A 72,089-nucleotide genomic window follows, 5' to 3' on the forward strand; every position below is an offset into this window, starting at 1 on the left:
TTGATGATGTCAAAAACATTAAGTACAAATGCATGAGAATTTGACTAGATAACTACAACTTACAGTCCTTAAAGCTTTACCAACTTTAACTTCTGATAACAGCTTCAGTCTATATACACATCAGAATTTGAGCAGTTGTAGATCTTGACTTGGCTTCAATTACTGATCTCTTTGATGTCAGGAGTTGTTCTTAGATAGTTCTTTAACAAACATCCCTCGGCATATTTAAGTTCATCAATCATCCTCCTTTTAGCATTCTTCAATTCAACTGTATCTTCACCAATTTGAAAGATAGCAGTCCTGAGATCATTTATTTTAGCTTTTCTTATATCCTGATCTAGTCTGATCAAATATGCCTTGTCAGACTCAAGATTGAATTCCACAGCCTTATAACCCAGAAAAGTAGTCATAATCTTAGCAGAGTTAGGCTTCATCTCGACAATATCACCCTTGTGATCTCTGTACTTGGGACAGTATGTGCTGTCAGACTTTATAGAATAAAGCTTCTTATGTCTCTGAATTTGAGTCTTCAAATAATTTGCAGCACCATCTGTTAATCTGTTTTTCACTTGAAGTAAGAATAGAACATGTTCTAGTTCCTCATAATACTTCAGTGGTATAGCATTCTGCCTAATATGGTAAACCCTTCCATCTGTCATAAACTATAACAAGATGTGTTCTTTCAAGAATGTATGGTAAACCATCTGTACAGATTCAAGTTGATTCAATCTTTCAGGAGTTGCTCCAACACCTGGTTCACTTAAGGAAGTTGGATCATTAGTTGTGTTTTGTACTCTTCTTTCATCAGCACTACCCAATCCAGATTTATCTCTTGCTTCCTTTCCTGTAACAACTCTTGCTTCAAAACCACTTGCTGTAGTCTTCGAAGGTTGAGTTTGTTTGGCTTTGGTGAATCCTGGTAGGAGTAACTTTGAAGGTTTAACATGAGCAATGTCAGAGGTTTCCTTTTCCTTATTTTCTGATATCAACCAACTTGAGCTATGTCAGAGGTTGCTTGCTTCAGTGTCATATCAAAACTTACTACATCTTGACTCTGAACAACTTGAGCTATGTCAGAGGTTGTTTGAGAAATCTTCTTTGAAATCAGAGTAAGATTAGCATCTTCATCAGATATTTCTTCATCCATAGCAGGCACATAAACCTTTAAAGGTTCACCAACTTTTTCTTTGCCCTTGGACCTTGGATCTATCTCCATTTGTGATTTGGCCTTAGTTGCCACATGATTTGTCCTTTCTTTTATCACAATGCCTTTAGCCTTAGGAAGTTTCTTTTCAACAATAGAAACTTTAGATTTGGAGTTGACTTTTTCTAACTTAAGTCTAGCTTCTTCTTCCTTTAGACTCTCAAAGTCCATTCCTGGATTTTCTTTCAGAAATAACTGTCTTGAAATCTCCTCATCAAGTTCCAGATGTTCATCAGAACTTATCCTTTTAGCAGTATTAGAAGTTATTCTTTTCCCAGTATCAGAACTTGTTCTTTGACTTGTAGTTCCAGCTTTACTTGATGAAAGACCTTTACCTTGACCATGACCTCCACCCATTCCAGAGTTTCCCGAATCATCTTTTCCATCATCCTTTCCCTTCAGTGTCTTAATAGGTTTACATTTGGACTTAATTACTTTCTCCCCCTTTTTAGCATCAGCGTGTAATAGAAGAGAGACAAGCAATTCCACTGAGAATTGGATCTCATTGAGTTGATTTTGATGAGAAGCTTGATTCTTCAAAATTTCATCAATCTGAGACTGTTGCTTCTCTTGGGTTTTCTCAATGTAGGCAATTCTGTCAAAGGTAGGTTGGAAAAACCTTTTCTTTTGATAAGTTTCAAATTCATATCTTGTTGGATCAAGTTTTCTTGAATTTTATTCACCTTGTCATGAGTTATTGAGTGTTGACCTTGAAGGTGCCTTGTACTCAATGCTGTAACTCTCAGCTGTGCCTTGAAATCATCATTTATCAGCATTTCATCAGCTTTTGCAAGATGCTCAGTAAGAATCTTTTCAGAAGGAATAAAACTAACTGTGTTCAACTCCTTAGTCCACTCCTGTCCTCTAGGAGTTTCACTCCAGGGTACTGGTGCTTCCCCTGTAACAAACTTCTTGACTATCTCAGCTTTAGGAACAGTTTGTTGAGGTGCATGTCCTGATGGACCAGCTGCAGCAGCATCTACATTTGTAGCAGCGGAGAAGGTGTTGTAGGCAATTCTGGATTAAAATCAGCATCAAGAAGTGGTGTTGTTGGTGGAGTGATTTAAGTTGGTGGAGCTTCTAGATTCAAAACCTGAGGCACTTCCAAGTTATGGATGTCAATTTCATCACTTGGCCCCTGGTTATCAGCACGTACTGGAGATACTGGAGGTGTGGGAATATGAGTTGTTTCTGGCTCATGAAGTGGAGAGTGATGAGTTGCATGAAGGTCTGGATCAGCACTAGGAGAATTGTGAGCTTCAACAGGGTCTTGTGAGATCAGAGATTCCTGACCCCCTTCCTTAGCTGCTGCTTCCATTCCTTTACCAGAATCTTCAGGCCTTTTTGCCAATGTTTTGAATCTTTTAGCTTTTGAGGAGTCTGTAGGAGCTGCATCATCAGAATTAAGCTTTCTAAGCCTTTTTAGGGGCTTAGAACTCCCAATATCAACATCCTTCTGAGAAGAGACCTTCTCAGTTTCTACAACAACAGGTTCTGACACTGGAACCTGTTCCTCACTGTCTGGCTCATCCCTTAGAATAATCCTTCTTCTCTTCTGTTAAGTCTGAGGACTAACTCCTTCAGCTGCTAACGAAGAGCACTGCAAGACGGATTATCCGTTCTTGCTGACGTAAATAACGGAGATGAAGAGTTTTTTGGATAGTCAACAAGTCATTTTTAATGATCTCTGGAAATTTGAATCCAGAGATTGTGAGGAATGTTGTTGATAGGATATGCAGTTGGAATTCCATTTTGAAAAATATGCACAGTTTCGGTGCCATAGTTGTAAAACCAACCAAACTCAGCCATTTTTGTTGATATGAATAAAAAGAGAGTGAGTTTGTGAGAAAGTGAAGGATGTTTTGGCTGGATGAATCGTTGGTTTAAATAGCCAATGGAATACCAAGGGACGCGAGGACTGGACAACAATTACAAGTAAAAATAATGACCCCTCGACTCCCTAGACTAATGAGTAATAATAACAGCCATTGGAAGCTTAAAACAGGAGTTAATGAGCACACGAAACAAGTAAAAATTACTGTGCATATACGAGTACCACTAACCCAAATTATGTTGACTGTTTATAACTCACCCAAACATATTCTGATTTTAAATATGACTGTTTCAGATTGAACCACAAATAAGTCAAGTAAAGAATCAGGATTTAATATCAAAACTTAGACTTATATCAGAACTTAACAGTCATCAGAACATGACTCCTTAAATCGAAAAGTGAATATCTATTTCTGTAATTCTTCACACAAATAATGATTTCGTTTCTTCAGAACTTAATCATCATAATTTCCAACATAAGTTGTCCTCAAAATTTATGCAACTGACACTTAAACTGTTCATCTAAAATAACATTTATCACCATAGTAATTTTCATCATTCATATGGAGTGTATGTGTGTGCAGTAAGCTAAATATCAGATAAAGATTAAAGTCTGATTCACTTTAGTACATCTTAGAAATAAGGCATAACTAAGAACTTTGCTCAAAATCTGTCATTATTCTGAAGTCTACTTTAGAATGAGTTCATGCATGAGTCCACCTCAACTGTTTTGTGCTCATTTTATGCATCTTTTGAAATTCCATTTTACAGTGGTTTCTCAGTGTAGGTGAGTCACGACTGCTTATCAGAATTTATGCTATTATCAGAGTATTTCTCCAATAATCATAGAGTGTGAAAAGTCACCAAGAAAATATTTATTTTGCTTTTCTAATGTATATTACTTAATACCAGCAATGCACTTGGGTCTTCCCTTCCACATTTTTACTCTAGATCTCAAAGGAGTACCTGATTTTTATTCCTTTTTCTTTTCCTTTTTCTTTTACATCCATCAGATTTACTAACATCAGAACTTAACAGATAAGAAGCACTATTCTAGTTTTTGACTTAATAATAAGATACACAAAGTAAACTTAACTAAGCTCAATATCAGAATTTGCTTGTGTTAAGAGATTTCCACATAAACAATTACTTCATACATGGGATCTTTAGTATATTAAAGACTACTAGGTCAGCATCTAACATAATTATCCTCATTTGATTGAATAGTCACGGAAACATTCATATCACTATCAGAGTTTAGAAATTCACATTAGACAATAATCAGCACTTAAGCAATTTTCAATTTAAGCACAGAATTAAAAAGATAGTAATATCTGTAAATACTGATCATAAAATCTGATGTATCAGAACATAAACTAAGCAAATTTAGAGAAAGAACCTGAAACCATTCCAAGTTCATTTACCAATCTTGTAAAAGTAGCTTCACACAGTGGTTTTGTGAAGATATCTGCTAGTTGTTGATCTGTTAGAACAAAATGCAATTCCACTGTACCTTCATCCACATGTTCCCTTATGAAGTGGTACCTAATGCTGATGTGCTTTGTCATTGAGTGTTGAACTGGATTACCTGTCATAGCAATAGCACTTTGATTATCACAGTAAATAGGGATTTTAAAATATGTTAACCCATAATCCAGTAACTGATTCTTCATCCAAAGAATCTGTGCACAACAGCTTCCTGCAGTAATATACTCTGCTTCTGCAGTTGATGTGGAAATTGACTTTTGTTTCTTGCTAAACCAAGAAACTAATCTGCCTCCAAGAAATTGGCAGCTTCCACTTGTGCTTTTCCTGTCAATTTTGCATCCTACAAAATCTGCATCTGAGTAACCTATTAGCTTAAAGTCTGATTCTCTAGGATACCACAATCCCAGATCAGCTGTACCCTAAAGGTATTTGAAAATTCTTTTCACAGATGTTAAGTGAGGTTCTCTTGGATCTGCTTGAAATCTTGCACAAAGACAGGTAGCATACATGATATCAGGTCTACTTGCAGTAAGATAGAGTAGTGAGCCAATCATACCTCTGTAATCAGTAATATCTACTGATGTACCAGTATCCTTATCCAATTTTGTTGCAGTGGCCATGGGAGTGGATGCACTTGAACAATCTTGCATTCCAAATTTCTTCAGCAAATTTTTGGTGTACTTGGATTGACAAATAAAAGTGCCTTCTTCATTCTGCTTGACTTGAAGGCCCAGAAAATAGCTAAGTTCTCCCATCATACTCATTTGATATCTTGACTGCATCATTTGGCAAACTTCTTGTAAAGTCTGTCATTTGTAGAACCAAAAATGATATCATCAACATATATTTGCACCAAAATTAAGTCATTTCCATGGTTGAGGTAGAATAGTGTTTTGTCAATAGTTCCTCTGTTAAATCCACTTTCCAGAAGAAACTGAGCTAAGGTCTCATACCATGCTCTTGGAGCTTGCTTGAGGCCATAAAGTGCTTTATCAAGCCTGTAGACATGATTTGGAAGTTTGGAATCTACAAAGCCTGGAGGTTGTTCAACATATACTTCCTCTTCCAATTTTCCATTGAGAAAAGCACTTTTCACAAACATTTGAAAGACTGTAAACTTTTTGTGAGCAGCATAAGCCAAAAATATCCTTATGGCTTCCAATCTAGCAACTAGTGCAAATATTTCATCATAATCAATTCCCTCTTGTTGAGAATATCCTTTTGCAACCATCCTTGCTTTATTCCTTGTAATTATGCCATCACTATCAGTTTTGTTTCTGAACACCCACTTTGTACCAACAACAGATCTGTTGTTTGGTCTTGGCACTAGGGTCCAGACTTTATTTCTTTCAAATTCATTTAACTCTTCCTGCATTGCTTGCACCCAATCAGCATCTTGAAGAGCTTCTTCCACTTTCTTTGGTTCAGTCTGAGAGAGAAAAGAATTATAGAGACATTCATTTGATGTAGCTGTTCTAGTTCTGACACCTGCATCAGGATTTCCAATAATTAAGTCAGGTGTATGTGATTTAGTCCACTTCCTTGCAGATGGAAGATTTTCTCAAGAACTGGATGCTCCCCCATGATCCATGTTATCTTCATCAACATTTTCTGATGCTCCCCCCCTGAAATTATGCTCTCTGAGTTGGATCCTTCATTATTTAAGTTTCCAGAATTATCAGAACTTGGCTCATCAGAACTTGATGAATCAGAACTTGAAGAGCCAGTTGTAGGTTCTGATGCTTCTTGAGATGTGGTTGTATCTTCAGTATGCTCCCCCTGCACAGGTGCATCTTCCCTTGGCGTAGTCACCACAGTTTCAATAACATCAGAGTTTAATCCATCAGAGTTTGTAGTATCAGGATTTAGATTGTTAAGATTTAGACTGTCAGGATTTACAGAATCAGAATTTAAAACTTCATTTTCAAATCTCAGCTGATCATGATCATTGAAATCTTCAAGTCTAGTAATCTTCTTATCATCAAAAGAGACATTGATAGATTCCATGACAACCCTTATTCTTAAATTGTAGACTCTGAAGGCTTTTGTGGAAAGTGGATATCCAACAAAAATTCCTTCATCAGCTTTTAGATCAAATTTGGATAGCTGTTCAAAATGAGTCTTAAGAACAAAACACTTGCATCCAAATACATGAAAATACTTCAGATTTGGCTTCTTTTTCTTCACCATCTCATATGGTGTCTTTCCATGCTTGTTAATGAGTGTTGTATTCTGAGTAAAACAAGCAGTCTGCACAGCTTCAGCCCAAAAATAGGTTTGTAGCTTTGCTTCATCAAGCATAGTTTGTGCAGCTTCAATAAGAGTTCTATTCTTTTTTTCAACAACTCCATTTTGCTGTGGAGTTCTAGGAGCAGTAAATTCCTACTTTATTCCATGGTCTTTGCAGAACTCTTCCATAATCAAATTCTTGAACTCAGTGCCATTATCACTTCTTATGATCTTTACGGAATCTTTGACCAATTTATCCAGTTGCTTGACATGATCAATCAAAATAGATGCAGTTTCACTTTTTGCGTGCAAGAAATACACCCATGTGTATCTGGTGAACTCATCCACTATGACCATAGCATATTTCTTCTTTGCAATATACATGACATTCACTGGACCAAATAGATCAACATGTAGTAGGTGATAAGGCTCAAGAATTGATGATTCAGTCTTGCTCTTGAATGAAGATTTTCTTTTTTTTGCCTTCTAACATGAATCACAAAGGCCATCAGGAGCAAATACTGATTTTGGCAGTCCTCTCACAAGATCTTTCTTGACTAGTTCATTTATATTGTTGAAATTTAAATGAGAGAGTTTCTTGTGCCAATTCCAGCTTTCTTCAATTGATGCTCTACTCAACAGACAGATTGCAGAACCATCAGTACTTGTTGAAAGCTTGGCTTCTGAAAGGCATATGTCATAGCCTACTCGTTTATTCGAGTATTTAACTCAACTCAAATAAGAATGTAATAAGTAAATAGTGGATCAAGCATCAGAGAGATCTCACAAAGTAACATCTGTCAAAGAATAAAGAAACATTGTTCATCTGCAGTCTTGAAGATTCACTGGAAGAAGTTCAAGAAGTTGATCATGCCTCAGTGATATAAATCAAGATCGTGGAATTAATCAAGTGACAGAGATCTCGTCAAGGTATCATTTATTACAAGGATTCAATCAGAACAACAAAGTCAAGACATGAAGAAACGTCACGAAAGTTAGTCACTCATGAACCAGACAGTACATCGAGTGTCAGCATTGAAGTGACGGAATTGATTCATAAGTCTCGAAGATTGTCTGAAGAATGGATGCTGCTCAGGGTTAGTATTAATTCTCTATTAATTAATTAAGTCATATAATTTAATTAAGAAAATAAATTAACTCTACAAGGATTAATTTATTGATTAATTGAATTAAATTGATTAATTAATTTAGAATTAATAATGAGGATTTTCAGAATATTAATTGATTAAAATCTGTGATAATTCTAAAAAGACAACTGATTGTACTAGTATGACAATCGGTATGACAATTGATAGTCATACCGAATGTCTTACTAATTCAGTTAATTGTTTTGATAGAATTTTTACTTAGATTAAATTCAATTATGTATTCAGAAAAACAATTTCATTTGAACTAATATGACAATCGGTATGACAATCAATAGTCATACCGAAAGTCTTGCTAGTTCATTTTAATTGTCTTCCTAGCTCTATTAGATTGTCTCACCGAAAGTCATTCAAGCTCAAATGGATTGTCACACCAGTTCTCAACAACTTCGGCTGTGATTGTTTAAAAGAAGCAGAAGACACTATCTCATATTAACAATTGAAAAAATACAGAGCAACAAGACACAGAACAAGAAAAAGCAGAGAACAAAAGAAAAATATTTCATCTTCCATCTGCTTATTCAAGATCAAATATTCTAGCTTGTTAATGTTAAATCCAAACCACTAGAATTACTTATCTTGTTCTTGTATATCAATCTAGCGGATTAAAATCCCTAGAACTTAATCTCAAATCGCTTTTAGCATTTGATCTTTTAATTACAAAAATAGAAAAAGTTCATGTCGAATTTATTCTAAATTTGTAATAATTGATTTGAGATTAAACCCTTGTAATCGATACCGTAGTTGTAACACCTTTCAAGTTTAATAAAAGTTTTATTTAACTTGAAGTTTGTTTCACAATTTTATTCCGCATTTTATTCGAAGAAACGGTATTGTTTGCATTCAACCCCCCTTCTACAAACAAATTGGGACCTAACAATTGGTATCAGAGCCTTCTGATTAACGTACAAATCTAGATCCTAGACTTTTGTGTTTCTTTCACTTCTTGAATTTTTATTCACTCAAAAATTCATAATGACTACACAAAAAGTTGGAACCGTTAAAATTCCACTTTTCGATAAAGAAAATTATGTGATGTGGAAGAAGAAGATGCTACTGTTTTTACAGGTTGCTAATCCCAAATATTTGCAAGTGTTGAAGAAGGGTCCAAAAATACCTATGGTTATTGAACCAGAGGTAATAGAGAATGATGTGGTGATCACCAAAGCGAGAACTTATGTGAAGGATCCTGAGGACTTCTCTCCTGCTGAAATAGAAGAATCTTCCCTGGATGCTAGCCTTCAATTAATCTTAGTAGATTCCCTTAATCCCCTAATGAATAGACATGTGATGAATTGTAAAGATTCCAAACATATCTGGGAAACTATTGAGATTATTAATGAAGGCACAGAGGAAGTTAGGGAGAACAAACTAGAAATCCTAACCTCTGAGTATGAATACTTTAAATCCAATCCAGGAGAAGGAATCACTGAAGTGTTTGAGAGGTACAATGCATTGATCAATAACCTGAATATTAATGGTAAATACTATTCCATCAGGGAGGTCAACAAAAAGTTCCTTTTGACACTGCCAACTCATCTCGAACATAGAATCACTGCCATAAGAGAAGCAAGAGATCTGAGTGAGATTTCTTTGGAAAGGCTCTATGGTGTGTTAAAGACTTATGAGTTGGAGCAGATTCAGCAGAAGGAGGTTTACGGGAAAGGAAGGGTGGTCAGCACGTCTACTGCTCTGGTAGCTGATGAACAACAACAACAACAACCACTATATCAACAACAATCTCAACAGTCAGACAGAATGGTACAGTCTTCCAAGGTTGAAGACAATGTTATAGTAGCAGAATTTGATTCTCCTACTACCAATCAATCAGGAGATGATTATTATTCCTTGGAAGAACTGGAGCAATTGGAGGATGAGTCAATGGCCCTGATTGTCAAGAGATTCTCAAATGTCAGATTCAAAAGGAATCCCAAGTTCAAGTACAAGTCCAACTACAACAGATTCCAGAAAGGTGGATCTTCATCCTCTAACACCAGCAGTGGTGGGTATAAAACAGGGATGGTTGATCGAAGCACCATCCGATGCTTCAACTGTAATGAGTTGGGACACTTTGCCACAGAATGCAGAAAGCCAAAATAGGCAAGGAAGAACTCTTATGATTCTAATCAGAAGAGTAAATCTGAAAGGGCGTACCTGGCAAAGGGAAGAAGTTGGGATGATACTGACAGTGAAGATGAAGAAGTTGGGAATCTTGCTCTCATGGCTAGTGATGCAAGCACCTCATCGTCAAGAAAAGAGGTAAAACTTTCTGATGCTGAAATGGTTTATCATCTAAGAGGTAACTTAGATTGTGCTCGTCGTGATAATGAATTGTTAAATCAACAAATCAAAGACCTTGAGAAAGAGGTCAATGAATTAAGACTTGTGCACATTAATCAAGATAAACTTAAAGACCAAGTATCTTTTCTAGAGAATAGAGTTGACTGTTATAGACAACTCGAAACTATTCTCAAAGACAAGATCACTGGTCTTGAGGCTAAGGTTAAAGCTTACTTTAATTCTTGTTCGAAGTCCAAAGAGTTTTACAATAAGCAAGCTGTTAATCAAACACATGGAATAGGTTATGATTACAATGCTGCTATTGGAAAATTAGGCATAAACTCCCCTCCTCATGTATGTGCTAAAGGCAGGGAAGTACCACATGTGCTTAAGGGTGTTGATGAACCCCTCTATAAGGAATCAATTGCTGAACCATTTGATGAGACCTCTTTTATTATTCAAGAAGAAATTCGTGCTGAAGATAATGCTAATGGGAAAACTGTCTCCAAGTCAAGTGTGTCAAAAGTTCCAGTCAAGGTTGTGAAAGCAACTGAGACTAACTCAGACACACATGAGTTGGATAGCACAAATGCCATGTCTACCATGCATAAGTTGCCTATTGTTAATCCTTCTCATAAAGCATGTGGTGTTCCTGATTGTATGTCTTGTGCTTTTAATCTGTTGTTTGCTTATTTTAATGGTAAGCATGCTTCTAATGATAAGACTACTCCTCGTCAGCATGTGAATAATAGAAAGCATGATAGGTCTAAGACTGCTAGTCCTCCTAAAGTTAGAAAGGAGACATTTGTGCCTAAGCCTAAACATAAATCTGATAAGGCTGTTTTAAAGGTCAAATGTTCAGTCATTGAGAATGTTGAGAATAGTGAAATTAAGAATGTTGTTTTGCCTGATAAAGGCCAATTTTACAAGTATGCCGGACCCAGCCAAGCTTGGGTTCTGAAGAAGTTCTAATCCATTTGTATTGCAGGGCATTAAACAGGTACAACCGGTAGTGTGGATTCTTGACAGTGGATCGTCAAGACATATGACCGGAGATAGAGCCCTGCTATCAAATGTGGTTGAGAAAGCTGGCCCAGTGGTTACCTTTGGAGATAACAGCAAAGGTTTAACGGAGGGATATGGCTGTTTGCAAGCTGGAAATGTTATCATTGAAAGTGTATATCTTGTGCAAGGACTTGAACACAATCTGCTTAGCATTAGTCAGTTCTGTGACAACGGCTACAATGTTTTATTCGACAAGCTGAAGTGTCAGATTCTGCACAAGAAAAGTGAAAAACCCTCTTTAATGGGAATACGGAAAGGAAATCTGTTCGTAGCTGACATGAACTCTGGAAGCAATCTTGAAGTCAATTGTTTCTATGCAAAAGCATCGTCAAATGAGAGTTGGCTATGGCACAAGAGACTTTCCCATCTCAATTTCAAGACAATGAATTCTCTTGTCAAAAGAGAACTGGTAAGAGGTCTGCCTCAGCTGGAATTCTCTCCAGAAGGACTATGTGAGGCTTGCCAGAAAGGAAAGTCAAAGAAAGCAAGTCACAAAGGCACTGACACATCTTCCATAACTGGTGTTCTGCAATTATTGCACATGGATTTATTTGGACCAGTTAATATCCTTTCTATGTCAAAGAAGTGTTACTGTCTTGTGATAGTTGATGACTATTCCAAGTATACGTGGGTTTTATTTCTTCACTCTAAGGATGAAACACCACAAGTTGTGATTGATCATATCAAGATGATTGAGTTAGATTCTAACGTCCCTGTTAGAGCAATAAGGTCAGATAATGGAACAGAATTCAAGAATGCACTTCTAAATGGATTCTGTACAGACAAAGGGATTACCAGACAATTTTCAGCTCCTAGAACCCCTCAGCAAAATGGAGTGGTAGAAAGGAAGAATCGTACATTGATTGAAGCTGCAAGAACGATGTTAAATGAATCAGGTCTTCCAATGTACTTTTGGGCTGAAGCTGTCAATACTGCATGTTATACTCAGAATCGAACTCTAATCAACAAAGACTTCATGAAAACTCCTTATGAGATTTTGAATGAACAGAAACCTTCTATCAAATACTTTCATGTATTTGGTGCCAGATGCTTCGTGCTCAAGGATGGAGATGATCGTCGTGGTAAGTTCGAGGCAAAGGCATATGAGGGTATTTTTGTTGGATATGGAAGAAGATCATATAGAGTGTATATCATTGATCAACACAAAGTAACTGAAAGTGTCAATGTTACTTTTGATGACACTAAACTCCCTAGTATCCAAACTGAAGATCCTTCTGAGAAACTGAAGTTTGATGATATGTCAGATTCAGAGTCAGAACATGGTCAAGAACCTGAGGTTGTTGCTGTTGAAGAACCTGTTAATCCTGATATTACTCAAGGTAATAGTGATGGAAACTCTGGAAACAATGGAGATACCACTGCTACTGACGGAGAATCTTCAAGTCAACATGGCAACAACTCAGGGGGAGATGCTGAAGGATCATCTAGTAGGACACAACATCACAATGAATTTCAAGGCGAATCATCAAGATCAAATCTTCCAAGACAGACAGTCTGGAATAAAGCTCACCCTTTTGAGTTGATTATTGGTGATCCAGATGTTGGAGTCAGAACTAGACGTGCTACTCAAAATGAGTGTCTGTTCTCAGGATTTCTTTCTGAGATAGAACCTAAGAAAATTGAAGAAGCACTAACTGATCCAGATTGGGTGATTGCTATGCAAGATGAACTCAATCAGTTTGAAAGTCAACAAGTCTGGAAACTGGTACCTAGGCCTGTACACAAGAAAGCTGTTGGTACAAGGTGGGTATTCAGGAATAAACTAGATGAAGATGGTGTGGTTACAAGAAACAAGGCAAGACTGGTAGCTAAAGGGTATTCTCAAGCTGAAGGTATTGATTATGATGAAACCTATGCTCCAGTGGCTAGACTTGAGGCCATCAGGATATTTCTGGCATTCGCAGCATTTTCAAACTTTAAAGTTTATCAAATGGATGTCAAGAGCGCCTTTCTGAATGGAAAGTTGGATGAAGAGGTATATGTAGAGCAACCTCCTGGTTTTGAAGATCCAGATCATATGGATTTTGTCTTCTTTCTTTTCAAGGCTATCTATGGGCTAAAACAGTCACCAAGAAAATGGTATGACACTCTCTCTGAATTTCTTATTGAAAATAGCTTTATTAGAGGTGTCATAGACAAAACTCTCTTTTCTAAGAAACATAAGAATGATACTATATTAGTCCAAGTCTATGTGGATGATATAATATTTGGGTCTACTAATGATAATCTCTGTAAGAGATTTGCTAAGTTAATGCACAGCAAGTTTGAAATGAGCATGATGGGAGAGCTGAAGTTCTTTCTTGGATTACAAGTAAATCAAAGGTTAGATGGAACATTTATTTGTCAATCCAAGTATCTCAAGGAACTCCTCAAAAAGTACAATCTAGAGGATTCTGCATCAGCAAGAACTCCATCAACTACAGCTGTCAAGCTTGGACCATGTGAAAACTCCATTAAGGTAGATGTCACAAGCTACAGAGGTATGATTGGCTCGTTACTCTATCTTACTGCAAGTAGACCAGATATTATGTATGCTACATGTTTATGTGCAAGGTTCCAAGCGGATCCTAGAGATATTCATCTCGTTGCTGTTAAACGAATCTTAAGATATCTTAAGGGAACACCAAATCTAGGTATTTGGTACCCTAAAGAATCTGGTTTTAACCTTGTTGGATATACAGATTCAGATTACGCAGGAAGTGTTGTTGATAGGAAAAGCACCTCAGGAAGTTGTCAATTCCTAGGAAGCAGGCTAGTCTCATGGTACAGCAAGAAACAGCAAACAGTTTCCAACTCAACGGCCGAGGCTGAATATATTGCTGCTGGAAGCTGCTGTGCTCAGATCTTGTGGATTAGGAATCAACTACGAGACTATGGCTCTGTATTGAACAAGATTCCTATTTTATGTGACAATACAAGTGCAATAGCCATCACCAACAACCCTGTGCAGCACTCGAGGACAAAGCACATTGACATCAGGTATCATTTTATTAGAGAGCACGTCATGAATGGTACTGTTGAACTATTTTTTGTTCCAACAGAAGAACAAATAGCAGATATTTTCACTAAACCACTTGACGAATCCACATTTACCAGATTAGTTGGTAAATTGGGCATGTTAAATAGTTTTAGTGATTAATTTAATTAATATCTGGAATCTGTTCTTGAATGAATTTACAAATAAATTTTTCATAAATGAAAAATTCATTTGCAAATTTATTTTATCAGTTTATCATATTTCTTGCTTATTTCTATGTAATATATATTATCTTATCTATGATTATTTACTCTACTTGTTAATTGAAAATATCTCAGAATATTTTATTTCCTCTAAAAATATTTTTCTATGAATTTTATTTGCTAAAATTCAACAGAAATCTATTTTTGGAATAAAAATAATTAATTCTGATATATTATCTTTGTTTCTGTAAAAATTATAAGTTTTTATTTTCAGTTTTACTATTTTGAAATGAAGGTTCAGTACTTAATTAGATGTCTGTACATATTCATTTTATTTTAATACTGGAAAGACAATCGGCAAGACAATTAAAATTGTCTTGCTGAAAATCATTTCAGTATAAATGAAAATATAAATTCGTTATGTCTATTTTATCTTATTCTAGAAAGACAATCGGCAAGACAATTGAAATTGTCTTGCTGAAAGTCATTTTAGTAATAATTGATTGCTTATTTTAATATCAGATTAATTTTATAACTGGCAAGACAATCGGTAGGACTATTGATTGTCATGCCAGTAATAAAATTAATATCAGAATTATATTGTTTTATTTTGTACTGGTATGACAATCGGTATGACTATCAGATTGTCATACCAGTTGTGTATTTTTATTTGTTTCATTTCCTTCTTTTTTGCCTGGTATGACAATCGGTATGACAATCCCGGATTGTCATACCAGCTGTTATATAAGGCTGTTGTTGTGTTGTGTTAATTCATATTCAACTTAGCAGTTCATTTTCAAAAATCTGAACAGTTTTTTACTCTCTTTTACTCTCTTCTCTCTCCTCGAACAAGAACAAAACCAAACCATCAATCCAATTCATTTCTTTGCTCGAGTTTTTGCTCAGCACACTTAATCATCACTTTGTGATATATACATACAAGTATATACATAAAGAAGTGCTGCTGAAATTTTCTTAAAAAAAAAAATAAAAAAAAAATTATTATAAAAAACGCAAAAATCAAATTAAAATCAAGTTGCCCCTTCAAATTCCATTTTAATTTTAATTTCTTACTTGTGTCTTTTGGTGTATCAAAATTGTGCTTGTGAGTTAAGAATTTTAACGAGATACATTTCGGTCTAAATTTTTCGATTATAATTAATTTAATTCGAATTATTAAATTAATTTAATTAATTCGAATTTTCTTAATATTATTCTTAAAATTCTGAAAAGCTTGTGTCTTATTATTTTTTTTTAAAAAAAAAAAATGGCTCTCAATTTCCAAATTGTCGCACATAATCAAGTTGGTTATTTTAATCCGGAAAAATGTGATGTTGAAAAATTTAAGCCGTGGATTAGATTTTTAAATGATCACTCGATTGTTAGCTCTGCTATTAAATCAAATGTGATTTTAAACGTCGATCTTCTTAGACTGATTTGCACAACTTCTACTGTGGCCGATGATTCAAAATCTTTTTCATTCACCATCGCAAACACACAGTATGTAGTTGATGAAACAGTCGTCAATCGTGCTTTAAATTTTCCACTAGACAATTTCTGTAATTTACCCTCTGAAAATGATATCACAAATTTTTTCAATGCCATTCACTATCAGGGGGTGATCAATTTAACCAAACTTTCTAAATCAAATTTGGTGTCTGAATGGGATATATTCTTCGATACACTTTCCAAAGTGTTTGCCAACTGCACAAAATCTAATTTTCATAACATTACTTCCACCCTGCAGTATATTGGTCTTGCGGTTGTTTTCAATCAAAGGATCAATTTTGGCAAACTACTTTTTCCCATTCTCCTGAGACGTCTAACTTCTGCTTTACGTGATCATTCTACAAATCGTAGGGTATCATGTTACTATGCTCGTTTTCTTATGCTCATAGCAGATCATCTACTCACCCCTGAACACAAATCACTTTTTGCTAACTCTGCTGTAACTGAACCCCCACCAGTTAGCAAAAAGATTTACACTCGCCAAGACACAACCTTCAAATTTATGCAAGTACCAGTACTTGTATCTGCTTTCATGGCCAATTATATTCCTTTACCTATTTTTAATCTACCCGGCCATGAACAGCAACCTCAACCTCCAGTGGTACAAGCCACCCAGACTCTTCCATTACAGGTAGTAATTCCTCTCTCTCACTCTCTTCCTACTTCTGTTAACAGACCCTCAGTGGTTGATAGGGCTGACCATGAAGTTGTAGAACCACAGCTTCAATCCCAGGTCATAGAGCCAAACACAGAGTCTCATTCTATCTCACCCTCTCCCCCACTGTCAAAAATGTTACCCAGAAGATTATTAGGAAGTAGTAAAATGTCAAATTTGAGTGAACCCTCAGCTCTGCCTCCTCCTAAGAAAAGAAAAACCTATTCTGAGGCATCTGAAAGCCCATCCTTGTCCTCCCAACAGGACATGGACTTTGAAATGGCCAATGAACAGTTACTAGAGGCATCCTCTCAACAGGATGCATCTATTGAAATTCACCATCGGGCCATGGCATCCTGTACTGAGTCAAGCACAATTCCATTACTCACAATGGAACCATACACTTCCCCAGATAATACTCAGGACACCCAGCGAGGAGTGCACGTCGAGTCGGTTACAGTGCCTGCCATAGTTACGGCAGAAGAGCATTCACATGCTTCAGAGGGAAAATATGACTCTCCGCCATCTTTAATAGAGTCATTTTCTCCCCTCCCAGATCAAACACCTCTGGCTCCCTTATGGGATTCTCCACTCGCAGATTTATCTGGAGAAAGTGGAGGGCAACTCGGTCAATCTATCCCTGAAGCAATTCAGACATCTATTCCAAAAGATTTGATAGCATTGACTGAGGATCGGGACTCGCGAATTCCCATTGCACCACCACTGACCTCTCTTGAAGAGGCTAGGGTGATTTTTTATGCAGGTACACAAGAACAGCAATTGGAAGACTCCTCACGAGCAATCATATTGAGAGAAACACATGCACGTGAGATGAGTGAACCAAATACGAGTGAACTTCAGGTGAGAGCACACACAGACACTGATACTGTCAACCTGTTAGCTCAGATTGCTGCCCTGAAAGAAGAACTTGCCAAAAGTCAAGCTGAAGCTCAAGCATTCAAAGCACAAGTGGTTGAACGGTCTTCTTCTTCCACCTCTGTCGACAATCAACTTGCAATCATAAGGAATGACATCTCAGATTTAAAGACTACTGTAATACCAAAGCTCAATTCTATTCAGGACACTCCAAATTTATCAGCTGATGACATATCCAACTTCTGCTCCCTACATACAAGAATGACTTCTCTTGAAGACCTCGTTGAGATGAATCATTCACTAGACAACTCAAGATTTCTAAAGATAGAGACGGGCATGGAACATCTGAATGAAGGCATGAAGCACTTATATTACATGATCAAGAATTCTCATTGCCCTAATGAAGAACAAAGAGCTTATTTTGAAGGACCGTCTGGTGGAGGATCAGGCTCTGGAAGTGGTGGAGGTTTCAAAGGAAAGTCTGTAGAGGATCCCTCAACTAAGGGGGAGAAGAAAGGAGGGAGTAGTTCCAAAGGGAAAGAAAAAGATACTTCTGCTGGAGATAAAGGAAAGGCTGATGATGCCTACTACAGTGGAGAACAGGATGACTTCGATATTTTTGACATTCCCACTGAACCAGCTCAGGAAGATAAAGATGGGTTATTTGAAGCTGAAGAAGAAAGTGATTTTGAAGATTGGGAAGAAGAAGATACAGTGGATCCTAGGTTTGAGAAAGAATTTCAGAAAGAAAAGTCAGAGATGCAAAGAAAAGAAGCTGAACTCAAGAAGGTCTCACAGATCATTGATAGGAGAAAAGACATACAAAGAACAGAAACTCTTCAAAAGCAACGTCTTCATGACATTAAAGCTCAAGAAAGGAGAAGAGATGTCAGACTGAAGATTGGTGGAAAGTGGGATGAAGCTAGGAGAGTACTCGATATGCCTCAGCTATGCACTAACAATGATAGGCAGTTCTTACATCTTCTGGACAAGCTGGAAATCTCAAATCCTAACAATGACATGTACATGAATGCTATCAAGACTGAAGTCTCAAGGATCACAGCTGCTTTTGATAGATCCCTAAATGAGATGAGCATTTTTGTATATTGTCAGAGTGAAGGATCATTCAAGGTGTCACTTCATCTATTCGAGAATCGTTCGTTGTCAGAGATTTGGGTTCTTTTAAACAAAGTGAAAAGAAGCTCAGAGTTGAATGAAGTTCTTCGGGAAAGACTTAAAGAGTTTGCCAGCAGGGCTAGTCCTCAAGTGGTCAACAATCCTCATCAAGTGAGATTCTTTAAGTCTGATTGTCTTCAAATCTGTCAGCTAGATGTACAATCTCTTAAAGACTACTCAGCTAAGCATCTGGTCTGGATGGAACATCATTTGAGAACAGCTGGATATTCATCCATGTTGAAGACTCAAGCTGCTGACTTGATTCAAGCTTATTGTGAGAAGAATGTTAAAAGGTACAATCAACTCAAGAATAAGTTGAAGACAGTTGGAGTTCAACCAGTCAGACCTGCAAGCTTCACTTCAGAAAAGGATCGTGTTTTTGACAAGGAATTGCTTCAAGATTTAGAAGAAGGTGAAGTCAGAAGAGAAGACAACTAAAGTCAATTAGCTCAAAACTCAATGTAATATGATTAGAGCGTTATGAATCAAGATAGTCTAATGTAGTTATATGTTCAGGCTAGAGGAACATCTATCTTGTATTCACTTGTAAATTTCATTTGGAATCTGGAAAATGTTAAATATAATCCAGAACTTTTCTGCTATTTACTTTACATTACTGTTCATATCTTTTTCTTATTTGTTAGTTGAGTTATCCTCTAGGTATTTGTTGTTATTGTCTAACAAACAAATAGGGGGAGATTGAAAGGCATATGTCATAGCCTACTCGTTTATTCGAGTATTTAACTCAACTCAAATAAGAATGTAATAAGTAAATAGTGGATCAAGCATCAGAGAGATCTCACAAAGTAACATCTGTCAAAGAATAAAGAAACATTGTTCATCTGCAGTCTTGAAGATTCACTGGAAGAAGTTCAAGAAGTTGATCATGCCTCAGTGATATAAATCAAGATCGTGGAATTAATCAAGTGACAGAGATCTCGTCAAGGTATCATTTATTACAAGGATTCAATCAGAACAACAAAGTCAAGACATGAAGAAACGTCACGAAAGTTAGTCACTCATGAACCAGACAGTACATCGAGTGTCAGCATTGAAGTGACGGAATTGATTCATAAGTCTCGAAGATTGTCTGAAGAATGGATGCTGCTCAGGGTTAGTATTAATTCTCTATTAATTAATTAAGTCATATAATTTAATTAAGAAAATAAATTAACTCTGCAAGGATTAATTTATTGATTAATTGAATTAAATTGATTAATTAATTTAGAATTAATAATGAGGATTTTCAGAATATTAATTGATTAAAATCTGTGATAATTCTAAAAAGACAACTGATTGTACTAGTATGACAATCGGTATGACAATTGATAGTCATACCGAATGTCTTACTAATTCAGTTAATTGTTTTGATAGAATTTTTACTTAGATTAAATTCAATTATGTATTCAGAAAAACAATTTCATTTGAACTAATATGACAATCGGTATGACAATCAATAGTCATACCGAAAGTCTTGCTAGTTCATTTTAATTGTCTTCCTAGCTCTATTAGATTGTCTCACCGAAAGTCATTCAAGCTCAAATGGATTGTCACACCAGTTCTCAACAACTTCGGCTGTGATTGTTTAAAAGAAGCAGAAGACACTATCTCATATTAACAATTGAAAAAATACAGAGCAGCAAGACACAGAACAAGAAAAAGCAGAGAACAAAAGAAAAATATTTCATCTTCCATCTGCTTATTCAAGATCAAATATTCTAGCTTGTTAATGTTAAATCCAAACCACTAGAATTACTTATCTTGTTCTTGTATATCAATCTAGCGGATTAAAATCCCTAGAACTTAATCTCAAATCGCTTTTAGCATTTGATCTTTTAATTACAAAAATAGAAAAAGTTCATGTCGAATTTATTCTAAATTTGTAATAATTGATTTGAGATTAAACCCTTGTAATCGATACCGTAGTTGTAACACCTTTCAAGTTTAATAAAAGTTTTATTTAACTTGAAGTTTGTTTCACAATTTTATTCCGCATTTTATTCGAAGAAACGGTATTGTTTGCATTCAACCCCCCTTCTACAAACAAATTGGGACCTAACAGCTTCATAAATGTTAACATGCCTGTATCCTTTCAGAACAACTTTACATGTAGATTTGCTTACAACTTCACAGTGTTCTTCAAAGAAATCCACATGATAACCTCTGTCACATATTTGACTAACACTGAGCAGATTATGTTTAAGTCCTGAGACCAGAGCTACTTTCTCAATGATGACATTTCCAAGATTGATATTGTCATATCCCAGTGTTTTTCCAATATTGCCATCTCCATAAGAAACGCCTGGGCCAGCTTTCTCCACAAAGTCTGATAGCAGGACTTTATTTCCAGTCATATGTCATGAGCATCCACTGTCCGGAACTATGATGTTTTTCCTGTTGCCCTGCAATCACAAAGACCACTAATGATTAGTTTTAAGGACCCAGACGTGCTTGGATCCTTTAGCCTTATTAAGTTTGTTAACATTTGCAGCGAATTTAGCATCAGAGTTTATGTTAACAGTTTTCTTATCAGCATTTACAGTATCAGACTTTACATCAGAACTTATACTAGAAGGAACAATGCTAACTTTCTTTAAAGAAGATTTTATTTGATAATAATCATAGTACAAACTATGATATTCCTTACAAGTATAAATGGAATGCCATATACTACCACAATGAAAACAAGGATTTTGTGGCCTATATCTAACAGACTGACTCTTAACTCCTGACTTTGAAGGTAAGGAGTTTATGTTGTTATTCTTCTCAACTCATTAATATCATCAGTATGAAAGGCATAAGTAGTTTGAGGTACCTTTAACTCAGTAGCATCAGAACTGCTATCAACATTTGCCATCAAGGCATATATCTCCTCACTTTCAGAATCTGAAGTGTCTGTACATCTTTTCTTCTTTGTGACAATAGTTTTGCCTTTGTCACTCTTCACTTTCTTGCAATCAGGAGATATGTGGCATTTCTCACCATATTTGTAGCATTTGACATTTGTGTAATCTCCTCTGTCAGACTTTCCTCCTTTGCCTTCAGATTTTCTGAAACTCTTCTTATCAGAACTTGCACCTTTACTGGAAAACTTCTTTCCCTTTTTGAATTTTCTGTATGCAATCCTCGTGATTCCTTTCACCATAAGAGCACACAACTTCATCATCTCTTCATCAACATCCATCTCAGGCAAGCTTTCAGTTTCTGAGTCATCATCACTATCAGAACTTGATGACTCAGTATCAGACTTTGTAATGAGAGCTTTTCCCTTGCCTTTCTTTGAGATAGCTGCTTTGGGGAATTCCTCCTCAGCCTTAAGGGCAACTGTCCTTGACTTTCCTCCTTTCCTCTTGCTTCTTTGTTCCATCTCAAGTTCATGAGTCTTGAGCATCCCATAAATTTCATCAAGAGTTATTTCTTCAAGATTATAGTTGTCTCTTATAGTTGTGCCCTTCAAATCCCAACTTTCACGAAGAGCTAACAGGAATTTAAGATTTGAATCTTCAAGATCATATTCCTTATCAACTAGTGACAAATCATTCAAGAGTTTGACAAATCTGTCATATAAACCAGTTAATGACTCATCAGACTTTGAGTCAAAGTGTTCATACTCTTGAGTGAGTATTGTCTTCATGTTCTTCTTAATTGATTTAGTTCCCTGGCATCTTATCTCCAAGGCTTCCCATATCTCTTTTGTAGTCTTGCAGTTAATTACCCTGTTTGACATGACATTATCAATGGCACTATGCAGCAAGTGTCGTACCTTAGCATCTTTAGCAATTGAAGAGATATCTTCAGCAGTGTAATCACTCTTCTCTTTTGGTATAGACTTTGCTGGTTGACCTGCAACGACAACAGTGAGTTTGGTTGGCTTGTGAGGTCCTTCATTGATTCTGTCAAGATATTCTGGATATGTAGCTTCCAGAAACATAGACATCCTCACCTTCCATATGGGATATTCAGATGGTTTCAGTATAGGAACTCTAATAGTCTCATATCGACTATGGATTTGAGTCTTTGGAGGTTCTTCAGTTTTGGTGGACTTAGTTGGATTTTGTTCTTCTTCAGATATGATTGTTTTCGGATCTTAAACTGTTTGTGTGTTAACAGATCTGCTCTGATACCACTTGTTAGGTCACACACACTGTAGAAGGTGGTTGAATACAGTGTTTAGCACAATCAAATCGAATTAAAGAACACAAGTAACAGAAAACAGACTTTATTCAATATAATAAACTCTGTTACAATATGGAACTGTCCTCTCTCAGTGATGAACAAATATCACGAGAGCTGCTAGGGTTACAATGAATATTATTCTCGATAATGATAACACATATAGTGTAAACCCTATATTTGTGTTTATATACTACACAATTACAAGATAATCTCTAATTGATATGGAATATAATTCTGCTTCCTAAAATATATCAATCAGTTATCTTTTCTTCCAAGTATTCTATTCTTCATAGAATTCCTTCTTCATGCATATCTCTTCTTGCGTTTGTCTTGATCTTCTTTCCTTTCAATCAGCCGCCTTCCTTATCTGAAAGTCTCCTTAAGTCCTGATATTATCTTCTGATAAATATCTCCTGATAACTTAAGTTCTGACAACTTAAGTTCTGACAACTTAAGTTCTGACTTCAGTATAAATGCTGATTTCCAGTTAAATACTGATTTGTCCTGTTTAAGTAAGATCTGAAAACTAAACACAAATCATATTAGACATTACATTATCAAATATATCTAACAACGTAATTTCATGCTGTAACATGAACATAGTACGCCAAATCTCCATAATGCATTAAGAAAGATTCAAGATGAAGTAAAATGCGACATCAATTTTAAAAAGAAACAGGTTACAATTGAGTCTTACTATAAAAAAATTATAATTTTGATGTAATATATATTAATTTATATATTATATGGGACTTATATGTATTAATAAAAAAAATATAATCTTATAAATTCAACAAATTATTAACTTAGTATAAAGATTCCGGCTCAAGGTTACAAGAAATTATTAATTTAAAGAGGTTATTAATTTATTGCGTATTAATTTATGGAGGTTAAATTGTAATTAGGAAAGGCGGGAGTAAAAAACTTCCAAGCCCCGCACTCTCTCAATAATTGAAGAATACGGGTACCAAAAAGTTAAATAGAGGCGGGTTGAAAAATACGGGTACCAAAAAGTTGATTTGCCCCGATTAGTAAACAAACGCAAGGTTTTGCTTCAACAACACACTCTGTCTCTCTCTCTCTCTGCACTATTCAAAGATGTTCAAAAAGTAAGTTCCTACATTTATCCGTATCTATAATTCATGCATACCCATTCTGCATCTATGTTCTTGATTTACTTGTTGTTGTTGTTGTTGTTGTTTATATTGTATGTGTTTTATTGATATTGTTTTTTTATATGAATTGCTGTTAATAAATGTATTTACATGTTTTTTTTATGGGGGTTGTTGGGAATCTATGTTATGTAATTATGTTGGTGGCTTTTTTTGGGAAAAAGATTATATGTTTAGGCAGTATGATTGGTGGGTGGTGATTTAGTATTAATATTATAATTTGTTTTGTTTTAATGGTTTTAGGTTTTCGTCTGAGGAGGTATCTGGCCAAAATCAAGTTAAGGCATCGGTGCAACGTAAAATCCGGCAGAGCATCACTGATGAGGTATATCATGTGTTTTGTGTGTTTAATTCGATATTTTTTAGATTATATAGTCTATCTGTAACAAACTTAGATACTCCTCCTATATACTCTTTGGATTCAGTTTGTGATGTTCGAAATTTAGAAATGGATACGTGTCAATGTAGGTTTTGAAGTTCTATATTTTGTCAATAGGTAGTGATGTTTAGCTAGTTAATGGAATTTGCAAAACTATTAAACAATATTAGGTTATGTTCATTTCATATTGTTTATTGCTATTCGAGAAAATGATTCGAAAAGGTCAAAATGTATCTTTTATTTTAGAATAGAAACTGGCATGAGTAATTTCTCTTTCTTTCATATATTGTAATGCAATTGTTAATCCTAAATTTTTTTCACAGTATCCAGGACTTGAACCGGTAATGGATGATCTACTTCCTAAAAAGTCCCCACTTATTGTTGTGAAATGGTAATACTTGCTCTTTTAGCTCCATCATCCTTATATTATAATTTTCTTTGTGTGTGCGCGCGCGCATTTATTCACACCAATAAAACATATTTAAATAGGTTGTTAGTTTCAAGCAATTGTTAAAATCACTTATAGGTTCATAAAATCTCACAGCAGAAAGATAAAAATGGTCCCAAGTATGAATGACATAGTTTCAACCATCTCTCTCCATTTAATTTTACTTCATCTCTACAAACTTTATCTTAGATGTATAGAGGAAACTAAAGATATAAGATATCAGTGTAATGTAATATAAACTGGAAAACAGTCAAATAGGTTATAAGTTATAACTATAATTCTTTTTGCATTCTTGGTTTCACTTGTATTTATTCATACGGTCTTCTGTATTTCTGAACGTGAACTACATAAATAGTTGATCTTTAAGTTATATTTATAATCGGGGGTGTAGGGGTAGATAGGGGGAAAACTTCAGTAAGTTATGACATGTAAGTTTGGGGCTCTTCAAGTCCAATCATGCTGCATGCCTCCTACTCTGGTGGAATAGCACTCTGTAGGATAGGGGATGTGCCAAAGAGATTTATAATTTGGAGGGAAGAAAGAGAATTAGTTGGTGATATAGCTATATACCTCTGTTGTGCAGAATGCTTTGCGTTCAAGCGAAGAATTCGTTTCATTTTCTTACATTTCTGATGATTTTTTTTTTCCTGAAATGAAATCTGGGCAGTAGGGTTTAAAAAGATAGCTCTCCTGCCAACTGGTTGTTTTCGATCCGGAATCCATAGTTTATTTCATATACATACAATCATGTATAGTACTATTGTGTGTGTTTCACTGCCGTTGAATCTTAAATATTAATTTTAATTGTGTCTAATATCTGTTTTTTTTGTATTTTTCTGCTTGTAGCCAGAACCATCTGAATCTAGTTGTGGTCAACAATGTGCCATTATTTTTTAATGTGCGTGATGGGCCATACATGCCGACTCTGCGGCTTCTTCATCAATGTAAAGTGCTCTTATCTAGAACTATTATTTATAAGTTTGGTTCAACAACATAAGGGCTCTTGCATGTAACTTTTGGAGTTTACGTATTGTAAAACCAAAAGTTGAGATATTGAAATGCGGGCCCTTTCTCGTGACCATGTGATCTAGGTTAGTTGAGACGCATTTGTGTTTTAAAGTGGCCAATCAGAAAAATTTAAATAATCACATATGCTCCGACTAAGGGTCAAAGTCCATTGCAGAAATTCAAATAATCATGTAACTGTGTCTGCTGAGATGCAAACGCTCAACCTCTTGTTACAATAGGCTACAAGATTTGGGATACGAGTTAGAGTAGACTTGACCTTAACTAGAATAATATTGGATGTTTTTAAAATCTAAATGATTTACATGGATTAGCTTGTACATATTGACAGTTTCCATATTTAGCTATCTCTCTGGTGCAAAGGTTATCTATCTTTCCTTTTTTTCATATACGGTAGAAGCTATTGTTGTTGTTGACCATCACAAGAACAAGCAAACCACCACAACTATATTACCGGGCAAAACTTTAGCTACCACATCTTACTGACAGCAGAGAATTTGAGTCATTATAATGCACACCACTCTTATCACCTTTGCACTGGGTCCTAGCTCCACTGTAGTATCAGTGTCCTTTAGATATTACCAGAGCACTAATCTATCTAAGAATCAGTTCATATATTAAAAGCAGAGAGGAGAGAAGTATTTATCTTTAGTTCTATACTGCTACAGATCTGACAAAATAAAGGTACTCGCAATCTACAAATTTCCATCTTCAAGTTGCTCCCTTTTCCATAGTTATTGTTTTGTCTTCAATGAATTACTAATTTCTATTCTGCATTTTTTCGCTACCCCTGGTTTAAAGGCTGAATTATACTTACGTGATTAACTTCAACAGTCATACCTGTAGTCATGAGGCTGTCCTAAAATTCTTACTAGTAGCTTACTTCTTGCAGATCCGGACATAATGAAAAAGTTGCAGGTAGACAGGGGTGCAATAAGATTTGTGCTTGCAGGTGCAAACATAATGTGCCCAGGGCTTACATCTCCTGGTGGTTATTTGGATGAAGAAGTTGGTGCAGAAACTCCTGTGGTACGCAATATGAAATATTAACTAACTTTTGGCCCAAATAATAGTTCATATATTAAACAGTTTTAATTATGTTTATCGTAATAAAGTTTGGATCAGAACTTTTATTTAATAAATTGATAATTTAAGAAACAAGATATATTTGGATGTACTTATTGTTCTGAAGTGTTGTGTAACATTTTCAGGCGATAATGGCTGAAGGAAAGCAACATGCTCTTGCTATCGGTTTCACGAAAATGTCGGCAAAAGACATGTAAGTTGCTATCACCTGATGTGATGGTGCTTCTTCCCTGATCTTTCATGTTATATTTCCTGTTGGTTGGAATATATTGAATAAGCCGTAGCTGCTGTGTGTTTACGTATGCATGTGTTATGAACACATTCAATACTTGATAATTGTCTTATCATTTATAAAACATCCACGCGTTTAATAAATCTCAATTCACTCTAGAGTGGAATGGGTCTCTGTATGACTCCATCCACATATCACATGTTATGTACCAAAACCTTGCTGCATTGTATGTTAACAAACAATGAGTATCTGCATTATTGTGTTAAATGATTAATGTACATGCATGAGCGCGCGTGGCCATGTGTTAGTAACCCCGAATGTCTTAGTTACTTTGCCAACATGTAATATAATGCTAGAGACCTAGAATATTACAGTAACCTTGTTTGTTTTGGTATAGAGGTACTTTTTTCTGCTACATAATTGGATGAATATATTGCTACTTTAATGCCTTTCTGCAAAAGAGTAAGTTGGCAACATAGTAAATTGCGTTCTTGTTAAAAAAATCCCCTTAAATCAGATTGCTGTGTGAAAACTGAATTGCCATGCTGAAATGCTTATATTCGCTTACGTCACAAGAATACATATTTAAGTTTCTTTTCGGGTTACTGCAGCAAGGCAATCAATAAAGGAATTGGTGTGGATAACATGCATTATCTTAATGACGGTCTTTGGAAGGTACTTGCTTATTTTGTTGTCTTTTCGTTTGTCTTAATGGTGTCTACTTAGCTGACTCAAGTTTTTTCCACGAGTACAATCGACAACGAAGCTCTATGCTGAAGGTCTCATCTGATGCATAAATAACAAGTTTTTTTGAACATGGACAAACTACTACAGGAAAAATTGTTTTATTTTACATTGAATAGTTTTAATTTTCATATTTTCATCAAGCACGAAGAAATACAGGGAGGCAACACAATTCTTTGTGTGTATTGCATTAATTGTGGAGAGGAGGATGAGAGCAATTAGATACCCCAAGGGAATACAAATTTTTGAAGCCTAATCTTGTGTTTTTTTTGGCTGCCTGCGACACAGTATTTACATTCTTTCCTCTCTTTTTTTTATCAAGTATTTGCATTCTATCCTCATATTTCTAGGCCTCTTATGATCATTTCACCTCTTGTAACATATTAAACATATTCTCGTTGTGGTGGTTAAACACATGCCTGTGTTATTTGTGTGTGACATCATGTTTACTTTCTTTTATTTGTTGTTATTAGCATCTACCTTTATGTGTTTGAATACTAAATGATATCTTTCTTTTTAAGCAGATCATTTATTGCAAGAATTTATTGTGGATTAAGTTGTCAGTATGGACCATTAAAAGTACCATTTTCCTTGTATTGATGATTATAACAGATGGAGAAACTAGATTGAGCTTGTGCCTGGATTACCTTCAACACAATAGGTGCAAATTTAAGTGAAGTGGTTGCTTATTGAGAAAGGGTTCCTCATCCTTGGGCAGTTTTTCTGTGCAATGAAAGTAGTTGTGCAGCTGATCAGTAGGAGGCTCATTTCTTATGTCAATTACATGTAGAAATTTTGAATTATTATCCCAAAGCTTCATTTTGTTTATAATCAAAATGGTGCTTCAAATCGGATACCTGCTGTTCCTTCGAGAGCAAAGTGCAGACAGACTGCTGATGAATGCGATTTCTCAAGTTACAATTATGTATGTGATATCGAAAATGCGGTTTTCAATCAGAAGGAATCGCAATACGAATGTTTACCTGATGGTAACACATAATAATGTGCTCCCACAGTTTTTCTAGAAGGGACACTATGCTGCAATTTTAAATTTTTATTTTTGAAGATACAGAGCATGTCAGTAGAATAGATGAAATGAATCTCTGCATATAATAAACTAAAACTAAGTTTGTAGTATGTGCCAAATGTCACATGCACGCACCAGAAAAACAGTATAATAAAATCAAAGTATCAATACCTATAACTGAATAAGAATGACAATCTCTTATATGTTCAAATAATAGTATATCCATTAGGTCGCACTCGCCAGAAATTCAACATCAGTACCCAATTTTGTAATTAATTTTCACGTATGGATATAGTCCATTGCATATATATTCATTTAATATTAAAAACATTAAACTTGACTAAAAAATAAACAAGAAACTTTCGGAAAGTAATTATTTATACCAACATTAACATATCATTTACTCTTTATGAGAAGTAATAATATTGAAACACAATAATAAAATTAAAAAATGTCTTCTTTTAGAGAAATATTTTTATTTATTGGATTCTAGAGTTGAAAAATTGACAGAAGTAGAAAAAAATGTATAAGATAATATATTTTCTATTACAAATCCTTCTTTAACTTTGATTAATAATGCAAAGCTCTGGCCTCTGGTAATTAATTAATATGACAGCAACAGATGATAGGTTTTTGTTAGTTGTGAATATTAAGGTCTTCCAAAAGCATTCTCAAATTATGAATGGTGAAGTTGTGAATAGGTTCACCAAGACAACTTTGTTAATCAACTCCTCCTCCTCCTGCTGCTATGACTGTGCTAGTTAGTATTTCTTAAAACATGAACCCCACAAGTGTTGAAGAAAGAACATGTAACAGAAATACAACAAGAGGCTTTCCCAGAAATTTAGCAAGACAGCCCTCAACTGAACAAGAGGCTCATCTGTCATTTCCTCATATCTCATAAACAGCACCCGGTATGGCCTTTCCAGGCTTTGTTGGCAAATTAGACAAATTTTGGTTTGCCGGAATATCAAACTTGTAACACATTAGGAATGCTTACAGTTACATGACATCCAGACATATATATAATCTCAATACTTTGCTGTGTTTATATTCATATTCAGCATATATTCAAGTGAGTCTACATGAAACTCCTACCAACTACTATGTTGTTATTAGTTGACCAATGTAACTTCATCACTATGTATGTTGCATACATGCTGAGACGACAGAGAGATGGAAATCAATGATCAATTCTAGTTGTTAAAATTTTAATGGAAGATGTCAACAATATATATCAACCATCTTTCCACTAAGCCACCAAAATTGTCTATTGACGTTTTTCTCTCAGTCATCTCTTTCTCCGACATGTATGTCATCTGTATTTCCAACATCTATATCCCCACTATCGGCGACTGCAGCATCTTCCGATGCCATATCTCTGCCTTCCGAAATCACACCCCCGACCAAAACTCCTGCTAACAATCCGGCTCCTAGTCCCAACAACGTATTGATACCAAAACCTGATATCTTCTTCTTTTCAACCGACTTTTCTTGGTGGACAGGATTGTTTGCATATGCCACATGCTGTCCTGTATAGTTATATCCAGGAGGTGGTGCGTAATAGGTTGGAGGATACGGATAGATATATCCTCCACCATATCCTGGATAACTATACCCTGGAGGTGGAACAGGGTATTGTCCTGGCACCATCCCTGGCTGCGAATTCAATGTATAATATCCACCATGACCAAAAACATCTGTCCCATTAGTTTGCAGTGGTGGATACATATCAGCAGTCGACGTGTTTGTGACAGGTGTAATAGCATTAGCCTGCTGTATGAATTTATCTCCGAACCTAAAAGAAATTTTGAGGCTGCCTTTAGCCTTTCCAGCCGTTGTCAAAACCTGATATTCCGCCTCTGTATCTTGTGATGTTTTGTTATCCATGGAATCTTGAAGAAGATCCATAAGAGGAATCCGAACCACTCCAACAACCTTATCACCAAGTCCACGTTCCGCCTTGAGATGAAAATTGACAAAATTTCTGAATATGGAAGGTTCGTCAACGGTAAACTTGAACCGGTGGTTCCATTCGGGGTCGCAGCCCCCACTCCTGTCCATATGAGTCCTGCGCTTTGTTGTTGTCGGTGATTCATCATGTTCACCGCTTATGAACACCTCCACGAAAACCACCATTTTCATAAACATGTTGACATTTTTCAGATCTGTTGCAGATATAACAGTAATGTCTAAGGGTCGATACTCCATTTCTGGCGTATCGCCCTTAGCATATATATTAAAGCCTATAACTTTCTCAGCCGGAATTATGAATGGTGTTTCCAGATATGATGATGAAGTTACGTAGCCAGATAAACAAACAGCAAAGGCCGGGGTTGAGGAGTTTGATTATGAATGAATGATGTTTCCAGAAATGATTTTGTTTTTGATGGTCTAATTATAGAAAAATAAACACAAGGATGATGAACAAATAAAAAGTAAGTGAAGAACAAATCCTACATATAATTTAGGTGTGTGGTTGTAAAGTACATACAACTATTGGATTATTTTTTATTATTATTATTTTTGACGTCGATACATTTTAATTTTATTGATATATTCCAAGATTTAGCAAAGCACATGACAGAATGGAAGTTATAATTATCTCAATTAGTAGCTAGTAGCTTGCTAGTAGCAAGCCACAACCAAAAATACGAGAATATAAAAATAAAGCCATAGGGGTGGTCTTAAAAAGCAAAAGCTTCTCAAAACTCCAAGTTTGAAGACTTTCTATCATTACGACGACATGTATATAAACCTCGGATAATTTATCTAGATTTGCACTATAACACAAGTTCAAACAAAAAAGAAGTAAAAAGCAAAAACTTCAGTTACATGACACATATAGCCAAACAAAAAGCAAGTTCCTTTTTAACATGCAAAGAGTGCAAAACACTGATCATCGGATTGAAGTCTTCAATATGCCCATGGCATGATTGATAGAATTTGCTCTCTGCGTGCAACAAGCCCCACTTCTGCCAAGTTCTAAGATGGCCACTTGTTTGACCATATTAATATCTCTTCATGTCCTAGCAACCCTTTTAACCTATTCAACTTTTCACTTGTCAAGCTTTTTCTTGTTTTGGTACTTTAGCATATTCTGTTGGTTCATGTGATTTTCTTATTTTCTCCCCTCACCCCCCACTATTTCTATCATAACCATGCCTTGTCCTTACTCTTATCGGATTTTAAAGAGGATGCAGAGGCATATATCCTAGAAAATCTGTCACACTATTCACAACATCATTGCACTTGTTTAAAAGGCCCATCATCTGTTGTGAGATATCCACATTTGGGGGACTCGGGATCATGGATGGTGCAATCACACTGTTCAAATTATGACCATTTATTGGTGCTATTTCACTATGGTGCAACTGCAAATAGTTTGGCGGTCTTAAAGAATTAACAGCAGTAGGTACATCAAGTAAAGGCATGGGAGATGTAGGAATGACAATATTCTTACTATTAATATCCAATCCATGATTAGTTGAAGAAGATGCACCACCATCAACAAAACTAGCATTGTTCTTATTACCAATCATCGATTGCTCTCCCCCTCTATTTGTTTCTTCCTCACCTAAAGCAAATCTTACACGATTTCCCTTACCACCGCCATTAGTACCACTGGTCTCATCACCATTTGACTTTTTAAGTATGGATTTCGGCTGACCTCCTGGTTGCTGCAGTGTCCGCAGAGGTAGAGACCTTGATGGTCTTTGTTCAAGTGCTGAATCAGTCAACCGTGAGGTTCCCATTGCTGAATCTTCCTTGTGCACTTTGCCCTGTTCGGAGACAGGTGCCGCAACTTCAACCTCTCGTGTGTAACACCTGACATCCATATTCCCAAACAAGTTACGAGTAGAAGAAGCAAATTTACATGCCGACTCTGCATCAACCCTGCGGAGGTATACCAGACGGCATGTTGAGGTCTTCCAGTATATACGAGTAGCAGAATGATCTAATTGCCCAAAACGGGCAAACCGAGCCTTCAATTCCATAATAGATGGCAGCGTTCCTTGAGGTGGGAACTTCATTACCAACATCATTGGACCTAGTGATTTTGAGGAAGGCTCCGCTTTTTTTAGAGGTGCTGGTTTAAGTGATTTCATTGTTGGCGGCCCACTTGCTTCTGTGAGAAGTGGTCCTTTAGGCAATTTCATTGTTGGCCCATGTGCTCCTTTCAGAGGTGCTGGTTTAAGTGATTTCATTGTAAGACCACTTGCTTCTTTGATCACATCTCCTTGCTGCATAACTGGAGTTTTCTGAGTAGCCTTCTTTTTTGCTTTAAATTCTATCATATCATTAATCTTTTTCTTCTTTTTTGCAGCAATTTCTTCTTGGCGATCAGATGGCCCACGTTTTAGCCCACCTTTAGAAGGATCGTCAGGCCTGGCCACTTGTCGATGTGGTTTAATTAACTGTCGCTCTCTAACATCTTCCACTGGAATATCAATGGATTTAGTATCAAATATAGGCTCACTGATACAAGTTTTAGTTGACTCACTGCCAGTGGCTGGCAATAGCACCAAGCTCTTTTCGAAAACAAGTGAACGATATCCAAGAAAAGCCTGGCGAACAGCTGTAATGCAGCTGTTGCTGCCTCCCGGGAAACTATGAGCAAGAGCTTTCAGAGAATGCAGTAATTCTAGAGGCTCCAACTCTATCTTCTCCACTCGACTCATCTTCTGTGCCAGAATAGTTTCGAACAAGACCTTACCTTCTTTTCCCTGAGGCTCTACGTGCAAGTCCTCCCTGGAAGAGGTAGCAACATGCACAGGTGATTTCACTACGCTCTGCACTGACGGCTCAACTTCTCCGCCAGATAGGTTACATTTCACGTTTTCAGATCTTAATAGCTCTTTCTTTCTCTTCTTCTTCATTAAAGGTACAGAATTATCACTGTTCAGTTTCTCAGCAGGTCGCTTACGAACCTTCTCTCTCTTTGCTTGAATGCCATTATTTATATCTGGACCATCTTTACAAGACTTTGCATTACCTGTTCTCAAAAGATTGCCAACACCACCATCATGAGCTTGTTCTCTATGTACTTCAGTTTTAGCTGCTATAGACTGCTCAGGCCATTCAGCAGATTTAATGGTCATTGAATGTGCTTTATCATGCTTGACATCAACTGGAGAAGGCATGTCAACTACTGAATCAGAAAAATTAATCCCTGCATGACCAACTCCCACTTCAGATCTAGAGCTCTCTTGACTTTTCAGCCTTACAACCTTTCCCATTGCTTCGTATGCTTGAAAGCATTGAGATGAAGCTTCACCCACTAGTTTATTATTATTGGAAGAATTAACCAAATTTATCTGAGAATCAGTATGGCCAATCTCCAAGACGGAAGGCTTGTCATCTCTCATATCTCCTTTGCTACCAGCTTCTTGTCTCCTATCCGAGACCTCATCCCTTACTGAACCTTCCGTCCCTTGATTTTTTGCAGAAGCCTTGTGTTTTGTAGAGACCTTGGTAAATTTTTTTTGAACAGCATGCTCGCTAGCTGCAATTGCAACAGTGCCATCCACAAAAACTGGCTGTTCAGATGAAGCAGCTTGGCCGGGAAGGACCTGGACACTAGATTTCAGGTCATTCATTTCATCTCTCCGTTTAAATAAATACTGATCCTTCTTCACAGGCTCCCTAGATTTACCAGATTTTAAAGAACTCTTCCCCTTACCAATAACTTCAGCAATTACCAGAGGGCCACTCAATGGAGCTGAAATAATAACCAAATTATCAAATATGTTTAGGAAATGGTCACAAATTATTTAACAAACTTGCATATTATTATGATGCAAGTAAATATACAAAGTAGGACAACCAGTCATGAGTGCAACAAGCATAACTGCAACAAAACAAAAGACATGCGTTTGACTGTTATTTTCAGATAGAGCGACTTTTTTCCTCAATTATGTTATTTCATTTTATCTTGTTCGTCTCGATTTCATCAACCAAGTCATGTTTGTATTGAGTATGCTATATCGATCAATAACCTTTTGTCTTTCTCTACACATATATTTCCTTTGACAGTCTTCAAAATATAACTTGTTTTATTAACTCCTCTCGAGCTATAAAAATTCCATTCCTTTCATGCTATGCAGAGAAATAGATATATCGATATCTCTTCATATTTTAAATTGCAGTCATCAAAATCTGCCTGATTCCAAACCTTGTTAATATCATACATCCTAGGATTTCAAGAACTTTGGGAATAAAAGAATTACTCAAATAACTTTAGCAGAAACATTGTGCACAGTTGGAGTAAGTTATGTAAAATAAATCAATTGATTTGGAACAAAACATAACTTTGTCCGTACGGCCTACAAAACCCTTCGTTGAGTTAAGAGAGAAAATTAAACCACAAGGGACGATAAGAAAATGAAAGAACAAAATATGATAATGCAGTAAAATAACCAAAAACCCATTTTTCAGGTATGATGAAAAAGCACGGAACCTGGATTTGCTAGTTTTGGAGTCTGGTTCAGGTCTTCATTATGTCCACGAGAAGGGTGCACTGGCTCACGACCAAAAGCCTGGGCATAGGTCTCATCAAATTCGACATACACTGCCTTCCTGTAAGCAAGTGCAGTAGCTTTATTCTTAACAAATTCTATAGCCTCGTGCTTAAGTTTTAAAGGTGAGAGTGCCAAGTGATTAACAAAATCCAGCAGTTGAGTAGGCTTAAAATCATCCCTGGATTTTCTTATCTGATCAACAGAGTAGACAGTACCTGAGTCATAATCACCAACATCAACAGAAACATACCCCTCAACACTAGTCGGCCGAAAATTGTAGGAATTCCTACATCGACAAGTCAAAGCCAAAGTACGCCTCCGGCTAGCCTCATCAACAGCTTCTTCAACAGCCTTAAGAAAAGTCCTGGAAGTCATCTGGCGTGATTTGTGAGCATAACTAGACTCAAAGCTTACAAGCTGAGCCGGATCAAACCAACCATAGCTACAATCACCAAAAAAAGCCACCAAGACATACCCGGCAGTCTTCAACTTACAAACCTCAGGAGACGCTAATTTGTCATTAAATATCTGACCCGGCCACCACGGATGCGATTTGACCTTCCCCCAAACCAAATCCCCAATCTGAAACCCATGACTGGAATCAATTATTCTTTTGATTCGCCTTTCTTTCCCCTTATCCCCTTTCCTTACACCACCATAACTCAACTCCAACTGACCAATCTCGCCACTAATTTCTTTCCTTTCTTCAACTTTCGCATCGACCAGCCCCTCATCTTCACCCAAAATCACGTCTTTGTTTAAATTAGAAACCCTAGCTTCGTCAGCATCATTTAATTTATCAAAACCAACAATCTTTCCACCTAAATCTTTCATATCTGTATCCTTATCACCTTTGTTATTCATAATTACACAGAATTGAGCAATAAAACTAATAACAAACCCTAGCACCCAAATCGAGACATACCCCCTTTTCCAATTTATGTGAAATATGTTGGGATTGACTCAGAATTACAACCCTAGGGCTTGGCTTGGCTTGAGAGATACAGAGAGATGGTGTGTTTTGAGATCAGTACTGAGAAAGGGGGATATTAGGCATTTAGCAAAAGAAAAAGGGGAGATATTAGCCGAATATAATTTTTATTATTTTTATTAGATCCAAATGTGATTTTCCCTTTCCTTACCCTCTTCTTTCCCGGCACAGCGTCCAACCTGGTTAAAATTGTCGTGTTTTCTTCGCTTTATGTCACGGAGTCAAATTATTCATTTTTTATTTGAGATAGCCTCCTAAAAAATTTAAGTTTGCCTCAGAAACAATTGAGGTGAACTCAAACTCTGAGTTTTTCGATTTTGTAATCGAGCTCGAATCTAAAATTACTCGGCTCGTAATATTCGTGAACCTTATTAAATTTTTATTATTTTTAAACTTTTTATTATACATATATTTTTATATAAATATTTAACATATTATATATATTATATATTTTTAATAAAACTCAAACCGAACCGATCATATTTCGAATTTTTGTTAATATTTAATAAAATTAATTCGAGTTTTTGACTTGGAGCCGAGTTTCGAACTTGAAATTAAAAATTCGATCAAACTCGAGTTCGAACTATTTTAATCGAGTTCGAGCCGAGCCTAACATTTAAATATCGTATATCCCAAACTTCCTTTTATCTTAAGTCTGCGTCGCATATCATATCGATTATCAGCTTGTTAACAACATATAATTGAATTTATTAGCAAGCTGCCAAACAGTTTCATACTTATTTGATAACATTTAAATATCGTATTATATAGTCATAACACACACTTTCAACCTTAACTTAATTTGATGTTTTGTTCCATAATTTTAAACACATTTATACTGGGCTTGTTTGGCTATCCTTTTAAGGAATATATCGGAATACCCCGTATTTTCGGACCCCTAATTGAAAGCGGAAATTCGAAGAAAAAATATATATTATAATATATTGAAAATGAAAATAATTGAATATCATGATAATTTTAGATATTTTAAATCGTCAAAAATAAAAATACTGAAGAGTCTGAAAACAAAGCTAACTAATTCTCGAATTTATTCAAACCAATTATAAAGACCGCAACTAAAATAGGTGGCACTCATCACTCTCCTGGCATACCCCTGATTTTCTGCGGAAAAGAAAATAATACGAGTGAGGCAAATGTCAAGTACGAATATAACTGTAAAAGAAAATCTAATTTAAAATAACTGAATGAATAGTGACTTATTGATACAGAGTTTTCAAATTAAGTCCGCAAATAGAATAAAACAATATAGCCAATAAAAGGAAAAGCACGAAAATAAGTGCACTGAATCGAACAAAACAAGTATCAGACCGAATCAAATAACGCATATATTCATAAGGGTCTCTTATAAAAATATGTACTCGCACAAAAAGAAGTACAAAACAGAAAATTCTTCCCTGGTCATTCACAAGAAGAAAACACATGAAATGCACAAAGCATTTCTACAATACACAGAATCCTTTTTGGGTAATAGAAGAAAAAACACACCATATCAATTATGATTTATACACAATCTCAGACTCTAGAGATATACTCGTATACTTGTAACAATCGGGAATTTATAATTGTTTTGTGTTATATTAAATGAGTATTATGTGATTTATGATATTATAAATTATGATTGATCATAAAATGTTATTTGTTATGTGTTGTATGTGTTCTTTGTGGTTCGAGATATTTTCCGGGTATTTTATTACGTGTTAAATGGATTTATATTAAAAGTTATATTATCCAGGTTTCGTTTTAATAGCAGATATTTCTTATAGAGCAATTGGTCTTATTTTGCATAATATGGCGTATATCATATTGATTTTACGGACATCTAGTTAATTTATAAAATATTTCATTTCGTGAAAAATGATTTTTTCGGGCCCTTACCGGGACGTCAAAACCCACAAAATCGTATTTTTATTTCTATAAAATTGTGGGACTATCAAATATTGAATATTTTTGCATTTTTGGATTATTCGTAATTTTTGGGAAATTTTTACATAAGTTTTTTATTTACTGGATTAAAAATTATTCCCCGTAGTTATTAATTTTGGACTAATTATTTTTATTAAATGATATAATTAGGCCCAAAATAATTTTGGGGGTATTATTTTTGTATTTATAAATAGAATTTACTTATTATTTAATTATATAAAAATCATAAAAATATAAAAAAAATCAGAAAATTCTCTGATTTTTAGGGTTAGGGCTTCAAATATGTTCTTGGAATCAAACCATGATTTTGCAGTGATTTGGAAAGCAAATCATGTCATGTTTGTAGTCAATATGAAACTCTTGAAGAGTACCATCCAATTATATCATCAAATCATACCCCATGTTAGTGATTTTTAATTTATTTATTTATTTTTATCGTAGATAACCTGCAGCCGTTACCCTTTGGGTGCGTACTAGGTAAACCTTACGGGCTCACGCAATAACCTGCAAATCACGTGAACCAAGGAAAACCGCATTTAATCGATAGACTCTGACTCAGAAGGCATAACCATAAATTCTACTCTCGTGGGATTCGAACCTGTGACCAAGATGATAGTTATCCACTTTTTAACCAACTGAGTTTTAAATTTTGATTTTAGGGTTTATGGGTCGAATGGGACTTTTTGCTCTAGAGGTTATTAATTGGATTTGATGCTTGATTAAGCTTCCTGATGTGATTTACAATTAATTCATGTATTTATTTGTATCAACAGTTCCTGAAAGTACTAAGTCGAGTTCATGAGTTTTTCTAAAATTTTGATTCGATTTTATAGGTTGTATGTTAATTGTTGGATGATCATGATGATAGTAATAGATTGCACATAACCGAAGCTTTATTTTACCATATAAATCACTGAATTTGGTTCAGTTTTTCGGAGAGTTGGAGTTTTCCGATTTGGGTCGCCCATTTTCGAACAGGTGGCCGGAAATCATGAGGTTATGATTGTCTGCAATGGTTTTTAAGATTTATGAGTTGCTTAGCTTGAAGGAAATGGATTATAGCCAAAAACAAAATCGTTATGTGTGGGATTGATCACGTATGGGACTCGCCGGAATTCGGCGAAGTCGCCGGTTTCTGGAGCTCATCCCAGATTTCGGCCGATATTCAACCGAATCCGGTTGAGTTCTTCGTGACCCGTTTTTAAAACCCAAGCCTGACCCGGTTTCGATCATTTTTCCCCCAAAATCAAAATTAATAACTTTTTTCTCTTGAATTAATTTTATAAATAATTCAAAAATTCATATTTTAATTCTTAAAATTTATTTTAATCCAAAATTAAATTGGTTAATTATTTTTAAATAATTAACTAAATTATTTAAATTTCAGAAAATTACTTTCTTTATTATTTTCGAAAATCTAAATTTGATTTAATTATTTATAATTTATTTTAATTAACTATTTATGGATTTAATTAATTTATTAATTTATTTAATTAATTAATTTTATCTAAAAATAGTTAAATAAAATATAATTATTTAAAATTAAGCTAAATAATGAATTAAAAATCATTTTAAGCTTTTAAAAATGATATAAAGGTATTTAAAATTCAATTAATATTATTATTAATTAAATTTTCTTATTTTATTCATAATAAATAGTCCGTTTGTCCGTTTAATACGAAACGAACGCGTCTAGATTCAGAATAATATTCTTCTTCTATTAAAAATACTATCAAGACATAAAATCTTTCGTTTCGAAAGATCGCTTTATTTTATAAACGTTTATGAGTCTCGTAAATATCAAAAAGTTGTATTTCGACTCGATTTCAATTTTAAACGCATTGAATCGAATGTTTTAACGAACTGAGTTATATGTTATATGAAATATGGGATACATGCCTTATATGTCTATGTGTTATGTATGTTGCAAGTCCACGTGTATTTTAAACTCTATATGATTAAAGGTGATCTTTATCTGTTATTATCGGGTGGGTAGACGATAAGGATAAACACATAATAGACAAATATATATTATCGGTTAATTGAAACAATATCTTTTATGATAGATACACATAGTTCGAGGCATTCAAATCCAGACAGGATAGTAAAAGCAAAGCCTGATTATGTGTGGTAAATGAAATGAATGGATATAGAATAGAGGTGAACAGGTGAACATAGAATCGTGATTGAAAGTTAGAAAGCAGAGCAATTGAGGCGAGTATTTCTTCCCTATTCTAAATTCAGAATAGTTAAATATTTTATATTTTACTGCAATTACTCTTAATTATGCAAGTATCTCTTGTTTTTATTCTTTTATTATGGATTGTGATCTCTTGAGCAAATACCTATTGTTAGGTAATGAATAACACACAGGGGGGGGTGAATGTGTTTTAGTGTTTTTGAGATTTTCTTTGATTTGTTTATAATGGTGAACAAAGTAAATTAATTCTTGTAGTGAAATGCGTTAATACTGAAATTAAGCATTTAACAAGTAAAGAACAAGGATCTTCAAAAATCACTTAATTTTATATTAAAATTAAGAATGGCTTGCTACAAAATTTCTAGGCTCTTTGATAATAAGAGCTTAGCTGCTTCCTTGAGAGAATACAAAATTTCTGATCTAAATTGTTACCTCTAAATAAAGCACCCAGTGTTTTCTTTATAGAACAGTAAATACTGATTATCACACATCATGCATTAGCATGTACTAAACCCTATTTTTATATAATCAAATCTTTCTATTTCTGGCTTAGTGTATCTTTGCTAATCTTGCACGCCTGTGACTTTACTTTGCCAGTTAATCTTGGCCCTTCATCTTGTACTCTTCAAGTTGCTTTTGTAGACTTGTCAATCCAAATGATTAGATTGTTTGTTGCTTGATTATCTTGAATATTGAACTGCTCTGCAATTTATACTTTGAGATTTACCTCGAGATCTCCAGTTAGGTATATAGAGATCTTGACATCTCGATAAGTATATTGGCTTATCGAGATCTCTAATCACTCTATAGTGTTATGACTTGTAGAGGCCTCTTAGTTCTCTATAAGAGAATTTAGCTTGTCGAGATCTCACATCTTCATGTCTTCACTTTGGCTTATCGATATCTCTGAGTTCTCTAGTGGCAAATACACTTATCAATATCTCAGAGATCTCTAGTGATATTTTGACTTGTCGATATCTCAGAGATCTCTAGTGATATTTGACTTGTCGACATCTCTAGTGTTCTCTAGTGAAGAAATGACTTGTCGATATTTCCAATCTTCATGTCTTCAGTTTGGCTTGTCGATATCTATGAGTTCTCTAGTAGTTTTCCTGACTTCTCTATAAGTCATTCTGTAGTTCTCGAATGACTTTTCTATAATACTTAATCCGTGAGTTGTAGAGATTTTGACTTAGAATATTTTTCCCAAAACAGATTTATTCAACTCCAAGTTTCTTCATAATTCTTCTGAGGCATGGTCTTCTTGATCTTCTTCCAGATAGAATTCTTAGGCTTGATACTGTTTACAGAAAAAGACTCCAGTCTGCCCTTGAACATTTTTACATACTTAAGAATTACAATACATAATGCAAACATAGATTATCATATAACTTACTTAGGGTTGTCAATTTGACTTAGTCTTGTTAATGTACAAGCATGTCTTGTACAACAATCTCCCCCCAATTTGTGAGAAAATTGCTTAACACAAATTCATGCCTGTTAACAAGACTAACCCCAAGCTAAAATGAAAAATTAGACTAATATATAAAAATTGACATATGTTAGGTCCCAATGTGTTTGTAGAAGGGGGGGAGTTGAATACAAACTATATCGTATAATCGAATTTAGTGCGGAATAAAAATTGAAATAAAATTCAAGTTAATTAAAAATATTATTAAACTTGAAAGGTGTTATAACAACGGTATCGATTACAAGGGATTAATCTCAAATTAATTATCACAAATCTAGAATAAATTCGACATGAACTTTTTCTATTTTTGCAATAAAAAGATTCAAATGCTAAACGCAATTTGAGATTAAGTTCTAGGGATTATGATCCGCTAGATAGTTACACAAGAACAAGATAATGATTTCTAGTGGTTTGGATTTAACTTTAATAGCTAGAAATTGTGATCTTGAATTTAGCAGATGAAAATGAAATATTGTGCTCGGCTGCTTTTCTTTTGTTCTCGAGTTGTTGATTTTTGGATGATTGTTGAGAGTCTGCTGCCTCTGTCTTTAAGTATTAATCAATAGAACTGAAATGAACTGGCATGACAATTAGCATGACAATCACTTGTACTAGGAAGACAATCGGTATGACTATCTCCTGAACTAGCATTACAATCAAACTGAACTGGAAAGACAATCCTCCTCCTGGTAGAACTTTCGGTATGACAATCGAATGAACTAGTATGACTTTCGGCAAGACTATTGAATGAACTAGTATGACTTTCGGTATGACAATTGATTGTCATACCAGTTCAAAATAATTGTCTTGCTGAATTAAAACTGATTTTAATTCAATTATAATTCTGAAAATTCTTAATATTAATTCATAATTAATTAATCAATTAATTCAATTAATCAATAAATTAATCTTTGCAGATTTAATTTATTTTCTTAATTAAATTATATGACTTAATTAATTAATAGAGAATTAATACTACTCTTCAACATCAACCATTCTTCTGAAAATCTTCTGATAATCACTGTCAATTATGAATCAATTCCACCACTTCAATGTTGACACTCGATGTAATGTCTGATTCATGAGTGACTAACTTTAGTGACGTTTCTTCATGTCTTGACTTTGATAACTTGATTTTCTTCAGATTAAATCCCTGTAATTCTCTGATACCCTGACGAGATCTCTGTTACTTGATTAAATCCATAACCTTGATTTATATCACTGAGGCTTGATCAATTTCTTGAACTTCTTTCAGTGAATTAATTCCTCAAGTCTGTAGATGGACCTTGTTTCTGAATCCTTTGACAAATGTTACTTTGTGAGATCTCTTTGACGGTAGATCCACTATTTACTTGTTACATTCTTATTTGAGTTGAGTTAAATCCTCGAATAAACAAATAGGCTATGACATATGCCTTTCAACATAATTACAATCATATATACATTTAGGTAAAGACAGTTTTTGCTTTTGTTTCTTCTCTAAATGAGATCATTTAAGTAAACAAGAATTTCTAGTTCTTCTATGATTGGAGTCCCACTTAGAGCTTCCACAAGCTTAAATCTGTCTGGCTTAGGATACCCATCTAGTATATCAATTCTAAATTCTATGAATTTGCCAGCTTTTACATTTAGAATTTTTCCATCCTTGGAAATTCTGTTCATTCCTTTTGCAATGAAAGGATCAAGGGCATCTGTGTAAATAAAAAGAGTGTCGGGTTTCCAGTGGCAAGTACGATCGCCACCGACAACTGGAACTAATCTAAGAGGGGGACGAACATTATAATGTGCATTTAACTTATCGTAATCTATGTTGTGCCATGTGTTGCAATGATTAAAAGAGTCAAGATATGCAGTTGAGGGATATTCGTCCCCCTAGTATTAATCATATCTAACAAAGACATGTAAGAAGAGCGGATTTCGACATCCTTACCTCGTTTCGAAGCTGAGGCTATCTTGGCCGCTCTCTCGGAATTCTTATTAGCCATTGATGAAGGTTGAAGAAACCTTGAAACCTTGGAAGGAAGGGAGGCCGAAAAAGGCTAAGAAAGTTTGCCGAAAAACTCTAAGGAGAGAAGTGTTGAGAGTGGGGAGGATAGAAAAGATTGGAGTTAAGTGAAGAATAAAATGAGAAGTGTGAGGAATCACACTCTCATCTCACCCTTATATAGCCAAAAAGAAGGTAAGTTGGGCCTTAAAAAAGCCCATTTGGGCCCAAAAACAAGGAGACTCTCGAATGTTCTAAGAAATTCTTGGAAAAATTTAAGTAAAAAACTTAAATTAAATGAATATTTTTGAAAATTCTGGAAGAATCCAGAAAAAACCTTAGAAATTCTAGAAAATTCTGGAATTTGGGCTTAAAAATGAAGGCCCAGCTCAAATCTTACAGGGCCTGGAGGTATGAAAAGCACAGTAAAGAGTTCAATAAGTCAAGCCCAAGTTCTGGGCCCAAGATCAATACAAAATGCCCAACAAAGAGGCCAGGCCCAAATCATGGGCCCAAATTCAAGTTGAAAGAAAAAATCCAGCCCAGATTTAGGGCCCAAATCATATATGTGGGCTTAAAATAATAAAAAAAAGAAACCCAGAAAAACAAAGGCCCAGAAAAGGCCCAATAAAGAGAAGCCCAGAAAAAGGAGCCCAAGAAATTGTTTATTTTTAAAAAAACATATATACAAAATTCATGACCCAATTCGATCAGGATTTATGCTATGTTCCTGATCAAATGATTTTGGTCGAAATTAACCACGACTTGGGCAACAAAAGACCATAATTCGGTCAAGAAAGTCAGAGTCAAACATTAAATCTTGACCAAAATTCGGCCAGGACCTAGTCGAACACTCCTCCTCGAAAACACTCTCGACCAGGAGAAAATAAATGGGCTAATTTGGTCAGAAAACAAACATCCTGACCGAAAAGGGCAGAATCCTGATCGCCAAAAAAAAAATATAGTGTAAAATCCTGGTCGAAATTCGACCAAAATTTGAGATAGAATGCTCCTCCTCGAAAGGTAGGTCGACCAGGGCAATATGGGGGTAATTCGACCAGGATTCCTGGTCGAAATGTACATAAAAAAGAAGAAGAAAAAAGGGGGAGAAAATCCCTGGAAAATTCATAAAAATTTCATAAATTAAGGAAAGTCCTTAAAATTTTTCTGAAAATTATGAATATTTTTGGAAAATCAAGAATAAATCCTGAAATTGAGGATAAATTCCTGAAAATTAAGGAAGATTCCCAGAGATTAAGGGAAAATTCCTAAAAAATTATGGAAAATCCCCAGAATTAAGGGAGAATTCCTGAAAAATAAGGAAAAATCCTAAAATTAAGGAAAATTTTCAGGAATTAAAGGAAAATTCTTGAAAAAATAAGGAATAATATCCAGAAATTATGAAAAATTATTGGAAATTCCAGAAAATAAAGGAAAAATTCCAGGAAATTATGAAATAATCTCTGGAGTCATGTACGAAGGCAAATCGTTGTAAATATTTAGGTCGCTCCACACTTTACGCAAAAACGATATCCTGTAAGGGAAACAATGGACTTAACTCTTGCGAAATCTTTTGATAATTTTCCAAGAGTTGGGGGGCAAATGATAGGGAATAAATAAATCCCGATTACGTAATTAATATTGCATTAATTACACATGATTTGGGCTACAAGGCCCAATAAGAAGATGGGTGATATTTAGACCAAAAAAGTTAACACATTTATTAGGACTGATGGACCAGATGAGACCTGATGGAACAAAGAAGACCCACAACCCTGAATATTAATTAATTTCGTAATTAATTAAATAAGGGAGAAAACAACTGTCAATATGAGTCCTAATAGGGACATGAATCCTTGTAGATCAGCTTTCAAGGGATCTAATTGAACAGGGAATCAACTTCCTACTTCTTAGGACTCCAAAGTCCGTTCTAACTCTGTGACTTGCCCATTAAGTCTCCTAAATCAAGTCCAATTCAAGGACTCTCAACATTTATATAAGGGGTCTCGCCCCATAAATCAGAACTACGTTTTTTGACTTGATTCTTGACAATCAGCAAGGTACGTAGGCATCTTGTTAAGGCAGATCGAGTCACGAAACACAAGAACAGTCAAATCGAGCCTCGAAACTCACATTCCCTAGTAATAAATACAGCAATTAATATACCCTAGTTTTTAATCCATAACAATAATGATATGTGATGTGTTTTAATTGGAATGTCCCCCTACATTTATATCAACAAAATCAATTAAAATATCCCACATCAAATGTCATGTCATTATGTATAAATATTTTATACAAAATTCTGTACATCTAGGTGTGTTCTTATAAATATAGTAGTATTATATATACAAATTAAGCTGATTTAAAATAAATTTTCAGAAAATTATTATAATATAACTGGGCGGGCAAATGAACTAATCCAGTGGATATAATATTTACTTGAGCTCCAAGAATGAGCACTTGCCGATTGCTATTAGGAAAATAATTTGTAAACTTTCTAAGTGATCATCAGAAGCCCTAATTAGCCTAATACATATATCTGGGGCATTGCTATATATACATAGTTAGCTTACAAACAAATTTAATCGTCAAAAGTGATTGTGTAGTATTACCAGAAAAGTATATAGTATATAGCGAGAGAGAAAGAAACAGAGAAGAGAGAAAGAGATTTCAAGTTGGAGAGAAATAGTTACGGTTATGGGTAGTGTCGAAGACTACACCGAGAGGTATAGTAATGATAGCGAAGCTTTGGACAGGTGGATTGCTGATTGTTTTATGGGTCCTCAGCCTTGTAGTAGTTATTATTGTAAACCAATATCGGTTGCCGCTCGTGAGGATAGAGTTATTCCCCGGAATGATGTGATTATTCCGCGTAAACAAGAAAAGTTGAATTCTCGTGTTTACGAAAAAAGAAAGGTACAATTTGATCAAGTTTCTGCCTTGGAGGAAACTCAGCGATTTGTAGCCAAGTTTTTGGGAACGGAGAACACGAATAACAAGAAGATTATCGTATCTCGTTCCAGCGCTGGTTATGGTGTCACGAAGCCCGAGTTTGTGAGTAAATCATTAAACACTAAGCAACACCAACGTGACAAAACGAGTCTTGCTCAAGAAAAGCAATTTCCTGTCACCAACGATTACGGTTCAAGATTGAAGGCCTCTAAGCGAAAGTTTGATGATTCGGATGTTGTCAAAAAACAAAAAACTATTCCCGGGATTGTGCGCAAACGACCAGAGAAGCCAATTTGTATAGCTAAACCAATTGGAAAGCCAAGTTTAAGGAAGCAACTTTTGGCCACCGGGACACACAAGAAATACAAGTTCCACTTCCAGTCACTCGCTTGCTAGCCTCTTTTTGTCAATGTATTCAAGGACTGGTAGGATTAAAAAATTGTGTGATTATTTCTCGAGTGAAGGGGGTTTTGTGAAAGAATTTGTTTTGTATGTGGTTGTTTATTTAGTTCCGATGTTGCACAGAAGAGTAATTTCTGGATGCCTGTTGCAGCTGTTTAGTTAGTATTTGGCGTATGTAGTTAGTTTCCGATGATATCATCGCTTCTGATGATTGCTGACAATGGAAAGATTATGTTGAAGTTGTTACATATGCTCAAGTCTCTTCTATTCACACACAACTCCGGTTATCATTAGATTACACAAGTTCCCGGTGATGCTAATAGAAGACGAGTATTCTCTTCTGTAGTTCCATATCTATTGTTTAAACTTTGTTTAGCAACCTCAACTGTAGCCTGGTTGTCAATGTTTATTATCTTTGTAAAAATATTTGTTGTGAGAACAAATAAGGCCTTGTAATTGTTTAGCTTTGTATATGGATTACATCCTCTCTTTTTCTCTCTCTTTTTATTTTTACTTTTTTGTTTTGTTGGTTATTAAATCTCAAACAGGACCTTCTTATGTTGGTTATTTTAACACAAAAAAAAAGAAGAAGAAGAGAGATTTAACAAAAAAGAAAATAGCATTGTTTACTCTGCATCACTCATCTTTTACTTTCTGCCATTTATTCCTTTATCGGCTAGTAAGCAGAGCCATTCCCCAACTAAAGCAAGTTTCCCCTTCTTTATGATCGATAGAACTTGTACAAACTAGTAAGCATTTTGCAGTTACTGATCCATCTGCATTCTCGGAACATTCCACAACATATAATATTGATGGTGTATGTAACAATGTATAGTAAGTTGTTCAAACACAAACTAGAATTTGAATATTATTCACAAAATGTACTTACTGGTATATACTTGATCACTCTTCACAGAGAACACTAAAATTATGATAAGTCTAAGAACTGATATGTTGCTGGACTTGATCATCATTTTTGTTCTTTCTTTATCTGTTTTACATAATTTGTAACTTGCAGGTTATCCATGAAGATCAGATGTGATTTATAATTAGAATCTTGGAGCAGAAGGGTACTATGAATTCAGCAAGGGTGCAAAAAAAACTCATGATAATTGCAAAGCCATGTAAAAATGAGTTTGGATTGATTGTAGATCCAAAAACAGCATGTTTTACTGAAAGCAGCACGTTTTACTTTTGCTTCATTTGATTGTAACAAATCTATGACATCAAAAAAGAATATACTACTATCAGTTAGAGAACCAGAGCTTTGCTTTTCTACTATGTGTAAAGTGGTTTAGCACACAGGATTTGTCATCTATGAAGTTCCATACTTTTAAATTTCTTTTATTCCCGTAGTTCCTGATATCATTATCGGACCTCATAGCCGACCTACTATTGTTCACCACCAGCTAAGGCTGCCATTACTTGTTGTGACTTCTCAAGTGCTTTAGTACATACACCGTCTCACAAGGTCTAATTGCTACTATAGGATTCAAGCAACTGATCTTAAACATGGTAGTTTGTTATTTTATTAAGTAAAATGAAATCTCTATAGTATTTGTAAATCCCCTTCAGTTCATTTTACACTTGTTCAAATCAAGCATGCAATGTAATGGCGATTAAAAATCATCCTGATCACAACCCATATAACCAAAGGAATATTTTTGTCTACAACTCAAGTGCCTCCTCTGCTATCACAGTCAATGTCACTGGTACATGATACAGATCTTTTCACCCTGACCTTTATCGGTTTCCCTGCTTTGTCGCGTAATATATCTGCCATCTGCAACAAAACCAGATTCTCAATAAGAAATCTACCATTAGCCGCATTCATAGGAATCCAAGTTATGCAGTCAATACTATAGTAAGGGCTGGACACCATATATGAAAGAGGCAAAGTTTACCACAGCACTCAATCTCATTGCCCTTCGGTATTCAATTTAAGGAAATTATCACATATATAAATTGCTTCTCATTCCTTTTACTGTTTTAACCACCCCAGAAAGAAATCTCAAAAATTGATGATTGCAGAGCATTTAAGAAAATAAGTATTCATTTTTAATTATAAATCAGATTTATATTGAAAAATGATATTACTATAAGTAGGTATTTCTAAAAGCGTTCCAAAATCTATCAGACTACGGCATCAGGTTTAAGTCGCATAATTTCCGTTTATGCAACCATCATTGTTCAAAATAAGGGACGCTTATTTAAAGCGATGTTTTGTTATATTAACTCATTTCTAGCACTTAAGTTTAATGCTCTAAAGTGGAATCCCATCAAATTCTATGAAAACATCAGCAGGACGAAATCCAGAACGATCAGCAGGGGAACCTGGAACCACCTGGTCAAGTAAAACTATCAAAGATCTAGCAACATGACACTAAATAAACAATGTCATATCAATGTTGGCACTACACACTCCGGAGTGAATTGTAATAGGAAAATAAGTACTTTTGATCAGTTAGAAATAATCAGCGTCTCGATTAGATATAATCAAAGTGCTACAAGGAGTATGAAAATTAAATTATGGATCATATGACAGTGTAGACAAATACATCGTTTTTCTGAAGGAAATTCTAGCATTTAGCATGCTTGGTGCATGCTGCCCTTTTGTGAAGTAATCACTTTCCTCTTAGCTCGTGATAACATGACTTGTCATCCCCAGAAGAGTGGAATATATGGTTCACAATCGATTTCCTATTCAATAACGTTTTGTCTATGTTGTAGATATAAATTACATGATGAGTAATGTATTGCCTTCTCCGAGAAAACAAAATTTACTGAACCACCATTCCAACTGATATACCTCAACTATAGTTTGTAAACATGCAATCAAATGAAGTCCCTCACTTGGCAGTTAATCAGTTTGTATTTTACAGTTTGACTTTATTAACAAATATACATACATAGTACTTGTGAGTTAAACTTGTTGTTTCAAAAATTTGCTAAATATGAAATATGTATTTCGGTTAAGAGTATAGTGAACTGATTATCTTAATATAGAAAAATAAAACAGGATACACTAACTATTTTTCAATTACTTTGAGGTGATATAAATATGATACAACGATAAACAGAAACAGATACTAGAACGGGTTTGGTAAATATTAGGAAAAGCCGGATCCCTTTCTCTAATATTTAGCAGTTGTTATTATTATGTGAAATAGAGGAGTCTTATGCATGAAACAAAGTTGAAAGAACCCTAACCCTAAATAGAGGCTCAATTGTATAAAAAAAATTAGCAATCATACCCCCCCTTGTTTTGAAATGCTCTAGAGACTTAGAAATGTAAAATAAAATTTTTTGTATTCAGGGGAAAACAAACATTGATATATCAACAGTACATTATGTACATCACATGACAAGTAACTTTGTAAATGCATGCAGACATAGACATTAAGGAAGAATGTTTATTATATAAATAAGGCATTTTATCTTATTCCAATTAACTTACACTACAAGAAAAACGCAATCAGACAACACCGATTAGACAACACTCGACCAAAAAAGTGTTGCCCGAATTTTTCATACAATGGTTTTTTTGCAACCAAAAAATTGGCGTTGTCTGACGTTGATTACTACAAGCGATAAAAAAATGTTGTCTAGTAAAATAAATCAGACAAGTGTTTTCAAAATTAAGATGTTGTGTGAATGGGAAGGCTTTAGTATTACTACAACGCTTTAAAATCCATTGTCTAGTTGACGGAGACAGACAACCCTTTCTAAAGTGATGTTGTGCAAATGAGTAAAATCGTACAACGATTTTTAAAATAAATTGTCTGAAAATGATTGAGATAACGTCTTGTTTAACGGTTGTGGAAATGAGACAAGTGTTTTTTCTACTAGTTATTTAAGCTCGAATCACACAATGTACAAATTAGGTGTTGTCTAAATGATACCTGATAGACAAGTGTTTTACATATATTGTATGTCACCAATATCAGACAATAGTCTAATTCTTAAAACCGTTGTCTTTCTTACTAAATTTAAAAACGTGTTGCACAACAAAATATTCAAATAAATCGTTGTCTAGTTTATTACGATAAAAATAGTAATAATTTCAAAAAAAATAATTTCCAGACAATTCTTTAAATTTTTTAAAAACAACAAACTCTAATTAAATCCACTTTCATCTAGATTAAATATTTAAATTTTATATTTCAAAATAGTTTAATTATCTACTTTATAATTAATAAAAAAAAATAATCACAATTGCTTCAAGTTTACATTGTTAATTGTTCAATCCAAACAAGTGTTTTTCGACAAAGCACGTTGTATTAATCTACCTTATACAAGTATTTTTAAAATAAAATACTTGTAACAGTTAGACAACCGTTATCGATATTTATAATCTGTTGTAAAATATGTAATACTACAACAGTCTTAAAGAAAAAACTGTTGTAGAATTCCAACAACGACATTTCCTGAAAAACACTTATGTAAAGTAACTTACCACAACATGATTTTAGAAAAAACCGTTGTCTATATTTTTACAAGTTTTAAAATTTTTTCAGAAAATTTATATGCCACCGTTAATTAATTTATATGAGTAACCAATAACTTACACTAAATTAATTTGTGTGTATTAAGATTTGAAATAATCTTTTCCATAGATTTTTGAATTCTTTTACCTATTAGTACTAGACGTTACACGAATATTAATAGCATCAACAGATAATCACATTGATGAGGATATAACGTGTATATTATAAATGTTCACTTGGATTGTTAATTTGGTATAATAAGAGCCGTTGATTAAAAGTAGATTTAATATCAGCCGTAAGATTTAAAAAAGTTGATCATCTAAGACAACGGTTTTTTTTTCAAAAAAACTGTTGTCACAATTTATTTCAGACAAGACTTTTTCATAAAAAACCGTTGGGTGTTGCCTCGTACTAGATTTTTTTCATACCTGATGAAAAAGATAAATTTTTTAAATGATTTTTTAGAGGATCCAACCGTACGGATGTTAAGAAATACTCATTTTAGTCACATGAAAAAAGTATTAAAAAATTTCAAATTCATCTCGAATGTCAGGATTAGAAAAATCTGGTAAAAGCGCTACTTCCCAACACGAGATTCGTTCCCAATTTACAGGATTAATTTTTAAAATGATTTTTTCGACGATCCAACCGTACGAATGTTAAGATATATCAATTTTAGTCATATGAAAAAATTATTAAAAAATTTGAAATTCATCTTGCATGTCAGGATTAGAAAAATTAAATCTAGTAAAAGTACCCCTTCCGACAACGAGACTCGTTCCCGATTTACAGGATTAATTTTTAAAATGATTTTTTCGACGATCCAACCGTACGAATGTTAAGATATATCGATTTTACTCATAAGAAAAAAATATTAAAAAATTTGAAATTCATTTTGCATGCCAGGATTAGAAAAATCTGGTAAAAGTACCTCTCCCGACAACGAGACTCGTTCCCGATTTACAGGATTAATTTTTTAAAATGATTTTTCGACGATCCAACCGTACGGATGTTAAGATATATCGATTTTAGTTATAAGAAAAAATTATTAAATAATTTGAAATTTATTTTGCATGTCAGGATTAGAAAAATCTGGTAAAAGTACCCCTCCCGACAACGAGACTCGTTCCCGATTTACAGGATTAATTTTTTAAAATGATTTTTCGACGATCCAACCGTACGGATGTTAAGATATATCGATTTTAGTCATAAGAACAAATTATTAAAAAATTTGAAATTCATTTTGCATGTCAGGATTAGAAAAATCTGGAAAAAATACTCCTCCCGACAACGAGACTCATTCCCGATTTACACGATTAATTTTTAAAATAATTTTTCGACGATCCAACCGTACGGATGTTAAAAATATATCAATTTTAGTCATTTGAAAAAATTATTAAAAAATTTGAAATTCATCTTGCATGTCAGGATTAGAAAAATCTGGTAAAAGTACTCCTCCCGACAACGAGACTCGTTCCCGATTTACAAGATTAATTTTTAAAATAAATTTTTTGACGATCCAACCGTACGGATGTTAGGATATATCAGTTTTAGTCATATGAAAAAATTATTAAAAAATTTGAATTTAATTTTGCATGTCAGGATTAGAAAAATTCGGTAAAAGTACCCCTCTCGACAACGAATATAAAAATATATTAGCTTTTGTCATATTAAAATATTAAAAACATTCAAATTTATTTTATATTATTTTATAAAAATAATTTCTTAAATCTATTTATAAAAAATTTATAAGTATACAATATTTATTTATCGAGTTTTCTTGTTATAATTGGTTTCCCTCCTTCAACTTTTCATTTCCCCCTTCTTTTCTTTTCATTACCCGCTTCCCCTCCCCCCTCCCCCTCCCCCTCCCATGCCCCATTTCATCTCCTTCTCTGTAAACATAAAACACCAAAGTACACAAATCTAAATCTCTCTCTCTCTCTCTCGCTCTCTCTCTCTCTCTCTCTCTCCCTCCTAACCCTCTCAATCCACCTCTATTTCAAACACTAATTACACTCTGAATGACGAATTAACTTCATAGCCGTCCGCTGTTTGTGCTTCCATTTCCGATCCGAAGGATCTCAGCTGCTTGAATTGAGTTAGGTTTCATGATTTTTCGTGTTTTCACTTTTTTGAATTTTGGGTTTTAGATGTGTTTGTAAAATCTTTCTGTTATTTTGGGGATTTTTATGTGTGGTGTGAATGTTGGTATTCCAAAGAAGATTGTGGTCCTATTGAGTTGGTTGTGGTCTCTCCCCTTCCCTCTCTCCCTCTCTTTCTCCCCCTCTACTCTCCTTGTTATGAAAAATCTATACATACATAAATATTTGCTTTGATTTGAGCCTCCTTTGATTGATTTGTATGTTTCTTTAATGGAGTATGGTTCCGTTTAGGGTTTCAATTCGACTTCAATTTGGGGTTTTAGTTCGTGTTCAAAAATAAGGCTTTATTTGTGGATTCAATGGAAGGTGCTTGTCTTTAATTTTGAGGTATCACACACACTCTCTCTCTCTCTGTCTAACTCTCTCTCTCATTTTAGTTCTTATTTTGTGCTGATTTTAGTTCTTATTTTGTGCGTACAAGTAAAGGGGATGTGGAGGGGAAAATTGAAGCTCAAGAAGAAAATTGAGTGTTTTGATGATTTTTGTAGGTTTATTTCTGTGTGATTTAAGATGTAAGTGATTTTTTCTTCTCCCAGTAGCAGTTTTGTGGGTGTGTCTGTTATGACTTGCTTGAATGCTATATGATAGTTTCCGTAACATCTCTGTATAAGGTATTATCCATCTGGACTGTGTAATGATTTTAGGATTCCCACCACTCTACATGAAATGCAAATATGTGATCAGCTAAGAACTGACACAGTTACATTTTTTGGCTGAATAACATCAACTGCTATAGAAATTAGGTCAGTGATGCTTGACATGCTCAATCGTGGATGTCATTGCACAAGATGAGATATCTAGTTTTTATGTGTTTCGTCTTCTACTGTCCTTGTTCCTATCAGTGAAATAAATGTGGTGCTTAGATTATTAATGTTAAAAGTCTTACATGTTTACATGTTTCTAGGTTCCACAAACCATGGAAATTCTTCTTGCTGAATTAAACAGGGTCTGCATATACAGTGTTCCAAAGTATATGAGTTACTCTGAGTCAGTATTTAAAAAAAAAGAAGCTTACAACAAAGCCATTGGATATCAAGAAGAAAATGGAAAGCTTGGAAACAGTGATACATATGTAGAACGAGTGAGGTCATGTATGAAGCTATATGGAGCACTTGTTCAGGTGCGTCTCTTTGATCTAGCACTAATGTCTGCAGAATATTTGAGTCATTGTGCTTGCTCATTTTCAGTTTCAAGTTGCTCATTTCTAGTTTTAAGTATCACGGAAACTATGTGAGTCGTGTTGGTTTTTAGACAGAAGCTGATGGAGTTAAGAACCCACATGGAATTGAAGAAGGCTGGGCATTGATGGCCAGATTTTTGAATGCTCTTCCAGCCAATTTATACACTGCTGTTTCATTGCAGACCTTTATTGAAGTATGATCAAGAAATTCTTATCATTATATACAATTGCTAAAGTAGTATCAAATTTAATGTTATGTTTCCTTGCCCAGATGGCAGGCTTTGCTCTATACAGAAGATACAGATCCCAGTTCAAGAAGATGCTCAATATCATTTCCCGAAACTTTGTCAGTGCACTTGAACAACGACCAGATCAAGCCAATGTAGTCATGAACACTTCTTCCTGTATGCCTGCCTTCCTTCTGTCCACACAAAATTGCAAATATGAGTTCAATTTTCAGCACAAATATTATGTTTTCACTTGAGAAACTATCCTTAACATGCTAAACTAGGTATGTTTCTAAGCTTACACAAGATAAAATTTGTTCTAGTTAACTAGGTTGAATATCTTTTATTAAAAAGTGTGTTGATAGTCATATAATGCAGGTGAAAGGGGAAAGGGATAAATTCAGTAGGTGATCTGTTGATAGTCCTGACCAGCAGAGTTGCTACCATCCACATGTACAGAAAAAACCTGGTGCCAAGTTCTATTTTTCTTAAAACTTATAGATTTTAAATCTCTCTCAAATTACTCTTTCTTATTTAAAAAAATCTAGTGTACATCCCTTTATGATATCTAACAGTATCTAGTGTACATTTAGGTCAATCACATCCAAAAGTTTGTCACAAGGATAAATGATTTTCTATGTAATTATGTTGTATGTAATTATGTTGTAATTATGTAATTATGTTGTCGATTTATTTTGAAGATTGTTTTCTCCAGATTGGGAAATTGCCTATCACATGCTGTAATGATATTGCAAGGACAACATAGCTCTTGCGGAAGACGTGAAGATAAGCTGAAAATCCTTGTAGACTCTATATTTTCTTTAATTTGTAGTAGAAATCTTAGACTCATGAAGGCAGTGATATCAATATGCTTTTAGCTTTTATATAACTATGTTGCTGTGATTTTCGATCATGGATTAACTTTAGAACTTTTGTTTAGATTTGCAAAGTTAATTTCATTTGATTACTTATTATATTTTGTGTAAGACAACACTTTTAACAACCAAGCTTCATTAAAATATCATGTCTTTAATACTAAAACAATGCTTTCGAACACAAAACTTTGGTGCAAAATTAACTCTCACAACACTAGTAAACCATTGTCTATATAATATTAAGATATTGTATCAAAGGTATTCATGCAATACGTTTGGACAAATAAACAGTTGTATGTATCTGATCATGCCATACATTAAAATCCAAAACTGTTGTGTGTGAAAATTTATTACAAGAGTTCTACGAGCTCAATTTCATTTTTGTTGTTTATCTGAATACACAACAACGTTTATACAACAATAAGTGTTGTAGGATTGTTTTTAATGTTATACCTTACACAACGGTTTTCTGAGTTTGTGAGAACCCTTGAGTAATGTCGCTTGTTATGACGAAAACAAGCAAAAAACGTTGACTTTTCTGGATGTAATACAACGGGCTTAATCCATAATCATTGTCTGTATAATCTCAGACAATGTTTTTTAGCCGTTGCCTGATCCAACTAACAGACGGCGGCTCAATAGTCAACGGAAAAATAGGGTATCAGACAACGGACATAAACCGTTGTTGAAGCTTGTTTTTGTTGTAGTGTTAAGACTTGATACACTACAAGGAAATTTGTTTCAAAAAGGCAATAGTAATCCAGAAAGGGATCATTAGAGCTTTCTGAGATATTAGGTAGTATTATTACTCATGCATATAGTCTCGTGGCAAAGTCCAACATGTTAGACCACAATTTTCTGCCTTGTGTTCCTCATTCTTAAACCTCCAGGAAGCACAAAAAACAAAACATCAACATACATGGTAGAGGACTACCCGCATGAATAATTTTGCACTGTTTATATTCTCTTTGCATGCCTCCAATACCCAGACCACTGCCCTCGCAATCAACACAACTGCAACAGAAAGAGAAAAAAACAATTCAAGGGATTTTTGGAATATATTAATTCACCAAATTAATATTTGTATGATTAAATAATAGGACATTAAAAGAATCTTCAACAGAACATCTAGAATTCTCCAATTAGAGAATACAGAGTAAAAGTTTTGTGTTTACTGAATGATGATTAAAATGTTGTCACTTGTTTAGCATAGTACCTAATACTAATGTTGGAATTCATGCACTTGCATGTACACTCTCACATTTATAGTATCTATTTGTTATATATGTATGCATCTTGTAATCAAGTTCATTCACAGATTCTATGTATTAATTCTTTAAATATTCTCTAAAATATTCAGTAGAATCTATATAAAGAGCATTCTACATCATCTGTAATCATCAGATAAAATTAATTAATTCAAAAATATAAATTTCTTCCATCTATTATTAGAGCTCTGCAGCCGCAACTCAATTTTATTTCGTTCAAAACATAAACCCTATATACAAACCCTAAAACACCTATATACATACCCTACTGTCACAACTACAAAACCTACAAATTGGTATCAGAGCAGTGTTTTGATTCTAATATGGGATTGATCACTTGGCATCGAATTCAGACTCTCAATCATCTCTAACTCCTCTTTGATGGTGAAGATTATGACTACTGGAAGATCAAGATAAGAACTGTTTTAAGGGCTGCAGGCTTATGAAATATTGTGGAGAAAGGGTTTAGACAACCTGATGATGAAACTAATTTATCTGAAGCAGATCTTAAGAAAATTGAAATATCTCGGCATCAAGATGCAAGAGCATTGAGCAAGCTTCAAATGGGAGTCACAAAACCAATCTTTACAAGGATTTCAAGAGCATTAACAGCAAAAGAAGCTTGGGAAATTCTTGAAGGTGAATTTCATGGAGATGAAAAGGTAAGAAGTATCAATCTCCAATCTCTTAAAAAGGATTTTCAGAATTTAAAAATGAAGGATTCTGAAAATATACAAAGTTATCATGCTCGTGTAATGGAGATTGTAAATCAAATGAAAACCTATGGTGATAATATTTCTGATCAACATATTGTGGAGAAATTTTTGATCAGTTTAACAGATAAATATGAATATATTGTTACTGTTATTGAAGAAACAAAAGATCTCACCAAGTTGTCTATGAAGAAATTGATGGGCTCTCTTCAAGCACATGAAAAAAGAAGGCTTAAACAGGCAGAGCAATCAGAAAGTGTTTTTTTGTCCAAGGCAAAGGTGAAGCCATAACAATCTGCAAAGAAGGGTGTTTACAACCAGGAACAAAAGAAACCAGGCTGGAGAAACAGGAGAGAGAACAATACCAGCAATTACAAAAATTATTAGAATGAAAGAGAAGAACAGGAGGAAAGCAAAGGAGAACAAATATTTTATGCTTATCATTACAGCCTTCATGGAGACAATAAAGCCTGGTATATTCACAGCGGTTGCAGCAGTCATATGTGTGAAGATGAAAATATATTTATGCATATTGATACAACAATAAATCCAAAGGTGAAGATAGGTAATAGAGTTGTTGCAGAAGCAAAAGGCAAAGGAACAGTTGTTATCAACACAAAAACTGGAGTCAAATATATACGAGATGTTCTTCTCGTTCCAGATTTAAAAAAAATTTATTGAGTGTTGGACAACTTCTGGAACATGATTATTCTCTTGTATTTGAAGATAATTTATGCAGAATCTTTGAGTAAAAGAACAAGAATCAGGCCATTGTAGAAGTAAAGATGGAGAGGAATATGAACTTTCCACTAGTTTTTGAATGCAATGCTCTAAAGACGGAAGTTCAAGACCAATCATGGCTCTGGCATAAAAGATATTGCCATCTAAATTTTCAGGGGTTAAAACTTCTCTCAGAAAGAAACATGGTGACTGGTCTACCAGAATTACTGAGAAGAACCCATGTGAAAGCTGTATTATGGGAAAACATCACAAAGTGCCATATCCAAAAGGAAAATCATGGAGAGCAAAAGAACGCTTGGAGTTTATACATACCGACATTTGTGGTCCAATGAAAACACAATCTTTGGGACAACAAAGGTATTTTATAATTTTCATTGATGATTTTACAAGAATGACATGGATTTATTTTCTAAAGGAGAAATCAGAAGCGTTCAATACTTTCAAAATATTCAAGGCCCTTGTAGAAAAACAAAGCGGTTGTGACATCAAATGCATACGGAGTGATAAAGGAGGTGAATACACCTCTAAAGAATTTGAAGATTATTGTAACAATGAAGGCATTTGGAAGCAACTCACAGCAGAGTATAATCCACGGCAAAACGGAGTTGCAGAACGCAAGAATAGAATAATTGTTGAGATGTCCATGTCTATGATGAATGAAAAAGGACTGCCAGAAGGTACAAATACATTAGTGTACATACTCAACAGGTGTCCCATAAAAGATGCGTTTTGAGAATGAAACATTGAAGAAAGAGCTGACTACGGCCAAATCAAGAACCAAGACTGCGACGAAGAAGACAATCCCAAGCGTGATCAGGCATTTGGACATGGTTGACACAGAGGAATACGACCAACATGAAGGGCCGACAAATGGGGTGGATGATATTATTGATATAGAAGACATAGAGGATGTACCCAACAAAGATGATGACATGGAAAAGAAACATTATGAGCAACGATACGAAGATCGTGATGATCGCTAAGGAGATACTGACAGAAGAAGGTCACTTTATAGAAGTACTAGATCCCGGAATCAAATTGTATAAGAATTCAAAAGAAACTATAAGAAGTGAGAGATTTAATTGAAAGAATTCCAGGCATTCCAAAACCATTAGAGAAGGAGACCCCAACGAGCTATGCTGATTCGCCTTTCCATGACAACATTGCTTTGGTAGAAATACCAAAATGTTTCACGGTGCCACATATCAGACTATATGATGGAACTAGTGATCCCTTGGAACACGTTGCACAATACAAGCAACGAATGTTCACGGTACCAATTACGCGTGATTTGAAGGAAGCTTGTATGTGCAAAGGTTTCGGTTCTATATTATCAGGACCAACTTTGCTATGGTTTGTGAACCTCCCATATGGAAGTATCAAGAAGTTTTCCGATTTAGTAGACGCGTTCAACATGCAATTTGCTAGTAGCCGAGTATTCAAAAAAACCACCAGCAATTTATACAAAATCATCCAACAAAATAGGGAGCCATTGCATGATTATTTGACGCTATTCAACAGAGAGAAAGTGACTATCACCAACTGTGATGTCCATATGGCTATTGAAACATTCAGAAGGGGGTTAGAATGGGAATCTCCGTTGTATGAAGAGCTGACAAAATACCCTTACAGAACGATGGATGACGTGCAAGCCAAAGTTATGGCACAAGTGAGACTGGAAGAAGACATAATGGAATATGACGAGAAGTATTACAAACCATCAAGAAAGATTACGACACCAAGATCTAGGGATTACAAGTCGTATACAAGACCTATCAGGGATGAAGTCTATGTTAACTCGACACGAGAATCTAACGAGTGAAAAAGGGAGGAACATAGTAACTGGAGGAAGGACCCTAACCTGCCACCAACTTATGACAACTATGGCTTCACGATAACGCCTTCAGCCATGATGAAAGAGTTCACCAAGTTGGGAGGTATAGTCAAGTGGCCAGTGAAGAGCAACAAGCCTAAAGCAAACCCGGATTCCAAACTATGGTGCAACTATCATGGAGACTACGGACATAAGGCCTATGACTACGTGGTTTTGCGAAAAGAACTATAATTTCTGACCAGGAAAACATATCTCATAGAGTTCATGACGTCAAAGAAGACAGCTTATGTCAGGAAGGACGTATCACCTAGAAAAGACAACATGATACCAATAAGACAACTGCCACCTCCACCACATCACAAAGTGATTAACTTTATTGCTGGTGGATAAGAGATATGTGGATCAACATATTCACAAGCCAAGAGAGTGTCCAGTGAAACAGACGTACGAGTTACACAAGTGGGGGTTGGCAATGACAGTCTACCGTCCTTAATGTTCGACGAGTCAGACAAAAGAAACATACGTGAACCACAACAAGACAGACTAGTTATCTCACTACCTGTGGGAAATTGCTTAATCAAAATAATATTGGTGGACAATGGGAGTGCTGCCAACATCATGATGCTTAGTACTCTGACACAAATGGGATTGGCGGAGAGTGACATGATCAAAAAGTTGACGATACTAGTGGGGTTCATTGCTGAAATAAAATGCACATTGGGGGAAATTATATTGCCAACATATACGCAAGGGGTTAACCTCTTGGAAAAATTATGTATAATAGATGTCGACTGTGACGCCCTCAATCTCGGGGTTAGGAAATGAGGATCCACACACCTCTAATCTAGAATTAAATAAGCATAAACCCCGATTAACTACTAACAGGATCAACAGGATAAAGTATGAGACAAGATTACAACTACCAATCATAAAATATAACTTACAAACCCAAAATATTATTAAATAAACAATATCGATTCCGGCTGGGAACCGACAGATAACCCATTTTATCTTTAAACATTTCCTTCTAGGCGCGAGCTCACTCACAAATACCACTACCTGCTCTGGCAACCGGAAGCCCTCAATACGGTAGGGACCACCAGGTACGCTCTTACGAGCAGTGCGCCTAAGCCTGGCCATCTTCTTGTTTAACTGCCATGGTTAGATTAAAACAAAACAAATGAGTATAAAACTCAACAAGTAACTATATAGCAGTTCTACAATATAAATTCACAATATGCTTTACCAATCTCAGGGCATTCTACTTTATTTGATCTAGGTGGCAGATTTCCAGCTTTTGGGTTAAGGAAAGGTTTTAAAGGATAATGTGGGGCTTTCAAGGAATAAGGCTCAATGCAGGACGAAAACTGACATTCATCATAAATCATTAAAGGATCAGAATAGATCTTTTAATAAAGGAAAGCAACAGTATTTCATTATATGGAATCAATCATATGATAAACAAATGCAAGAATCAGGGTTCTCGAGCTTTAAGCTTCATATTGACATAATCAACTCTTTTCAAAACAATACAAACCATTTTCATTTTCAAGAATCAATTTTACTGAACAGATAGTTTCAGTTCCCTTTTTAAATAATCATTTAGAACCCTTGATTGGATCACTTTATCTTTCCATTTTATTATATACGGGTGATCAGCCCGTACCGACCTCCATTCCGGTCTTTAAGGTACCAATCAGCATAATTTCAGCCTTAAGTTGGACTAGCCCCGCTAGCCTCTTACCATGACTGGACTAGTCCCACTAGCCTCTTACGTCCCAATCCAATCCATCAGGAATTCATTTGGAAAACGTTGAGTTGGGAAAAAAACAAATAGGTTTTCTAAAATCCATTTTATCATTACCAAGAATTTGAAATCATTCGGATTCTTTCAAGTCGAAACTCATTCTTAATTCAGATTTTAAGGAAACAAAGTTTAGGGAGTGATTCAAAGATACGCAAGGAACAATTCATAAGGATTCTGTATCAGGGATAATAAAGCACTTAAGTTAGAAGGATCAACATCTGTTTAGGGATCAATAGGGTGATCAGGAAAATAGGGTATCATTAAACAGGGTTAACAAGGATAATCAGAGGGTTCAATATAATCCATGGCTTAATAGATAACTTGAACAGAAAGGACAGATTATCAAAGGGTTGAATTATTAAGCTTATCAATAACAGTTTATCAAGAACAAAGGCAGGGTATCAATATCAGGGTTTCATAATTAAACAGTTCAATACTCTACATGGTATGAACAACATTCCCTTTAAAACCATTTACACAAGTAATCAGAGTTACTTGTCACGCCCCCAACTTAAACAGCAAATTAAATATAACTATTACAACACTTTAAAAAAAGAATACACAACCAACTCCAAGATCTTACAGTTTAGGGTTTGGAACAACCCAACACTACCAACTATTACATCTGATTAAAAGTACCGAGTCCTCACACAATCTATTATTACTTATTCTACCTGAGCTCGAACATAAGCATCAGCATCACAGGTCCTACGGGCAGTCTGCTTGAATCTAACCATAGCTGCTAGCTGTAATATCAGGGTAAAGCAAGGAGTGAGCCAAATGCTCAACAAGTGCTAACAGTACGATACAAAACATAAATCGAGATATACATTAAAGAATGACAATGGAAAGACATAACCAAAGGTAACGAGAGATAAAACTATGGGAGATGGCATCATTTTGCTTGTATCAAAACAATTTTAAAATCATGTCTTAATCAAAATCATTTTATGACGCTACGGATTACAGCCGGTGATCAGCCGCGAAGTAATCCCGAACCTCGCTGGGTTCTAAAACATTAACGGGAATCCCTAGGCAACTTTTAAGCCTAATATAAGTGTGGAAAGGACTCGTGTCTCAGTCCAGATCCACTATTCAAGGAAAATATTTATCCCCCTTTGGGACTGAAAACCCATATTCTATTTATTTCAAAAACTGATGCCGAATTATAACAAAATCTCTTTTAACAGTAAACATTTTTATTAAGGGATTATAGATCAACTCGAAACATGGGAAATATGGTACTAAATTTCAGGGCCATGATTTATAAAATTTTACTCTATTAGGGTAACCAAAAGGTTTTCATATGTCAGAACTTGGACAGGAAAATTTAGTGAGACTAATGGATAATATAAAGGGGTAATGCCAAACTGGGCTTAAAGCAATGGTTTCTCGTCAAGGTACAGGTGTTGGATCATCAAGAAGATAAGCTTCATGAATACTATGGGTGTTAAGGTATGAAGAAATGATTCTTTAGCTCAGGATATATCAGAGTTGTCAAGCTTTGGGATAAGAAAGAGGGGTATCAATCAATGAGGGATCACTTTGATAAGTTTCTGACTTTCAGGGTTCAAGGTAAGGTTCTATAGGGATTCAAGTATCAGGATGAGATATCAATACTTAAGAATCATCAGCATGTTAATCAAGAGGATCAATCAAGTAATATATCAACTCTTCATTTTATCATGGCATTTAACTATCATGAAAAGGCTTTTGAACTACTTGCAATACATACTCGAGGGTTCATGGCATTTCTATATAATTCAAAGATAAACGAAAGATACGCTTGATTTAAAACATATCAAATGACTCAGGATAATTGCATCAATATATATATATGAACTATTTATATTAAATACGAAGGTCAAGTTGAATCACTTGCCTTGAGAAAGGCTGGTCTGGTCTGACTGGTAGGAGCAACTGGAGCTTCACTCGACCTTTATGGCAGGTTTTCCCTTGTCCCGAGATCCTACATAATAATAATAATCCTCATTATAATATATTCTTACCATCTTAACCTATTTACAACTTAAAATTAAACACGGATGGCACCTAGGCCTATACGCACTTAATTTTATATTCACTTTTAAATTACAAAAGTACACACATAGCCACATATTCACATATCATATATTAACACCAAATAACACCATATATACCATAATGCAACACTAGGCTTGGATGATCTCGACTCACATCTTAAGTCACTGGGTCGCTAAACTAGACAAGGTCTTCTAATTTTGGCTTCCTAACTCGATGTGCCTTTCCTAAATTATCCAAAACCTATTGACCCTCACTTGTGACTTTAGCTCTACTGACCTTATACCATCTTACAACTATGGTGGTCGACCTAATACTCACTTCTAAGTGTTCTAAAACTATGTGATAAGTGAAAGCGCTCACTGGTGCAAATTTCAGAATGACAACTATAGTTTCTTGAGTGCATTAAGCACTCTTAAACTACAATTTTTCCTTCAAAACTTTTACACAAGACTCTCCTGACCTAAGGGCATCTCACAAACTTGATGTGGCTCAAGGGCCTGGCTTGGGCCTTCTTGGGCCTAAGCTAAAAATCCAAGGTTCCCCTGTTTTTTTGGGCAGAAAACGCCCTGACTTGAATTAACTTGTGACACATGGTTCTAACTCATATCCTATGAAATATGGTTGGAAAAACTTCTCTGACACTCCCTATAACTAAGGCCCAATAGGGCCTAATGAGGGCCTAACCATGACATGGTCAAATCTTCCTATTTCTAAGTTGCAACAAAACTGTCCCCTGCTGGACAGATTTTGTTATTCTACTTGTGCACCTAACCAAAAGACATGCAAACCTCCAACCAACTCCTAAAAACTTTTATATACTCCCAATACTAACTTCTGGTAGCTTGGGCCTCAAAGTGCACATCAATGACATGGTCAAAACTTACTCTAAACCTCAGGGTGCCAAACTAATTTTTCTGCAGAAACTATAACTCTCATTTTCCAAGGTTTTGACTTGACAAACTCAACTAACAACAACTCAATACTTAAACCAAGACTTATACATGGTATTATACTGAACTAACTCCCTTATTCTCAAAATAAACTTGGGTGAGATCATCCTTACCTAAGGTACAATTATGGCAAAACAAAAGAGATCACATTTCTCAACTCACAAATCATTAAGTTTTTGAAACCACAAGATATGCATTTTATAAAAGATAACCACGAATTATTATCATGCAACAAGAAGCATAAATCAATATTAACACATTATACCTACTGAAATTAAGGGTCACTAACAAAATCTTTCCAAATGATCAAAATCTTACAACATTCTAAGAGAAATCCACATGCATGCATGCCTTCGGGTTTTTCAATCCAAAACAACACATTTTCTACATATGTTCTATCATAAAATTGACATGCAAGCCTAGCATAAGATATACCTAGATGATCACTTAGCATGCAAGGAGTTTTATCACACTTTCACCACAAAATTCAAGTCATTATCACATAAATATGCAAAAATTGAACAAAACAACAAGAATGATCTCAAGGACCATTCATTCGGCTCCCATATGGTCATGGCCGAATGAAATGAATGGGAATGACCATTTAATCATTAAGAGTTTCCTTCTCAAGACTTGGCACTTATCCATTCCTTGTAGTCCTCTCAAAAACAACCCTAAACTCACAAGAATCAAGGTTGTATTTTAAGTTTCACTAAAACTTTTACATGCAACCTTTAAACTTAAACTTTCTACTCAAAACTCTTTGAAATATGAGTGATCATGGTATGGAAAGTAACATTTACTTGTGTAAAGAGTGGAAGCTTGGTTGAGGATTGAAGAAAAGAAAATGGGGAGGGGGTTTCGGCTTTTAACCGAGAGTGAGAGGGGAGAGCCGAGAGGAGGGAGAAGGGATGGAGGAGAGAGTGAGGTGTGGGTGGAGTATGAGAATGATCATGACATTTGCTTCTTTTTATGGTATTTGATTTGACAAAATTTGAGTGGAAAAGAGAATTGACAAGTCTATCCCTCCACTTATACTTGGTGCATTTAGCATTCAAGGGTAAAGAAGGAAATTGGCTAGAGAAATAAAAGTTAGTGGGGTTGGAATTGTCCTCTTTGTCCTTGAAAAGAATGAGAGGGTGGTTTGCATGCAAGGGCTTTTCTTGTAATTTGCTAAATATGACAACTAAAATTTATAATGATTTATTTTTATAAAATAAAATACAAGTTCAAAAATTATAAAATTTATACCATAAAATAACTTGGATTTTTAGAGACTTTATAAAATCATTTTCAAAATTTGTGAACAAAATACCTTTTAAAAGAAATTTTTTCCAAGGCTTAGAATATTCCTTATAAATCAAAAATAAAGAAATTAAATAAACTCTTGCTTTGAAAAATCATATACTACATAAAGCAAATTTATAATGCAGAAATTTGCACTCACACAAATGTACAATCATTGAATATATTTTCATTCGGCTTTAATATTATACCAAATCCACAAATAATATTACACGAAGATACCGGTCGTAACATCCTCTCCCCCTTAAGGGATTCTGTCCCCACAATCTAAGAGAACATATGAGGATACCAGAAACGCATATCAGACTCTAACTCCCAAGTCGATTCTTCGACCTTAGGGTTCCTCCAAAGCACTTTTACTATCTTTACCGACTTATTCCTAAGACTCTTTACTTGCCAGTCGAGTATTTTAACCGATTGCTCCACAAATGACAGGTCTGCCTGAATTTCTACAGGTTCATATTCTATCACATAGCTAGCATCAGGATTGTACTTCATAAGCAACGACACATGAAACACATTATGCACATGCTGATACTGAGGTGGTAAGGCCAACTCGTAGGCCACCTTTCCTACTTGACTCAAAATCTCAAAAGGACCTATGTATCTAGGTGCTAACTTCCCTTTCTTGCCAAATCTCATCAACCCTTTTCTAGGTGACACCTTCAGCAACACAGCTTCGCCAATTTGGAATTGAACATCCTTACGCGCTGGATCCGCATACTTCCTCTGTCTATCTTGAGTAGCAAGCAACCTTTTCTGAATTAACTTGATCGAGTCATGCAACTGTTGTACCAATTCCGAGCCGAGAATTCTTCCTTCTCTTACTTCATCCCAACTTGTTGGTGATCTACATTTTCGCCCGTACAAAGCTTCGTATGGTGGCATGCCGATACTGGAATGATAGCTGTTGTTATAAGAGAATTCAATCAACGGCAAGTGGTCGTCCCAACTTCCTGCAAAATCGATTGCACAACTGCGCAACATGTCTTCAATTGTTTGAATTGTCCTTTCACTCTGGCCATCAGTCCGCGGGTGGTATGCCATGCTCATATTCAACTTTGTACCAAGACATTCCTGAAACTGCTTCCAGAATCTCGAGTTAAATCGGGGATCTCTGTCTGAAACTATTGATACGGGTACTCCATGTCTTAGTACGATTTCGCGCACATACAGATGAACCAACTTGTCCAGTGACGACTTCTCATTTATTGGAAGGATATGTGCCGACTTCGTAAGACGATCAATTATAACCCATATTGCGTCATGTCCAGATTTCGTTCGCGGTAGTCCTACTAAAAAGTCCATAGCGATATTTTTCCATTTCCATTCTGGAATCTTCAGGGGCTGAATTAATCCGCTTGGTCGTTGATATTCTGCCTTCACTTTCTGACAAGTATAGCACTTCGCAACCCATTCTGCCACGTCTCGCTTCATATTTGGCCACAAAAAGTTCTTCTTTAAGTCTCGATACATCTTGGTACTTCCTGGGTGGATTGAAAATTTCGAATTGTGGGCTTCATGGAGGATCTCATTCTTTAATTCAGGTACATGGGGAATCCATATTCTGGATGAAAACCTTAGTATCCCTTGCTCATCCCTTTGAGTATTAATCTCCTCTCCAGATAACTGATTCTTCTCTTTCTTCATTACTTCTTCTTGACACTTCTTTATCTTTTCCACTAGTGTTGGCTGAAAGGTCATTGCACGACAAACTTCCTCGACTTTTCCATAAGCATAAAGTTCCAATTCCAATCTTTCGATTTCTTCAGATAACTCTTTTGATGTTATCATCATATTCAGTCTCTCCTTCCTACTCAGAGCATCGGCCACTGCATTCGCCTTTCCAGGATGGTAATTTATCGAACAGTCATAGTCCTTGATCAATTCCGGCCATCTCCTTTGCCTCATATTGAGCTCTTTCTGAGTAAAAATGTACTTTAAACTCTTGTGATCCGTGTAGATTTCACACTTCTCTCCGTAGAGGTAATGTCTCCAAATCTTAAGTGCGAACACTATAGCGGCTAGTTCCAAGTCATGCGTCGGGTACTTTAACTCATGCGGTTTCAACTGTCTTGACACATATGCGATCACTTTACTGTGTTGCATCAACACACAACCCAAACCCTTATGTGAAGCGTCGCTGAATATTACAAAGTTCCCTTGATCATCTGGAAGTACCAACACTGGAGCTGTTACCAACTTCTGCTTCAACTCTTGAAAGATATCTTCACATTCTGCACTCCATTCAAACTTTTGATTCTTTCTGGTTAACTTGGTCAATGGCGTGGCGATCTTCGAGAAATCCTTGACGAATCTTCTATAGTATCCGGCCAATCCTAGAAAACTTCACACTTCCGTAGGAGTCTTTGGCCTCTCCCAACTCATAACTGCCTCAATCTTAGCCGGATCCACTTTAACTCCCTCATTTCCAATGACATGCCCCAAAAATTGAACTTCCTTTAACCAAAACTCACATTTGGTAAACTTGGCATACAACTTCTCTTGTCGGAGTATCTCCAATGCTATCCAGAGGTGCTGCTTATGTTCTTCTTCCGACTTAATATAAATAAGGATGTCATTAATAAATACCACAACAAATTTGTCCAAATACTTCTTAAATACCCGATTCATCAGATCCATAAATGCGGCCGGAGTGTTGGTCAATCCAAACGGCATTACTAGGAATTCATAATGCCCATATCTGGTCCTGAATGCGGTCTTAGAAACATCTTCTTCTTTGATCTTTAATTGATGGTATCCCGATCTCAAATCAATCTTCGAAAAGCATTTTGCTCCCTTCAACTGATCAAAAAGGTCATCTATCCTTGGTAGCGGGTAGCGGTTCTTGATCGTCACCTTATTCAACTCCCGATAATCTATGCATATACGCATACTCCCATCTTTCTTCTTTACAAACAGAACAGGTGCTCCCCATGGCGACGTACTTGGTCGTATCACTCCTTTATCCAATAATTCTTGTAGCTGGCTCGCCAACTCTTTCATTTCTGCTGGTGCCATCCTATACGGGGCCTTTAAAACTGGTTCCGTGCCTGGAGCAAGGTTGATTTCGAACTCGATTTGTCGATCTGGTGGTAAGCCTGGTAGTTCATCGGGAAACACATCCGGGAACTCGTTAACTACAGGGATATCTTCCATGCTGGGGCTGCCTTTTTCCGAATCCACTACATAAGCTAGGAACGACTCATAACCTTTTCTAAGTAGCTTCTTAGCCTGAATAATTGTAAGAAATAGTTGTTCTTGCCTCTGCCCCTTAAATACTACCTTCTCTCCACTCTTCGTCTTTAAATACACTCTCTTGGTCTTACAATTAATCTGAGCGCTATTCTCTCCTAACCAATCCATTCCTAAAATTATATCAAACTCCCCCAACTTGAAGAGTATCAAGTCGGCTGAAAACTTATACCCCGAAATATCAATCTCACACTTTAGACAAAATAGATTCACAGGAATCTTCTCTTGGTTCGCAATTACCACATTTACTACCTCACTCATAATCATTTTCTCACATTGAAGCTTATCAACAAAAGATTCTGATATGAAAGATCTTGTTGCTCCCGAATCAATCAATACTTTAGCTTTGACATTATTGAGTAAAAGTGTACCTGCTATCACCTCCGAATTCTGTACAGCGTCCTTCATCCTTAAATCAAATGTCCTTGTTGTTGCTTGCGGGGTTGGTGCGGGTGGTGGAGGTAATGCCAATACCTTGGCTGGCACTCTTACACTGGTACTTGCCACATTCATCAGAGCTTTGACTGGTCCGGTTGCCTTGCACTCCCTAGCTATGTGTCCAGTCTTCCCACACTTGTAGCACGTAACTCCTGGCTTCGGCATCTTACACTCATTCGCCAAATGTCCCTTCTGATTGCACATGTAGCATGTCATGCTCAGCTTATTACACATTCCGGGGTGCCTTCTTCCGCAGTGCTTGCATTCTGGCCTCTGGAACCTGTTTTCTCCAACTTGCCCTTGGCTTGCCTGATTGTTCCTCTTCGATTCTTGCCTTTTACCCAAATTTCCTTTCTTTTGAAAATTTCTGCCCTTCTGGAAACCAATCCTCTTTACATTTCGATCTTGTGAACTTCCTGCTTCAGACTTTTCTCTATGAAATGGAACCTTCCATTTTTTTTATCCCTCTCTTTCCTTGACTGCATCCCATTATTCTCAATCAGAGCAGCTTTCTGTACTACTCCCGCATAAGTTTCAAGCTCAAACATAGCCACCCTATCTCTGATCCAAGGCTCCAATCCTTGCTGAAATTTCTTTGCTTTTTCTTCCTCAGTGCTGGTATACTTTGTCACAAATCTTGACAACTCAGTGAACTTCTTCTCATACTCCAATACAGTCATGTTCCCTTACTTCAACTCAAGAAATTTTAGCTCCATCTAATTCTGCATGTACTTAGGGTAATACTTGTCTAGAAATAACTTCTTAAATCTCTCCCAAGAAACCTGCTGAGTGACTTCCATAGCTTTTACTGATTCCCACCAATAGATGACTTCTCCCTTCAAGAAGTAAGTAGCATACGGCGCCTTCTGATCGTCTCCTAACTGTACCAACTCAAAAGCCCTTTCCATCTCCTTGATCCATGTGTTAGCTATCACTGGATCAGTGGTATCATGTAATGCAGGTGGATTCACATTCTGAAAAGCCTTGAAAGTGACAATTTGTCTAGGTGGTACTGGTGGTTCAGGTGGTTGGTGTGGCTCACAGTTATCTTGGTTTTCAATTCGTTGTTGAAGAGTTAGTTGTTGTTGAGCTATAGCATTGGTTTGCTGTTGCAAGGTTTCCAGTAATCGAAGAATGTTTGGGTCTGTGGTGGATGTGGTTGTTGGGTTCTTCTTTTTGGGAGGCATAATCCTGAAATAAGAGTTATGTCAAAACATATATGAATGATAAAATGATTCGAGGGTATCGCATGACATTCTTATTTACATATGGGGTCAAGTTTCCAAATTAAGCAGATATGATGATGCATATAAAAACGTAAAATAACAGTTGAGAGCAAATGGAACAATAGAACATAATTA

The 72,089-nt window shown here is 35.4% G+C and overlaps 3 protein-coding genes across 3 annotated transcripts; 1 reads left to right on the forward strand and 2 right to left on the reverse strand.

Moving 5' to 3' along the window:
• The first annotated feature begins 23,809 nt into the window (after positions 1–23,809).
• Positions 23,810–29,010, forward strand: LOC141698676 (uncharacterized). Its single transcript, XM_074503451.1, has 8 exons — positions 23,810–23,967; positions 24,274–24,355; positions 24,733–24,800; positions 25,704–25,801; positions 26,776–26,912; positions 27,095–27,162; positions 27,813–27,876; positions 28,558–29,010. Exons 1-8 carry the CDS (start codon positions 23,957–23,959, stop codon positions 28,573–28,575), a joined length of 546 nt encoding a protein of 181 aa, XP_074359552.1. The 5' UTR covers positions 23,810–23,956; the 3' UTR covers positions 28,576–29,010.
• A 988-nt stretch (positions 29,011–29,998) lies between these two features.
• On the reverse strand, positions 29,999–31,393 carry LOC141697831 (protein SRC2-like). The gene has a single exon (XM_074502383.1). The coding sequence runs from the start codon at positions 31,181–31,183 to the stop codon at positions 30,260–30,262; it is 924 nt and encodes a 307-aa protein (XP_074358484.1). The 5' UTR covers positions 31,184–31,393; the 3' UTR covers positions 29,999–30,259.
• Positions 31,394–31,565: 172 nt separating this feature from the next.
• On the reverse strand, positions 31,566–36,654 carry LOC141697830 (PWWP domain-containing protein 1-like). Its single transcript, XM_074502382.1, has 2 exons — positions 35,433–36,654; positions 31,566–34,694 (listed from the first exon to the last, which is right to left on the reverse strand). The coding sequence occupies exons 1-2, from the start codon at positions 36,355–36,357 to the stop codon at positions 32,161–32,163; spliced, it is 3,459 nt and encodes a 1,152-aa protein (XP_074358483.1). The 5' UTR covers positions 36,358–36,654; the 3' UTR covers positions 31,566–32,160.
• Positions 36,655–72,089: the final 35,435 nt, after the last annotated feature.

This window comes from Apium graveolens, chromosome 11 (genome assembly GCF_009905375.1).
Source record: "Apium graveolens cultivar Ventura chromosome 11, ASM990537v1, whole genome shotgun sequence".
Classification (NCBI taxonomy): domain Eukaryota; kingdom Viridiplantae; phylum Streptophyta; class Magnoliopsida; order Apiales; family Apiaceae; genus Apium; species Apium graveolens.

Bases quoted from the DNA above. Each gene is read 5' to 3' on its own strand.
- LOC141698676 (XM_074503451.1), top strand. The intron at 24,801-25,703 runs GTAATACTTGCT...TTCTGCTTGTAG, and splicing joins CCACTTATTGTTGTGAAATG to CCAGAACCATCTGAATCTAG. The intron at 26,913-27,094 runs GTACGCAATATG...TAACATTTTCAG, and splicing joins TTGGTGCAGAAACTCCTGTG to GCGATAATGGCTGAAGGAAA.
- LOC141697831 (XM_074502383.1), bottom strand. From the start codon at position 31,183: ATGGAGTATCGACCCTTAGACATTACTGTTATATCTGCAACAGATCTG.
- LOC141697830 (XM_074502382.1), bottom strand. From the start codon at position 36,357: ATGAATAACAAAGGTGATAAGGATACAGATATGAAAGATTTAGGTGGA. The intron at 34,695-35,432 runs GTTCCGTGCTTT...TTATTATTTCAG, and splicing joins TCCAAAACTAGCAAATCCAG to CTCCATTGAGTGGCCCTCTG.